Source organism: Anser anser (assembly GCF_964211835.1).
Source record: "Anser anser genome assembly, chromosome: 13".
In the NCBI taxonomy this organism is placed as follows: domain Eukaryota; kingdom Metazoa; phylum Chordata; class Aves; order Anseriformes; family Anatidae; genus Anser; species Anser anser.
Genome location: NC_139734.1, coordinates 522401 through 594489, shown reverse-complemented (window position 1 = coordinate 594489; position 72089 = coordinate 522401). Strand labels below are relative to the sequence as shown.

The 72089-nt window shown below is 41.6% G+C and overlaps 1 protein-coding gene and 2 pseudogenes across 3 annotated transcripts in view; 1 reads left to right on the top strand and 2 right to left on the bottom strand.

The window, feature by feature from the left end:
• The window catches only part of LOC310880711 (nuclear pore complex protein Nup153-like), a 25155-nt pseudogene extending 20016 nt beyond the window's left edge, over nucleotides 1–5139 (bottom strand). Inside the window, exons 1-3 of the transcript in view lie at nucleotides 4963–5139; nucleotides 2281–2494; nucleotides 1–156 (exon numbers count right to left, since the gene is read on the bottom strand). The exon at nucleotides 1–156 is cut by the window's left edge and continues 93 nt beyond it. The product of the transcript in view is annotated as a nuclear pore complex protein Nup153-like (transcript). The remainder of the gene's footprint in view (nucleotides 157–2280; nucleotides 2495–4962) is intronic.
• A 6664-nt stretch (nucleotides 5140–11803) lies between these two features.
• Nucleotides 11804–54496, bottom strand: LOC310880710 (nuclear pore complex protein Nup153-like; annotated as a pseudogene). Its single transcript has 12 exons — nucleotides 53501–54496; nucleotides 47574–47769; nucleotides 46982–47047; nucleotides 37835–38045; nucleotides 35455–35703; nucleotides 34105–34244; nucleotides 33900–34022; nucleotides 31968–32063; nucleotides 18329–18902; nucleotides 16741–16935; nucleotides 16052–16226; nucleotides 11804–12189 (listed from the first exon to the last, which is right to left on the bottom strand). The product of its transcript is annotated as a nuclear pore complex protein Nup153-like (transcript).
• Nucleotides 54497–66135: 11639 nt separating this feature from the next.
• On the top strand, nucleotides 66136–68266 carry LOC310880924 (uncharacterized protein C6orf52). Its single transcript, XM_083797463.1, has 4 exons — nucleotides 66136–66303; nucleotides 66485–66680; nucleotides 67009–67054; nucleotides 67873–68266. The coding sequence occupies exons 1-4, from the start codon at nucleotides 66233–66235 to the stop codon at nucleotides 68007–68009; spliced, it is 450 nt and encodes a 149-aa protein (XP_083653589.1). The 5' UTR covers nucleotides 66136–66232; the 3' UTR covers nucleotides 68010–68266.
• The last annotated feature ends 3823 nt before the right edge of the window (nucleotides 68267–72089 follow it).

The window sequence follows — 72089 nt, the reverse complement described above, 5'->3', positions numbered from 1 at the left end:
ACAGCCTAGGACTGCCAATGCCAAATATAGAAGATGTCGAGGGCTGACAAGGTGGGACAGGAGAATCCAGCATGGTATAATTCAGACGGCTCCGATGAAGAGAGGGCCTTGTTAACACAACTGGGAAGTTCAGTGCTGATCTACTTGTGGATGGTTCTAGACAAGAACAGGGAGATAATTAGCTTTGCTATAGACAAGCTCACAGAAGCCAAAACCTGTTTCCTATCGACAGCCATGCTATTGCCAAGTTCTAAGCGCAAAAAGAGAGAAGCCAAATTTAACTTCTTCCTCACCCAGATACGGTTGCATCTAACTGTCTGGCTACAACAACAACACTGCTTGCGATACACAGTATTAATGTTGCATCCAGAAGTAGTTAACTATGAGGATTTACAACACCACATTCTGACCCCGTGCTCAAATGCTCTAACGCTGACTTGGCCGTTCACTAAATCAAACATATATACTCCTTCTCCCATGTACAGCTTGCAATAAGCTTTACAAAATTTGAGATTACACGGTAAATTACAGATAACACTGCAGCTTCCATAATATTGGAACAAAGGTTACATTAATCTGAATACACAACATGAAAATGAACGTTTGCAGTACTTTTTTCCCAAGTTCTTCCATATCAGCTCACGTTAGAGGCAAAACATCATCTCCTACCCATTAACTATTGGGATTTTGACCCAAGGGACAAGGATGTTGACCCAAGTAACCAGATGAGCATTTTTCCCTCTTGAAGCAAAGGGTCTGCAAACAATGCCAGTGGCCTGGAATAGGTGGCCTTGAAGTCTATCTTGCTAAATGAATGGAACTATTCATGGGTATTTTGCCTGATGAAAGCCTACTGTCTCTCCCAGGAATCTGGGCAATTCAAATGACTTTGAGCCACTATCCTCTTGATACTTGAACTGAAGCTTAAACTAGTTAGTTCAATCTTCATAACCACTGCAGTACCACTAATTAGCTCTCCAAACCATGAGCAGATTTTTAGGACAGCACCGTTTGAGATACAGAAAGTTCTTCAGGCGGAAGGCCACCCAATATAGGCTCCAGCACACTGATACCTCAGAACTGAAGAAACACATTGGTTTCAAAATGTAGTAATAATTAAAAAAAATAATCTTATTCTTAAGCATAGTAAGCAACACCCACGGACAGCAACATAAGCTGCAAAAGGTTCCAGGGTGTCCACCTGCTCCTGATCTCCTGGAGTTAGCAAGCTTGCAGTGCAGCTGTTCTTACTGAAAGCTCCTTTCACGCAGTTACATAGGAAAGCCAACATGTGTTCCTCAGTCACGAAGACCTTCTCTATTCTTTTCTCCAAACTCATTCCCAAGCTACAGCTACACAGAAAGCCATCAATCTCCTTGTTTACAATTAGATGAGATTGGAGGCAAAGATATTTCCTCCTTATTTTTTGATTCTGCCAACAACAGAAGCAACTGACTTTCCACATTATCTATGGTTACCTACGCACGCTCAGACAAAACTTCTTCACTTATTAAAAGCTGACTTCCCCAAAACAGCTAATTTAAGAGAAACTCAAATAAGAATAGATGCAAATTTATACAACAGGACTACAGGAACAGTGAGAGGCACTGGATATAAGACAAATTAATCTTTCATGAGGTAAAGGAGTTGCAAACCTCGTTGCCAACGGTCCAAATACCTTTTCAAAGACACCCCCTCCCCCCGCGTAGACCTTAAAGTTATTGAATATTTTAAGGATAATAATCTCATAAACCACATCCGTGCACAAGTTCCCCAGTTCACCATCAAGTTAACGAGGAACTTTACTAAATTGATCAAAGCCCAAAACAAAAAAAAAACAAAACAAAACAAACAAAGTCGGGACACGAGACGGAATTTTCCTCTGCCATTCTAGCATCTAGTCTTTTGTTTCGAAGACTGCAAAACAAATTAATTTTTTTAATTGCCTTAGGCAATTAGACAGATTTTCATTCCATATCTTTTAAAAGATGGAAAATGCAACCCAGCACACTTGCAAATGACTTATTTTCAGCATTTAGCACCTGGCTAATAGAGTACCTAAAGTTAACTGATGCCTTCCAAGAGCATAAGATGTATGCTTCGTAACTGTGTATACAGTTTAAAGCTAAGACGGTTTCACAAACAGTTGTTTTGACTTTTTTTGGGTTTTTTTCATTCTGTCAAAACCCTCATTCCAATTTCCTTTTGAAATTCAGATTCAAAACTAGAAATCTGTGAATAAATACAGATGGCCAGAATTCCAAATGATTTTTCACATACCTCGTCTACTAATTCCTGCTGGTTCAGGCGTGAATCTCTCATCGATTATGGTATCTTCATCTGAATAATCGTGGTGATAGTTTACCGGAGTCTCCTCCTGGTTTGCAGATTCATTTCTGTCTACACACTCCTCCTCACGCTTATTGAAATACTTCTGCAGCCAGGCCGGTACAATATTTTTCACAGTTTCTGTCATTCTGCTAATTAATCCCTGCTTGAAAGAAAAAACACTTGTTTAATTACAGAAACGCAGTCAACAGCATATGCTGGGATACCACCTTCCACGGACCTTGAAGACAGATATTATACAGCAAATATTCAGAAGACGACGACGAGGTTGATCCCTGGCATAGGATCGCTACACTTCTGGTAAACCTAAATTCACCTAAGATTGATTTACAACTACCTATCACTGTCTGCACTTCCAAGTGACCTTGGCAAGGTTCAAAGTTTTGAAACCTCTGCCAAAATTCACCAGCAGGTCGTCAATCTGCAAGGCTATCAGGAAACTCTACGCCTGAACAGCTCCTGACCTACAGACTTGTTCCAGGACTCTTCCTCTTCGCACCCTCCCGTGAAAACCAACTAAACCAGAAGTTCAGCAATTATCTACTGCGACAGTCAGGACCATACTACCCATTAAAATCAGTGAATCTAAATATTTTCAATTTTAGTAATGCTGAATTGCAGTGACTATACGCACAAAAACCAGTTCTGCTCTCAACAGTCAGGCTAACCCAGAAGATGTCCTGGAAGAAACACAGCTATAGCTATAGCACCAGCACCTCCTCTTGCAAGAGCCTTCTAAAGCTGTTGCTGTATTTTGTAGAAGACTGACTCTGCGGCATACATCGGGTACGATCGGAGAATTCCCACCTGACCGAAAGCCCCAGGAACTACGGTTAAATAAAAGATAAATTAATATAAATGAATATAATTAATAATAAAAATTAATAATAAAAATTAATATCCAGAAAGCTGACAATCATGAGCTAGGCATCCTGCTAATCATCCCTCCTGCAGGCAGGGGGAAAAAAAAAAGGTAAATTAGATCCAGGACTAGTTCCCAGGAACTTTGAAGCTGCTAACTATACTGTCTACAGTGCCCAGGCACCTTCAGAGCTTAATGGTAAGAGACAGAGGGTTTGGTGGGCTGTAATTACGATCACAAGCACACAAAACACATCTATTTAAGTATTTCTAAGAATCGACTTATCGACTAAAGTTGTAGGGGGAAGGATGAGAAAAACAGCGGGGTAGGGATCAGAACCAGAGGTATAACCTCACAAAATCGCATCGGTCGCTTTCGTGCCTCCCCAACTGCATCACTGAGAGACAATTAACATTAAGCCACAGAACCTTCTGCAGAGTGGACATGATATTGAAAATAAACTGAAATTAATTGACAAATGCTCTAAGCAAGCTATCTGCTCAAAGCTCGTCCTTTTACGTTATGAACATTTGCACGATTCGTCTGGTTACAAAGCTAACTGCTATAATAAATGCACACATGTAACACCTATCAGTTTGTCTATTTATCAAATCATTAAAACTCTTCCCCGATAAGTTACTGTTAATTTGATCTGCGCTGGATGTGCAGCAGCCATTCTCTGTGCAGAATCCCCCAGATATCCCCACGCACGTGTTTGCTCTGGCACACTCTTTAAATAAACCTACTGGAAAACACGCAGAGATAACAGACAATGGAAAAGTTAGAAAACCATCTCCACTGATTATTTTCAATCCACGTGTAAGGTTTATCAGTTAGCTACACAGTGTCGGCACACGCAAGCTATGGCACTTTCAACATTAATGCACTGTTCAAGCCAGAGGTTTCAACGGTTGCTCTGTAAGCGTGGGGAATGTTTGCATTGCCCTTCCAGGCCAGCTTTAGATGGACAAGATTGATTGTCAATATGTGGTATAAGGGACTTGGCATTTCTGCAAGTGATAAAAACCTAATTGAGCAGCTATCCATGCGTAGCGCTCCCTTGGTTTTGCATATGATAATCAATCCCCTCAGCTACGTTGCTCATTTAATAGCGGAGAGGTTTTGGCTGAACAAACATGTGCAGAGGGCATCTCCAGAGCATCTCCCTGGGCGTCCTGACATTTCTTAGCAAAGAGCTGCTGGGAGGGATCTCGGCGCGTCCCCCCTCCAGCACGGGGATTTTCACACCCCGAATTGACGGACCGCTTTCACCATCAACCTGCTGTACCCTACAGCACAAACGAGAAGCAAAGCCTGGCAGGTAACGTTCAGAGAATTGATGATGGGCTGAGGAGGGGTGCAGGGAGCGGGGAAAGCCCTGGGGGTGGCACTGGGGGTCCTGAGGGCAGCGGGCTGGGGGTGAAGGGGAGGGGGAGGAGGGGGGTAATGGGCTGGGTAGAGGGGTAAGGGGGTAAGTAAGGGGCTGAGGGGGTAACTGAGGGGGTTAGGAAGGGGCTGAGGGGGTAACTAAGGGGGTAACTAAACGGTTGAGGGGGTAACTAAGGGGGTAACTAAGCCGTTGAGGGGGTAACTAAGGGGGTAACTAAGCGGTCGAGGGGGTAACTAAGGGGGTAAGGAGGTGGGTAGGGGGTAACTAAGGGGATAAAGGGGCGGGTAAGGTAAGGGGGTAAGTAAGGGGGTAACTGGCGGGCTGAGGGGGAAGGGCCCGCTGTGGGGGGGCCGCTCCTCACCCGCTTGCTCCTGGCACAGGGGGGCTTCGCGGCGCCCAAACGGTGGCGCCGCCTCTTCACCTTGCCGCCGGCCGCTCCTCCTCCTCCTCCTCCTCCTCCTGCTCCTCCTCCTCCTGATCGGGCTCCTGGGCTGCCGCCCGGCGCCCCGCCGCCACCGGCCCTGCCACCGCCGGCCATGCCGCTGCCGGTCGCGCCGCTACCGGTCGCGCCGCCCGAGGCCATACCGCCCCCCCCCCGCGTTCGGTGCCGTCACGGGGCCCCCCCGCCCCCCGCCGCCACGCGCCGCGGGGCCTGCCCTGCCCCTCGTGGGAATAAAAATGTTGTTTTTGCAGAGTTACGTTGTTTAAAGGTAAGGAATGGGGTATCGAGGTGTGCTTGCAGCGATAAGAACGCTTAGCAGGCGACCTTGTAAAATGCAGACAACCAGACTCCGTAGAACAATTCGGGGAAAATCACGGTGTTGAGTCAAGTCAGGTAAGTGAAGAACCATTACCGCTTCAACCAGTAAAAAAGTCGAAAGAAATTCGAAATTTAACAGGCCGGCAACTGAAGGCCATGCATTGTCTGGGAAGCATCAGACAGATTGTGAGCCTGGATCACCCCCTCAGTGGGGAAACAGGGGAGGGTCCCGTCATCAAAAAGTATATAAACTGGGTTTTGGAACCAGCAGGGGCGCTCCTGCTCGTGGGACGCCCGCCACTGCGATCGCGAATAAATTCCTGCTTCGCTGAGCTCCTCGCCTGAGCCCAAGTTATTGGCTACGGAGTGTTTCTCACAATTTGGGGGCTCGTCCGGGAGCCAGTCGCCTACTGGGGAGCCCCACCGCCGCAGCAGCAGGAAGGCATGCCCCGCTGATTTCAGCGGTCCTGTGCATCGACGGCGGCGGTTCTGCGGAGAGCTGACAGAGGGCCCGAGACTGATGAAAGAGGCAGGATCCGTGAAGGAGTGGGGAAGGGAAGAAGGCAGGCACTCCGGCTTTGAGAATTGATCCGGTAACTCTGTGCACAGACCAAGGTAAGAAATAGGAAGTATTGCCTTGGGGGTCGGGTGAGACTCTGTGTGCCGTGTGATTGAGACGTACTTTTGTACGGAGCGAGTGTGGAGTCCTGATCCGCGGTTCCGCAGCTCCGCGAGGGGCGCGGCCGGAGACGGACGAAGCGTGAGATAAGGGAGAGAAAGGAAGAGTCTCGGGAAATGTGGTGTATGGTAAGCCCTTGCACGGGGAAGTGCTTGGCAATACACCAGGGAAATTTGGTGTGCGGTAGTCCTCGCACGGACGGGACGCCCGCCACTGCGATCGCGAATAAATTCCTGCTTCGCCGAGCTCCTCGCCTGAGCCCAAGTTATTGGCTACGGAGTGTTTCTCACACCCTCCCCCTCCCTCCCTCGCGCGCCCCCTCCCCTCACGGGAACGCGCGCCCCCCCCTCCCGCTGCCGCTCCCGTTCCTCGCCCCGCCCCGGTCCCGTCCCGGTCCCGCCGCCCTCCCGCTCCCGCCCTCAGGACCCGGCCGCCATAATGAACCCCGGCCCGGCCACCGTAAGCACGGGGCTAGGAGTCACCTCCAGAGCCTCCCCGCGCCGTGGCGCCGACCGCTGGTGTGCCGCAGCACCGCGCCGGGCGTGGGACGGCGCCCCGAGCCCACAGTGCTCGTCAGAAAAGCCCCGCACCGACAACCGATACCCCCGCACCGACAACCAACAGCCCCCACGCCGACAACCAACGCACAAGCAGTGTTTTAGGCCGGATTCGTGGCCCCGTTGGTCCGGGAGGCAGTCGTCACGCTAAATTCTACCCCACGGCAGGGGAACGATGGGCATCGTGACAGATCGCCGCCCCAGAAAATAAACACATAAATAAAGAATAAAAACGATAACGGGACATGAATCGTGCCCTTAATAACAGACATTGGGCAGTGAAATCACCGACTTCTGCAACAATACGTGCTCAGGGAACTGACTAAAACCCCTCCTGCATCGGCCATGTAATAGCTAGGCAAACATCACATAATACTTCCCTCCCTCATGTACACCAAACCTATTAAGGCAACCATAGTAGTGTGATAACGTGATTTTTCTCCTCCAGATCAGCGTCAAAGGCAGCTACGCTAGGTTTGCTCATAAGTTCAAACGCTGCTTTATTTATTTATTTGAATGCCATTTTTCTTATTTAGAAGGATTTCCATAGGGTGACAGGCCTTTAATGACACTCACGACTCAGAAACATTTGCCGATGCAGTCAAACGGTGTCTATTAACGCGAGGCACTGAAGTTAATTGGTATTAGAAATGAGCCAAAACGAAAGGCAAGTATCTGCGTGTCCAGCAGAATGACAGCGATCATCACCATTTGATCAATCTTCCCCCCACTCTCTGTTGCAGCTAGGTACAACGAAAAGAGTTTATGAAATCATTACGGGACATTCTTGTAGAAAACTTCCTCAAGCTTGGAAGAAAAAAAAACATTTCAGCTAAGTAAAACAGAAAATAACTGGAAGAAGTGAAGTATGGCGGTGTTGGAAAAGTTGCTTCAAAGACTTGTTTAATTAAAAAGAAGGAAAAAAGCAAGTTCCTACTGCAATCCCATCTTTGTCAAACTGATGGCGGGCACCAGTACGATGTGTTCAGCTAACACAGGCTGGAAGTTGTAACTGCAGCTGTGAAGTTTACCCAGTAAAAAGACTCCGCAAAGCATTCTAGCAGTTCCGATGCAATCACTGCTTCCTGAATTTGTGACTCACGGTTAACACGGCAGTACAGGAAGAAGTCTGGCATTCACTGTGCTCTTACGGTAAAGAATCTGCCCTGCGCACACCATCCCAAGCCAGGTATGCGCTCCTAACAGGAAAGGACGATAGGCTGATAAGTCTCAGCAGAGGGAAAAAGACATCAGAGAACTACTTTATAACAGCAGCACGCGGGCTGCAACCAACGTTCTCTTCCTCTCATCATTTTCATTTCTGTGGACTCCAAGAGAATACACTCCCAACATTTTTCAGCTCTGGAGAACAAACAGCCCAACCAATCTCATTCACTGAACTACAAAACTGGTATTTTCGCTATCTAGTCCGGAAAAGGAGGCGCACGTCTCTAACGTACAGTGTAGAGACCTTGTTAATAGGCAAAGTCTGCATAAAATAGGTGGCCACAGCCTGATTTTCTGACGTTCAGGGCCTTGGGTCACACACCACCACAGCATCAGACTTAATGAAGTCACCAATCTATGTGGGCCTCTCGTTACACAGGTCACATGTTATGGACCAACCTCTCAAAGGCCAAAAACCAGCACTGATACTGCCGGGCCAACACATATCTGTAGCATCCCATTTCTGGGTGACAACACAATGAATGTTTCCACAAAGTACTCGATGCAACCTAACTACTGTGTTTGGTGATGCAAAGCAAGCCGTGTCAAAGCAGCGTAGCACCCAGGCACATTCCTGGAAGATGTTTTGCTGCTCACGTTGAAGAAAATAGATAAAAAAATCCTGTGCAGTTTGCACTTCTGAGCTCAAGTACCACAGCTATGCACTACAATTGCAGTGGCATCAAACCTTGTAAGGTTCTGAAGCTTCAGCACTGCCATCCAAATTCAAGGAGGCTGCATCTATTATCTTGAATTTGCCCCAGCTCAGTCCCCTGAAACAATTCCATAGACACGTACAAGCAACCCTTTTCCCACCCAAATTCTTTGCTTCATCTATTCCACCTCTACCTTGTGTCATATTCTTATTAATCTGCCCCTCAAAAGACTCCCTGGCTCACACAAAGAAGCAACCCAACAAATCCCTGTTCCCAGCCACGTTGCTTTCATGCTTTGGGAAGAGTTAACTGCAACAGCTCTAACTGTGATGCCACCTCACCCCCTCCACCTATGTGAGGTTCTTTGCCTTCTGTCTCCTCCTACGTCTACACCTGCACTAGAACCAGGAAGAATGTGCTTCCTACAATACTCCAAGAGCCTCTTCTGTTTCAGGATGTCATCATTTCAATTCAGGACTGAAAGTATTCCTAGCAAAAACCCAACAGCTAATAGCTAACAGAAGCAGTTGCTGGTGATCAGCTACAAGTAACCTGGAAGTACTGAGGAGTCACAAAAGAGAATTTGCATTACATTTAAGAACAGCATGCAGCTTAGGACCACTGCTTTCACTGACTACACTAAGCCATAAAAAAGAATTGGATTCTTACCTGCCATCACAGCAATTATGGTTTATGTTGCCCCCAAAACACACACGGCAGTACCAGAACTGTGTCAACTAGCTTTAACAGCTTCCCCAGCTATTAAGTACAGTAATTTCTGCTTCCTTTTTTTTCTTGGAGGAATATTCTTTTGTTTCCAGCCTCACTTACTTATTATACACACTGTTAATTAGCAACTATTTCTCCATACTCATAGGGTTATGGAGTCCCTATGACTGGAAAAGACTCTGTACCCTTCAAGATAAGAACAGCATAAAGGCAGCAACTCGCAAGACTGCTCTAGCTTAAAGCAAAGCTTTCCTCATTGCTCTCATCTCCTTTGACTTGAGTGCTGTCATCCTTCTCCCAGAGCTTTAAAAACTTCATTACCACGAATGAAGGAAGACCAGAGCAATCAGAGAGGGTAGCAGAGGGTATAACTTAAGGAGCTGTTACTAGGATTTTTTTGTTGTTCCTGGTGGACTATTTTTCTCCTTGCCAGCAAGGAGGGAAAACCAGCAAGTTGTTTTCTCCAAGATTTTTTTTTTTTAGGTTTAAGAACACGGATTATGTTGTAGCAATTTCTTCGCTGTAAAGCGTCAGCTGAGAAGTCTAACGGTAAGAAGGGCAAGGGAAAACTGAATGCTGATGCAGAGAGTGCCAGCAGACATCATCCTCATTCCACGGGATGTTTGTAGCTATGGCAGTTGAAGTCTACACTTCCATATGCTTAACATACCCTATTTATAAGCCAATTTTAGCTGACCTAGCATGTATCAGTAGTACAGTTAGAGCCAGCAGCCTGCAGGAAAAAGTGGGCACAGGTGTTTCCATAGCAAGGCCTGTGAGTGTCTCCCATACATACTTCCAGTCTAAGCAAGCACATGAAAGGCTTGGCTTGTCGCTTACCTAAGGAACCAGGAAAACAAGGGGAAGCTAGATTTTGCTTGTGTCCTAATGCCCATATAAAAATAAAGACAGATGAAATACCCTTACTACCTTGTTAAATTCCATAAGCTGGAAGAGAACATGCTGCACACAGGTACAAGTAAAATCCCTTGCTGGCAGGTTTGCAGAAACAAATTTTTTATTTACACAGGCAAGTCTATCTTTAGACCCCATTTACCTCTTTACATTTCTCGAATATTTACATGACTTCATGATGCTCCAAGAAGGGAGTGATGAACAAAAAGATTACAGAAACTGTCAAAAGCATAGCAAAAAAAACCCAACCTATCATTGTGCTTTAAAACTTATGAGCTAGAATAATGTAGAAGAAATGTAGTTTTAGCACTTTGGTCCTAACGGTCATGCTCTAGAAGACACTTAAATAGCAGAGGGGATTTCAGAAGTGACCGTATCCAGAGGTTGCCAGTGACAATTCATGAGTGAATCGTAGAGTTCTTCGCTTGTCTCCGTGAATTGTCTGTTCATTTCATCAACATCCAAGTAGAGCTGTGGATCTGAAAATAAAAGCCTGGTAAGTCCAAGTATCAAATCTGAGGCATGCGCACAAAAAAACTTCACGTGAAATGGCTAATAAAATGTATTTTAAGCTAAGTGTAATAAGCTATTAGATCTACTAATTTTAGTGAGGTATTTAGTCCTCTAAAATTTTGAGCCTCACAGCTCCAACTTTTGGGAATTTGTATATTAGAAGGCTGGGACTAGAACTGTCTTTCAAGATAAAGACAAAGACAATGTTTAAGATAGTAAAGATAACGTTTACGGATAATCAGCCATGAAACCCTCCCAAGAGTCATTTAATTCACTTCTACGGCAATACACGTTACATAGGATAGTTTCTAAACACTAACACAAAATGCCTCCACGTGAGGAACTTTGCAAACCTTCCAGGACACAAATATGTTTTGTACCGTATTTGTAAGTGCAAGCTGAATCCTCCTTTTGGAATCTGCAACATAAGCTTTTACCTCAGGGTGGAGAACAAAGCTTTTGCATATTACTGAGTTTCTAATATAAAATCTGTTTAGCGGAACCAATACAAAGAACAAAATTCTGTCTTAGACCATTTTCAAATGGGAATGAAGGCACAGGTACAAGAAACCTGCTGCGAAGCATTGACAGTGTCCCGTTTTACTTGATGCGGTCAGTGTATGCTGTATCAGCTTTAAAACCCCAGCTGATTGCAGATCAACCCCACAGAGGTTTGACCTCAGCTGAATTTTCAAGATGTTCTTCATCCAGTAGAGGTTGGCTTGTATTGTTAAAAGGCACAAGGATGGCTAAACTCAAGTGACAATGATAGAACCCTTATTACCGTCAGTAATTAGGTCATCACCGATTGCAGTCATAACTGAAGATTCCTGAAAGACAGAAAAGGCTAAGTTTAATCATAACTCATTTCAGAAAGCATCACAGATTCAAAGTGCTGCAGTCTCAACCCATTCCTTCTTCCTACAACTACAAGGATAGATGGCATTTTATCTATTTATTTTTAGAAGAAAGCCAATATTACAGTACAGGTTGGAAGGGACTTCCGGAGGTCACAACTAATACATTGACCACGATAAGACCACTTAAAACAACTGTTTAATTTGCTTTAAGCAAAGCAAATCAGAAGAACAGGAACAGAAGAAGCGTACGCAATTATGCTGTCAAAACCATTCTTTGGTATGCGTGAACAAATAATGGTGTATAAATCACTAATTCTATGGATTTACTATTTAAGCACTTAAATACAAACACCTCTGAATGGAATCTGCTCTTTTAACTTCACACTAAGCAGAAAGAATGTTTTCAACTTCGGATTCTTTTTGCTGATTCACACAAATCTGTACAACGTATTATCTGTGAAATATTTTCTTTACAGCAAGCGTGCACTATCTTTACCTCAAAAACAGCTGGAGCCATTAAAGAATCTCCTAAAGAGCAGTCTCCAACAGCTTGCATGCTGTCATAGGGAGCATAGGAGCTGTAGTTGTAGTCAGCGTAAGCATCGTAACTCCTCTGCGAGTGGTAGTTCTGGTAATCTTGGCAATAATCATTATAGTTGCATGACTGGTACCGCTGCAATTCTGCTTTCAGTCTGAAACATGAGAAGTTGCATACAGTCAGAGAACAAGAGACTGTAAACCCAGTTCTGAACTTAAACAATTTGTCAGCTTACATACTTCAAAGCTTAAAAGGAAGCTTTCCTAAACAGTCACCTAAGTGACAGCTTAAGTCACAGCTCAAAACCTCACTTCTATAGAAGCAAGCATCCTCACCTTTGCCAATACCAGAAGGAATTGTTCTCATGGATTAACTCCAGAGCCTTGACATGGTTACCTGTACACATCAAGTATTTTTAGCGTTGGCATAAGCAAGCTGCTGCTATGTCTCTGTGCTTTGCTAAAGATTGATTTAAGACCAGAGACATTTATCAAGCACAGCTGCTTTAAAGATGCAGTCTTAACCCTTCTATCTTTTGTTTGGTTAATTACTAGATCTTATTTCCAGAAAGAAGTGAATGGAGTCAGATTATCCATTTCAAAGAAGCATCTGACACTGCCTGTCAGTTTGCCATGTCTACCTCCACCTGCTCAGTTTTTTTGTTTGTTTAAAGTCCATTAAACATTCAACAGCTGCCAACTATACCGCTCAGGTGAAGTCAGTCTTGCTTAACAACACAATCGCGATTCTCCAGCGTGACGCCTTATTATTAGTGGGAGAATTACAAAATACGCTGGTTCTTAAGAAGAAAGGGCCAGCTGATTAGCTTTCACTACTTTCCCTTTCAAGATTTTCTCAGGGGCAGCTTCAGACTAATGACAAGAACCAAGACAAGTGCTATCTGTACTAAAACTGAGGTACACTGCATAAAGAACATTCAGATAACCCAGCTGCATATTCAAAAAAATCCGCTGTTTAGACTTGTCTTCACTGATTCTGTACAGGCAGACCTCCTGTGTCTGCAGTGCCCAGTTTCTCTGACTTGAATTGGGGATGCAGAGAAGTGAGTTCTATGCTTTTGGGGAAGAATACAAGCTGAAGGCATTCTGAAATAGCTTCCAAACTCAGCAAACATGAGGGACAAACTAATCCAATGGCTGGGTATTTCAATGCTAAGAGAGCACGGTACTCAGCCATTCAGAAACGTATTACTGATGTGTATTTTAATACCTACATTTGTTTCAATACTGCAAAGCTACACAAGTTCTAATAAAGAGGTAATCCATTGTCTTGTTACTGTAGTAAACAAACAGAAGATACATCATCTTAGGTCTTCTGCTTCCAACTGCACTCTTCCTACATACAGTTGTGTAGGGAAGGAAAATCTGAAAATACTGTTGACGTTCTTCTGGATAGCCGAAGCAAGAAAACATGTTTGTGGCTTATTCTTGTTTTCAAAATAAAACAATATTAATTTAATCAAAAAATTTTGGCAAAGAAGTTTGGACAGTGCTCTCTTGGAGAAGAGCATTTCCATTCTAAAGCAGAAGGAGGCAACATTTGCAGAATTATGCTAGGTAAACAGAAACAGAAGTGTCATTTTTTACTATTTAACAGAACACACAAGCTAACCTCATGAACATACTGAAATTGTTTATATGAAGTCCTGTTTTGTCAGTATCCTGAATCAAAGTTCATCAAATTTGGTATCAATTCTTTAACCGTTCAGAGACCTGAATTGCCTTAAATAAGTGATAGAACTGAGCCGGTAGAGTAAGAAACCCTCTCAGGAAGTGCTAAGCTTTAAACTCCCCATTGCCCTAAGCTCATGAAAAGCAAAGAATAGCATTTTAAACCTGTTCTAGTAATAACGCCTTTGGCTTTCCCCCTGCGTTCCCATTTTTCCCCCCCACTTCTTTCCTGTCAACCCACTATAAAACTAGTTATGTGCTTCTCTCAAACTAGAGGGAAAGCTCTAAGAACAAGAACTCCCTAGCATATAAAACCACTTGTTGTCCCTTCTACCTTATGCAGGCCCAAACCTGAAAATATTTACCAATGCATTCAGCTTTGCTGCTGTTGAGAAACAAGGCTGGTTACAATGGCAGCTAAGCCCAAGTTGCGCTGTCTGGCTAGACTTAACAGTTGGATTCCCCCAGCCATCCTGAAGCAGGTTGATGAATCCAGGGAGTCAAAACATAGGACTTCTGCATTTCTGGTTTTGTAGACTGCATCCTGTGTGCAGCCACTACAGCAAGGGCCACAGACTTTCCAAAGGCAGAGCTACAAGAATCTGATTATTTAGAATAACTGTATCAATGCACAACTCCTTGGTTACCTTTTAGAAATTCCTATGCTCAGCCGGATTCCTTTTCCCCCCAGACCTGGTGCGTTCTGGCAGTCTTGCAGTGCCCTCATCTGATCACCTTGCTCACCAAATCTGACATAGGCATACCCTCTACTATTTTCAAAAGGGAGAAAACCAATTCTAGTATGCATAACAGTTACAAAGCTAACGAATTCAGTTTCTGTCTTCTACAAAAAACAGAAGATAGCAGCTACTATAGCTTCTATTACTTAAGCAACCTCTCTGGCATGTGCGCGTGCACAGAAAAGGCTTTCACCAAATTAAAACACTTGGGCCAGAAGCAAAAAGCTTATTCCTTGGTAGCATTAAGATGCAACTCACTGAGAGCCAGCAAAACAATACATTTTAAGTGCTCTCTGCGTAAGTAATCAGATTCCATATTTCTGCATATACAGCAGTTAATCAGTTAGCACTAACCCACTCCTTTTGGAGCCACAAACTTTATTGGTCACAAACACCAAGAGCTGGCTGTAATTATCTGAACCAGTATTAACCGGTACCTCTGAACTCTTCAAACAAAAATATCTTTCAGGTGCTCTTAGAAGAACAACATCAATTGCCTGCAACAATTTGATGGCTTTGCTAAACGGAGCACTGAAAAGCACAGTGGTACAGTTTCTTTTGTAGCCTGTTCAGAAATTATAGCCCCGTGCCTACAGCTTCAAATCAGGCCAAGCTTACCAGCCCAACTCTTACAGCTTAAGTTCACTGCACTTGAATGCCTTCAAGACGTGCTTTTAGGAGCCATGGAGAAGAACCCTCTGGTAAGACCACCATTATAAAGTACTGAGTGTTGTTTTACACTTAAAATAGAACTATCTGTTACAGTCATTCATCAGCTTTCCCTAGGCTGCTGCTCTCTCACTACTGAATGTGATCCTGCTCTCAGTTTCCCACTAACTTTTTCCCCCAGCGGTTATGGCCTCTTTTCATCTATGACACTTTTAAGGGACTACACCGTGTTGAAAAATGCTGGTTAACATTTCCTTTTACACAAGGTGCCTCATCGAATTTTCCTGACTAAACCAAACCCCAGAACCTTAACTAGAAGAGGAAGCACACAAACACACACGCCTCCCTGGCCACCATATCTCCCCAAAACATATCTGTTCAGTAACAGACCAACTGTAAGAATACTGCGATTAAAATCAGTATAGCTCTATACACTGCTTTTGTTCGGGATTACTAGCTAATGTCCTTCGCCTTACCCCTTCTGGAATTAATACTGAATTCTGTACTCCAAAACGCGGTTCTTAAGTCATACAAATGACATTTAACAATCAGAATTTTTCCACACAGTGATCCTCAATAAAAACTTCAATCCTCTACTGCAGTCTTTCAACAAATTAAAGGAATACAAAACTGGCTAATAACTGTTCAGTGATTTTTGGACCTTTGTAGCACTAGAGTAACAGCAGTACACTCTGCAGCATAGTTGCAAGTATGTGGGAATAATCTCTTTTTTTCTCTGAAAGGTGTGAGGCCTCTATTTCACCCTACTAAAGATTTTACCACCAACTGTACTGCTAGCATTGAGACACTGCAACTTCTGTGCTTGTATGAGATGCAGGACAGGTTCCTTAAGGTGTCGCAATTTTTCGTCTAAACCTAGTGTTGAGATGCTGTGTCTTTGACTCTTCAGTATCACCTTTCTTTCCAAACACTAACGGAGCAGCAGTAGTGACAGAATCCTGCTTCTCTTCTGTCCTTCCCAAAATAAACTGTGAGGCAGCTGCAGACTCTGCACCTGAACACTCTGAGTGAACACCGAATGTAAATGATGGCAAGGCAGCATTTTGTGGACGCAGTCGCAGTACCAAAACCTGCAGAAATAAGTGAATGTCAAGTCCGTAACCCACGGTGTATCTGCAGTACGTGAAGGTTTGAACTACATTCTAGTCCTGATCTTTCCAGTCAAAACTGTTTAAAAAACAACCCACCAAACAGTAAAACAAACAAGAAAACCCCATGCTTCCTCTCTACATAAAACTTTTCACAACTGTGTTTTCTGCCCACCACCTGGCTTTAAAAAGTATACGAACTTCTTTGAAAGATCATGTTTTTAGTCTGAACTCCAAATGAACAACGTGTAGGGCATGTAAAGAACAAGCACGTCATTAATGAAAGCTTTTCTCTAAAAAGGATAAACTTATTCTTGGGGAAAAGTGTGGAAACAGATGTTATCTAGGCAATATTCCTACAGGAAAAACGAATAATTTTGCCACACCTCAAAGGAAAAAATAATTGTGCTTAACAGGTAAGAAAATAAAAAAAATCAGAGCAAACCAAAAAATAAATCACAGAATATGCATCCTCGTTTTAATCATTAAGTATTACCTTTGAGCTCTGCTTTGGTGCTTGGCTTTGCACTTTCACAGGCTACACACTTCGTGGCCTCTGCTTTGTTTTGAACCAAGCAGGTCTCCCAATCCCAGCTTCCTTCAGGCTTCTTGAATTTGTCTAAATCCAGAAATTCTCCAGAAGGAGCAGAAAATGCAGATGCACTGCTACTGGTCACAGGTGTTGGACCCTCTGTGAGACAAACAAGACAGTTAACCATCCTGTTTGAACATGAACTATAAAATGAGCATTAACTTTTAAATTTGATTTGTCAAATCCCACAGAAATGTTCAAAACTACTCCGCAACTCCCCCCCCCGCCCCTGAAGAAAATAAAAGCCACCAAAAACCCACAAAGAAACAAACAAAAAAACCAGAGTGGAACTCAAAGCTTCCAAACAACACACAACTCTGTTCAGCACACAAGCTTCTGCTGCTGTTGACGACAGTGTAACCTCCATAAAGAGGCCTGACAGGTGCCTTTTAAAAAAAAAGGTGCCTTTTAAGAGAGAAGCAGAAGATAACGCTTCAAATTCAAAACCGGAAAGACAAGAATGGCTCTTCCCTTCCACGGCACACGCAGAAAACTTTTATCCTAGTATTACTTGCATCGCTCTTCCTCCTGACAAGTGCAACGTAACCGTGCAATTCACTGCACCATGGTCACAGTAAACCCCTCATTTCCAAAATTCCTCCTTGCAATGGCAAGAGCCTCAGACAAAGATGCCGACTGACCGCTCAGAGTTTGGAAGTCCAAGAGAATCAACTCTGTCTGAAATCCATTATCTTACCTCATGAAATTTCAGTCTTACCGCACAGGATGATTACAAAAGCCCGGTCTAGTCCACCTTAATTTGTTTCTTCCAGGATATATTTGCACAGGTGTTTTTCGATGTAATGGCATGTTAAATGACATTTAGAGTCAAAGTTAGAATTAGAATCGTATTTTAAAAACAATACAACCACGCTCAAAATCAATTACGGTCACACACAATGGGAAACAACCCAGTACTGCCCTGAAGAAGTTACCCAGCGGGTCACTCGCTTTCTTGAAGCCTACCACTGACCTTCATAGGCATCTCTCTGCTTTAGCTTAAGACTAGTTAAGACTACACTGTCTTGAAATCTGGCTTCACATCTCCCCTCAATTACATACAAACGGTGAGTAGAGGCATTTTGGCCACATTCTGTAATTTTTTTTACTTATTTTTTGAAAGAGAAAAACGCAGTCATTTTTAACTCTTTCTATGGAGTTCTCATTTTCGCCAGTGAAAAATCACTATGTTGTTTTTAAATTAAGTCACTCACTTCAGCCATCTTCCCTCACCAGCTGCAAAGCCGGGGGTATCTGCATTGATCCAGCTCCGTACTAATACATTTCACAATCAGTTCAATTTATGCGACAGGCTGGAACCTGGGCTGAGACCTCTGAAGTGCCTGTAAACCAATCCTGCAGACAGCCGCTAACCCATCAACCGTACCTGGGAATCGTGTTGCTTAAAATATTCCATATATGCAACGTACTTTTATTCTGTACAAGATTCACAGAGGCTAGGATGGAAACAACAGGAAAAAAAGGACCATACCTGGTTTCTCAGACTGACAGGCTACACATTTGTTATCTTCCGTCTTATTTGGTACAAGGCATATTCCACAGTCCCAAGAGCCTTTGTCCTTCTTAAATTTGTCTCCAAAGCCCAGAGTGGCTGTTGTGTCAGTGCTGCTCGAGGAGGATGTCACTGTCACCGAGCTGTCTGTGACCACTGGTCATGTCAGAGCAGGCATTACTCCCGTTCCAGGTTTTGGTGTCTCACATGCTATACATTTTGTAGCTTCCGGTTTGTTTTGGACAAGACATGTATCACAATCCCACGTTCCAGGTACTGTTTTGAATTTGTCTCCAAAGCCCAGCATCCCTGCTGGGGGCGCTGCTGGCTTTGAGGTGTCGCATTGACTTGAACTTACTGTCTGTTTCATACTCTCAACTGTTGACGCTTTAGTAGCTTGACAAGTTACACATTTGTCCTTTATGTCTTTGTTTTGCAGAAAAGGGTCACATGTATCAGATTGCCAGTACGATGCTTGTTTAGAAGTCTCTTTACCTGCAGAAAAAGTTGTTATTGCAGGCCTAGTATAAACCACTGTGCTTGTTGTAGGTTGTGCAGACGTAGAAGAGCGTGTTTTCAACAATCCAAAGTCTAGGAAGCAAGAAAAAAAAGTCTTCCTGTTAGCGCAGCACCTCACTACATGTAACTAAGTGACTTTACTAGAGGGCAAAAATTTCAACTCAGGTGCCAATGGTTACAACTAGACATTCAGACCGAGCGCAACAGGAAGTCCCCAGAAATCTTATCTAAACGGATGAAATTTCATCTCCTGCACTGGGTCACAACAGAACATTTCGTTAAAGCTTCATTTAACTCTTTGTTTCCAAGCAAGCTTTAAATCAACATTTTCACTGGTCGATACAAGTACAAACAGACAGTAGCTGACTGAAATCTGACAGTCCAACGTGGAATGGAAATAATACAATTTGATTAAGACGCGATGCCCAATCGAATCAAATTTCTAAAGCTCCTCCTTCCGTAGCAGATGACTCAAATCTACTCCAGTAACTGTACAGAAGTTTGTACTCGGAGCAGCAATCCATACGGTATTTTCCCACAGATGCTGAATATTAATTAAATAATAAAAACTCAAGACAATTGAACAACTGTCTAATTTTCTGTAATCTTTTTCAAAATGCATCGGACACAGGACAACTCCTTATTTAAAAGGTGGCAATTTTAACAGAAAAGACAAGCTACTAATACAGAAAGACTAAAGGAAATGCATCTTAAACAGCAGCTCAAGTTGCTTGTAAATCTACCTTGAACATAGTTGTTTTGTGGTTTGTTTGTTGGTTTTTTTTTAGTCAAAAATGAAGTCTTTGAACAATGTGGATTTAGATTCTGCTTCTTTTAAACCGATAAAGAAAGTGAATGTCACTTCACTCAGAGGTCTTTCCTTAAACAAAATGCACAATGTATTTTCTCTCACTTAGCTCTTTCCAGTAGAGAAATGTGCTGCCTTCTTCACAAGTATGTAAGTTAGAAGAAGACTTTTGGGAAAAGATCAAATTCAATAAAGCCCTTTTTCTTAAAAGATATCTTTTCCACAGACACACTTTATGAAACTGTTGAAAACAATTGCAATTGCTTAAAAACAAAATTCAGAAAAGGGTTTTTAACGTAAAACACTCCACTTCTGTTTGCAGTTTAAATTTTAATCCACAGGAGCCATTGTAAGCTAAGGCCCAAAGATTCGCAGCTTTCGCCATGTATTTGGAACTGAAGCTCTTTCCTATTCTTTCTTCACCTGGGCTGAAGGTGGGACAGGAGTGTTGAGTTTTACAAACATTTCCTTTTCAATTCCACAAATTGTATTTACTTAAAATGAAACACCGATTATCTGGCTAATTCTCTTAGTACCTCATTTACAATTACATCCTAACACGTAAAGGAGATGCAACCCATCTGCTTTTCATCTTGCAGTTTTACTTCCAGCAACAAACACCACTTAGAATAGAAGGGGGCAGATGCACCCTAACAAACGCAGCGCTTAATGTAATGCTCTCCTACATTCATATTTATAGCAGATACTCTATTAACCATAAGTCGTGTGTTGGTTTTTTTTTTTAATAAAAAATGCTAGCGTATTTTTTGCAGCATCTTTTTAAAAGGAGTTCATTATCTCTCCAGGATTTTTTAGAACGTCTAAGACGCTTCCTTCCTTTAATACGTGGGCAGTGGTGAAGGGACCACCAGCAAAATCTTTGACCTCCTCTTTCTGTGTGTTGATGTTGGTTGAGGTGGTGGTGTCTTTTGAAACAAAAGAAAACAAAAACAGCTTTCACAATGTGACCTAGTTAGAGCAGATTATACTCACTTTTGTTAGAAACAAGAATTTCCAGCTTTCATGCTTCTCACATAAGAATCTTCACAAATTCTACTTACTTTGCAATGCTTTATGATTACAAGCAAAACAAAAAGCAACAAAACAAAACAAAAATTATAAAAGCAGATCTGTCACTGGAAAAATACTGCAGAAGTCCAACACTGCCTGGAATTGCTAGCATGCGCAGACAGGACAGATTGAAGATTTAATAAAGAAAAAAAGGAAAATCAGCACTTCAGATCTGAAGTGCTAAAGTTTCAGTTACCTAGGGTAAGAAAGGGCGTCACTGGAGTACCACTGGGTCCAGAAAGTTCTGCTGATTTTACAACGGGAACACTAAATGTAAACCCAATCTGCTATGAACAAGAGAGGTTTTTCAGATTCTCAAGCCACAGGAACTTCAATCGAATGCACACACAAAACCAAATCTGAAAGCTGCTCTTCACATTTGTAGCACGCATGCTGAATGACAAATTATAAGCCAGAAGCCTACATACTTTTCTCCATCAAGGCAGATTCTGCTTTAGTGTTCTGCAACAGCCTACTAAATGCCTAAGAAAAAAAGTCAAGCTCCTTTATTATTTTACTTACAGAAGACGTAGGTAGCACTTCTGCCTCAGTAGATTTCACAACTGGAGATGAAAACGCAAACTCAGGACTGCTAACAGTACTTGTTGGTTGTATCTGTATTTTCAAAAGAATTAAAGGTTTATATTTAAGAGCAACAACTACCTGAATTCACTACCCAACAGAAGTCCCGCAGTGACGTCGAAAAACCTGATGTTTGAGTTATTTTGCAGATAAAAGTAATAATAAAACACAGTGAAGTTTCCAAGTGGGTATAGGACAATATCTTCAAAACCAAATTCCAGAAACTGAGAGGAAAAGCTGGAGATGCTACTTAGGTCTAAATGCACGGAAAAGCAAGCCAGGAAGCTGAAGAACGGCAAACTCAGCCCAATGATACTCCAAGAACTTCAGCAAACACCTCAACATGTTAAAGCAGCTGTCTACTTCAAACCGTACAAAAAATATTTCAAGTACTCTGGAACAGATTAATGTTTATTTTATTGCAATAATATGCCAATTATTGCACCCTAGGCTCATTCTATGTGAGGCTTATATGACCACGTTACCTCTAATTTAATAACTTAAATAAAGTTGTGGTTTAACCATTGCAGGCAACTAAGCACCACACAGCCACTCGCTCACTCCCTCCAAGTGTAACAGGGAAAAGAACCGGAAATAAAGAAGTAAAGTTGTTAAATTTGAGGTAGCATTAATGACTCATCGCATGTAATGGCTACCTGGAAAGACAAATGCCATAACCCTGTACATACTCCCCACTCCTTCCCCTTCTTTCCCCCAGCATTTATTGCTGAGCACGATGCTAAATGGTGTGGAATATCCCTTCGGTCCTCTGGGCTCCGCTGTCCTGGCTGAGTGCCCTCCCAGCCTCTTGTGCATCCCCGACCTCCTCGCTGGCAGGGCAGCGTGAGACACAGAAAAGGACTTGTCACTGTGTAAGCACTGCTCAGCAACAGCTAAAACACCAGTGCCTTACCAACACTGTTTTGCTCACAAATCTGCAACACAGCATCATCTACTACGAAGAAAATTAACTCTACCCCTGCCAAAACCACTATAAATAACTTGGCATAAAGTCCACACCCCCCTTCCCCCGCAGACTTCCACAGCATTTGAAGCAGTTATACAATCACGTTAAATGGGAGTTGGCAGGCTCTAAGACTGAGAGAAGCAGAATCAAAACATTTATGCCTTTTTCCCCAAACTGGCATACAACCCCAATTCATTCAGCTGCGTAGAAACTAATATTTGTTAGTTTCATGAGCACCACAGAAAAAGTCAACTCGCAATAAAGCAGTATACTCATTGTAAACATTATTTATAGCATAAAGATTTACCTTGCCCGCCGCCGTCGCTGCTGCATCTGCCATGCCTGCCGCCTCCGTTGAATTTGCCACGCTTGTCGTTGCCGCTGTTGACTTTGCCTTGTCCTTTGTCATCAGCAGATATGGCATGCCCGCCGCCATTATTGGATATGTCAAGCCTGAGGGCACTGTTGAACACGTTATGCCCGACGTCGCCGTTGTATATATCATGTCCTCCACCTCCTCCTCTGATAGATCTGTCAAGTCCTCCACCTCCGATGGATCTGTCATGCCCTCCACCTCTGATGGATCTGTCATGCCCTCCACCTCTGATGGATTTGCCATGCCCGTCGCAGCTGCTGGAGTTGCCGTGCTCATTGCTGCTGTTGAAACAGCGCTCGGTGACGCTGAGACAGCGCTACTACCAACGAAACTAGAATTGAACTGAGGCAGCGATGCAGCACTGATGGGTAGGGGTATGTTCGGTAGCACTGGTTCCTCCACTTCCTAAAGTTGCAAATTTTAATTTTTCTTATACAAGACATACTACTTTCTCACCCCATCCCACCCAATTTATTAACAAAATTAAATAGAACAAAAATCCATACAAATTAAGAGAAAGCAAGTTTCCAGAAGAAATCCCGATCTCCCCACCTCTGTCTACCACGTCATTTTAATTTATGGCAGGCCTGCTTCCACATTATACTCTATTCAACAACTGTACAGCAAGAACACTGAAAGTTAACTCAAAACCTGTGCAGAACAGAGACGCACAGATCACATTTTCTTTCTTTCTTTTCTATACTTTAGTCATCAAAGCTCTGGAGAAGCATCATCCTTTCTAACTACCCTCGCATGGCTTCAATTAAGAGTACACTCTCAAGACAAGTGAGAAAGTGTTCCTCTTGCAAAATTAGGCAGGATAGCTGCCAAAGTTTCTAAAGTCACTACAGCAGTGAACGTGGAAAAAGGTAATGTTTAAAGAAGCAGGTAGGTTCAACAACCAAACTAAACACAAAAAGCACCAAAGAAAGTCAGACTAGCAGCACTGAAGATTGTGTTCTGGTAAATACAGTCTATACCATGTATCAGGATGCAAATATAAAAATCAGAAGAGAGCCTCTTAACAACTTCAATTTTCATCCCTGCCACTTACTTTATTTGATTACTAAGATTGGATGAGTTATGTTTTAAATGGCATAGAAAATCTGACCGAAATTTGTACAGTACTATCATGATCTACTTAGAAATGACTAGGCAGGGATGTAAGTTGGTACTACTGATATTCAGTGCATCCTGTAGCTTACATCTGTTTCACAGTTTTGATTTGAAAAGTTTATGGAACCTTTGATATTTGGACCATTATTTTATTTGTGTTACAGGAATAAACAACAGTGTTTACGATTTCTTTATATTGCATCATCCAGAAGTCCCATTTAATGATTTGAAACTTAAATTAACTTAAATACTTAATATTAACTTAATATTAATTAAATACTTAATGTTAACATAAATACTTAAATTAACTTACAGGCAGCTTATATAACATCCAATAAAAGAAAAAATAATCTGAATATTCATGGTCATAGTTTTATGGAATAGATTTTTCCTATTAAAATGAGAAAAAAACTCTCTCACAATGAGTTTGGTGAGTATCAAAAACTGAGTCATCGTTAGCAGACATGCAGAATGCTCTCTTCTACTACTCTTTTTCACACTCTTGGCCTGTATCTTTCTGTATGACTTAAATATGAAACCAAAAATTAAGCTTTTTTTTTCTTTTTATACTTGGCACTCGTTTCAAGTATCATTCCTGTAGAAAAACTATACAAACCTTCACCAAAACTTCTCTTCTTAGGACTCATTCATTCAATTGCTAACGAGAAATGTTATAGTTTGAAGAATCTCCAAGGTAAGAGAATTAAAAATTTCAAAATTACATAAGCAAAGTTCAGGTATTCAAACACAGGAAATCAATTGGAGCCTGCTCTGAAACCCACAAGAAAACAAAAACAATGCAAAAATAAAGCGGTATTGTTATAATTTACTATGATGCAATAAAACTGACACACTTAGCTAGTTACTTCAGTAAGCTCAGTGACAGCAATTAATTTAAGAGTCACTTACCTGTTCTTGTACAGCTCTTGATAAATAGTGTATTCCTCTTTCCCTTCTCATTTTGCCACCTCCGCTACTCACTCCTGAAGACAGACCATTGGACGCAGCAGTACTGAATTTGTAGCTGGTCACATTGCTAGCACACGACAGTACAGAAGTTGGGGGAAACAAGAGAAAAAAAAATTACCAGCCAAATTTTTTTTTCAAGATATTAGAGCTGTTATTAGTCCTAGAATTGAAACCTGCTGATCAGAAAAAAACTAAAGCTGTCTCACAAGTTGCTAAACGCTGGTAAATACTTGATGTTCTAAATAGGAAAAACTTTATTAACAGCAGCAATGAAAAGGACATACATAAGTGCACCGTTCACATGGGAACAATGACTAAGCCAGAAGACCTGAAATAGAAGAGCTGATTTAGATTGTTATTTTCCAGTGCTTCCTTTAAATAGGACTGGTTCTCTGATTCTGCGATGCACGTGTATCTTTTGCAGGGATATAAAAGAACAGCTCACAAAAATACAGAAAGAGTGCACATATGCACACATACACATGGGAAACACTGCCAACAGCTCTGATAGAATAGGGACGCCTTAGACTTGTGTGGCAAGGTAATATGGCCTAAGCTTCAGAAGCAGCTCTGGCTTTCATGTGGCCATCAGCAGGAACAGCAGAGGTGTTTGGGTATGCCAACATTCCAGAAGTCTTTTCAGACATGAATACAGATCCCTTTTGTAAGGCATACAAAGGCGTTTTTCTGGTACTTAAAAAAGCCTAGCTCAAAACCAGAAAGATATCCTAATCCAAGAGCAAATGGGGAAAAAATAACCCAAACCAGAAGTGAAATAGGGAATAACTCTAACAAAAGTACTATGGCAAGAAAATGAAGTATGCCTGGAAAAACCGTGACATCAAAGCTTATCTTGCAGCCAATCAGTCAGTCAGTACAGAAGTGCATTAGATCGCACTGGAAGACACCAGGTCAAACTCCCACAATACTGAGGAGGAGAACTGGTCTAAACTTGTCAAATACTTGACAACAGCCTGCTTAGCACTGTAACTGCATAGAGGAAGACAGATCCCTAAGGCATATGCTCAGACTTTTCTCTAATCCGAACTGTCAATCCATTAGAATTCTGAAAAAAGTCTTACATCAAAATAGATCTTCATTCAGACAACTATCGCTTGCCCATAACAGCCCATATTCCTCTTTCTGTTAACACCTGTGAGCTTCAAGGGGGCAAAGACAGCTGTCAGCCTTCAAGCAAGTCTAATCTACAATTGGACTCAGGATATAAAATATATATATATACACACACACGCATAGATATATAGCATTGGTGGGCCAGAGATTTACTGAGTATTCCAACTCAACTGTCCAAAGGGACTCTTGCCAGCAGATCAGTGTGGTGCTCCTGCTCCAGAACATGGCACCCAACAGAGACCAGCATCACAAAAAACACTACCACCACTACCTACTCTACAAACAAAAGGTAGGGCACTGCAATAAACTTTGTGAACGAAATCAAAAGCAGTGTGAGTTTTCTGTATCTCCTTCCTAAATGGAGAAGTAGAAAGGAGTTCTAACAGAGACAATTTAGAACAGTTTGAAAAAAACATAATTAAAACCCAGCACCTGATTGCACCTGTACCAGAACCTTAAAGCCAGTCGTTTCCACCCCTAAAAAGGTGGTTGTTGTGAAGTCCAACTTTTAGATGCCAAAACAAAGTGTTGAGTTCTTTCTGCAAGCCAAAGAATGCCCATGGTCACATAAGAATTGCTTGGCAGATGAGCATAGAGTCAACAAAATTCCCTGCTACTGTTCTTTGAAAAGAGCGACCCCCTAAAAACCGAGTGCAAAGTCCCTTAACTCAAGCATTATTACCCAAAACACCATTTGCCCAGAAGGAAAAGCCATCAATATTATCTGGAGGATAACTCATTTGACCTAAACCAAGAAAGCAGTATAACACAAAGCAGTCTCCTCAAGAAGAAATTCAATTAATTCTGCTGGATTTTTTTTATTTTAGAGATGAGTTAGCATTTGGCCTCAAATGATCCTAAAGAACACATGGTCTTCATGTGAACTCAAAGCAGACAATTAACTTCATCATGAAAGGAGTATTAAAAAAATGAATAATAAATCATAAATCTTCCTCCATGTTTTTGCTTAAAAAATAAAGAAAAAAACACATCAATAAACATCCTCCTGAACTGTAACTCACTTCCCCTACTTCACCTTCTAAAGAATACTTCAGAAAGAATCATCCCATTAGGACAGAGCTTTCAAACTGCAAGCAATTAAATAGCTAAAACTAATAGCTTTTCCCCTAGGGAACATTAGGAGGGACAAATTATTTTGTTATAAGTAAACTGAGTTATAAACCATGAAATATCTGTCAAAGCAAAATTTGTAACGCTACAGATTTAGTTAAACTACAAAATGAGCCATATTTCCTGTAGAAGGAAAAAATTAGGCCTCCAATAGCAAAGATCCTTTCTGTGGATACAGCATTATAACGTGCCTCGTTTCCCATCTTCGTATCCTACTCAGAAGATAAACTTGGGATAAAAAGTGGTGTATCAGTACTTTTATTCTTGCTCATCTTCCTTCCTTTCATAAAAACAACAATTTTCTCAAAGTTATATTGATCTTCAAACACAATCCAGACTTTGCAGCTCCCTCAAAATACAAAATTTTCATTGGATTTCCCATTCCTTTTACTGAGAACTGTCACCACCTTTCAGGTGCAGACCGTACTGAAAAAGGAGATTTCTTTCTTTCTTCAAGTAAGTTTTAAATTAATAGATGTCATACCTTTCAGATGGTTCTGCTCGCTGTTCTGCAGGCAAAGTCTTCTCTCTCATCCCCTGCAAGTTAAGTTTAGTTCAAGACTTAGCTGAATATGTACAGCATACACAAAGTACCAACAACCACTTCATGTGGTTTTTTTGTGGTTTTTATTTTATTTATTTATTTTTAATTTTATAGCACTGAATACACCTCACCTACTTAACGTTGTTCCGTAATTCAGCATTGTGGGTACAGTTCAGTTAAATTTTGGGGCTAAAGTAAGCATCACTGCTTCACTCAGCATTGAGGACAAACTGATAGAACACTAAATCAAATTTGTCAAATCCTCTAACAAAGAAAGTAATTATTTTAAACAAAATGACAAAAATTGTGTGTGTGGGGGGGAGAGTTTTCATCAAAACTTGTGTTTACCAGCCCCGTAAAAGGGACATACTTTTCTGTTTTCTATCATTTATCAACAAACAAGAAAAAAAAAACTCTACCCCCCTAAAAACTAAGCAGTTGCTGCTACATTCATTTTAGAACTTTACCAAATGGAGATTGTGCTGGCTAAACAACACAGAGATTGAAAGAGTTAAAAGCAATAAGCAACCAGTATTACTGACCACTTTGATTTCCAGCCTAAGAAGCCCATACACTTAACACGTGGTCATTTGTACACTCAGACTGATACTGGAAACACAGATGTTTTCGCAGAAAGAGATGCCCATTTAATTTTATGGAAAATTTATTAGACTCCATCTACTCCAAAGCAATCAAAACCGATAACTCAGCACATTGTCAGAACTCTCACTTGGAGCACATAGCTCACCTGGAATAGTTTACACAGAACACGAGCATGTTTCATCAGTGACAGCTTTGTGTACATGAGAATATAAAAGGAAAACATTTCTGTCTTTTAATATTCTTTCACTGACAACAGGATGACTCAATAGCACATCATGACATCGTGAAAACAACCACAAGACACTGAGTGTTCCAAAAACAGAATTAAATCCATAAAAGCTCAATCTATTTCACAATGGTTCCCACTGCCTTAAAGCTCGCCTCAAACATACTATCAGTACTTTTTGCAAAGATAGGATAACAATTGGTTTGAGAAACATTCCAAGACTGGAAAAAAAAAACAGGCACATAAAGACTCAAAAATGTACTCACTTGGTACTTTGTGTCTCCTCTCTGGCAAATTTTGCTGGACTGAGTAGTTGAAGTCGGTGATGGTTCAGAATACCACGTATAACGCATCGGTTGACAGTTTACCGTTGGTGTCACAAGTCTCTTAACAGGTGGAGGCTGGAATGCATTCTGGGATTCCAGCTTTGAAAGGGAAACAGCAATCAATTTATCCTTACGTCCACCCAAATTAATTCCAATATTTATTGATGAAAACAAATTACAGAACTATAAACCTCCCCCCATCGGTCTTGGCACTCAGTGAATACAATTTGAAAATTCTGAAGACCGTTCAACTTGTAGAGGGAAATCACCAGAAAACCAGTAACAAAATCCATAAAGCTATATATAAGTAGCCAAAGTCTGACTGAATTCCATTTCAAAATTTGGCAGTTAGCTTCATAGACAAAATAATTCATGCTACCATAATTAAAATAACCCATGTTCCTAGAATATGCTCCTATCTTTTCCTCTGCCCACACTGTGATTTTTTTTTTTTAGTAGCTTAATTCATTAATTTAACATTCGAAGTGTTAAGCAACTAATTATACAGGCTTCTGGGCTTCACATTCCCTACATTTTCCCTCTTCAAAGTTACACAAACAATAGAACACACTCAAAAAAAAAACAACTTGTCAATCTTACAATAATCTCATTCATTAAAATATGATCCAATGCTTTACATGTGCATTAGATGCACTTCAAGTAGTGGGTTTGACTTCCCTTTTCAAAGCATTTTCACAGACCAGAGTTAATTTTTAACACAGACCACTGCGTGTTCTGCAAAACTGACTTAACTGAACTGTCAGACAGAAAACAAACCCTAAAGGCTACAAGATTTACCGATGGCTCCGCCTGCGGTCTTAAGGATCAGAAAATACAGTCTTAGGAAGCATGCTATTGTTCAAATCAATACCAACAGGAAATTGTTTACGCTGCAGCTTTAATTTCACAGTATCTCCCAGCTCTTAGTAATAGGATTCACACTCTCTCTAAAGTATACAAAAATACATCTTTCTAAAAAATATTACATTCAGTTTGAAACCTTGAATAAGACATGTTTTATGTAAGTTCACAAATCTACTTCGAGTGAACGACGGTTCATTGCTGGTTTTAAAGGTAAAAAAGAAAAATATTAATTCCCCCAGTTAGGCATTCAATACACCAAGAGCTATTCTGCCTGGTACAGTTCCTTGAAATAAGAAAAATACCACATCACTGCTACCCACTGCAGAAGTTTAGCCTGAGTGCACAAGTGTTCCGTCAACCGCATGTTCACTTTAGCAGGAAAACAAACGATCATCTCCTCAGCAAATAATTGCTTCTCATCACGGGCTACCCTTCTCCCGCCACCATTATGAATTCTAGTATTATGAATAGACAATCTATCTCCTTTCACCCACTGACAGCTGCGTGCAACATTCATTTAGTGGCTGACAATTTCAGGCTCTCTGTTGCAAATCTGGCAGATCTTTCTTAATGCCTTATCACAGGTATATTGCTATAATATAACTGAGAATTCACACCAGATTTGGTTTTAGTTATTTGGATAATATTTATGATATACTTCACTTCTCCATGCCCTTGTAATTTGGCAGATGGTGAAAAGATGGTCCAGGAAATCTGAGATGTTTGTAAACTCTGAAGTGATTGTAAACTTAATTATACATCCATCCAATCAAGGAATTAGCACAGAAACTTCTTGAGACACTGTCCCTTTGCTCATTAGAACAGAAGATGAAAAGTTTGCACATCTTGTTATTTCCTTCAGTCACCTGATCTTCAAGTGGTCATTTAAGGGTTTTGCAATTTAATAAGCCCAAGGATACCCCTAACTAAAGTCGTCAAAAAAAGATGACTAGTTTTCATTTTTTAAAGAAAATGAAAGGAAATCATGCTTTACCACAGCATTATCACCAGTTCTGTGCTACCTCCAAATAGGAATTTAGGAGCGTTAAGATTTATAGCGTCGAAAAAGAAAAAGAAAAAAAAAACCTCTACCCCCCTAAAAACTAAGCAGTTGCTGCTACATTCATTTTAGAACTTTACCAAATGGAGATTGTGCTGGCTAAACAATACAGAGATTGAAAGAGTTAAAAGCAATAAGCAACCAGTATTACTGTCCACTTTGATTTCCAGCCTAAGAAGCCCATACACTTAACAAGTGGTCATTTGTACACTCAGACTGATACTGGAAACACAGATGTTTTCGCAGAAAGAGATGCCCATTTAATTTTATGGAAAATTTATCAGACTCCAACGATGGTTCATCGCTGGTTTTAAAGGTAAAAATGAAAAATATTAATTCCCCCAGTTAGGCATTTAATACACCAAGAGCTATTGTGCCTGGTACAGTTTTGCAGTTTAATGATACCCCTAACTAAAGTCATCAAAAAAAGATGACTAGTTTTCATTTTTTAAAGAAAATGAAAGGAAATCATGCTTTACCACAGCATTCTCACCAGTTCTGTGCTACCTCCAAATAGGAATTTAGGAGCGTAAGATTTATAGCGTCGGAAATTAACAATTTTCCTCCTCTTTACTTTGAATGGTGATAAAAAGCACAAAAACTAGTTTTCTGTGCCCGAATGAACACGGAAGTCTGTACAAAGTCTATATGACCACTCAATCAGTATTTTTCTATTTGTGATCATTTCTTCAAGAGAAAACTTGCCTCAACAGGAATTTTAATATGCAGCTTCACCCCAAGTTGGGGGACAAGATAAAACGACTTGGTGTGTTCTAGAGTTGTTGCTCTCAACTTACAAAGATAACATAATTCTTAACCTGAGTAATCTTCACAACCCATCATCTATTGTGGATACATGCCAATATTAACTTGATTTGATGTCTATGTTGTCACTGAGGTTTGAGAAAATTTTTCTAATAGTGATAAAGCATTGAAAAAGTTATCTACCTCAGCTTAAGACATTATTGGTTCTTACCTTTCTTCGTTTGGACTGGAAGTCAGTAATATCCGGTTTATCTATGTCCGGAGGCTAAGGGAAAAAACAAAGCATAAATATTAGAGGGCATTTTTTTTTTTCCTGAGAGAGAGGGTTCCCTGCAACAAAAATGTGGGGGTTCATGGTCAACTTACACAACACAGCGGCAAAACAGATGCCATTCTTTTAGCATCCTGTTGAAAAAACAGCGCAATAAATTAAACCGGCCACAACGTAAGGAAGAATAGTTTTATCTTTATGCTTTGATGGCACATTTACTAAGTTTTATAAACACATGAAGCAAAAACAGATTAAAAGAAGTGCTATTTACCAACAAAGGGCTTGACAGCTTCTCCATTGCCTCCAAGATGCGCCGTGCTGAGGTACTTAACGTAGCGCGGGACCGCACAGTTTCTTGTCTAGCTTTCGCTCTCCTTTGTGCCTGAAAAATTAGCATTTTAAGTGTTACAATGGTCAATTCTGAGCTAAAGAGGCATGTATTTTACGTCCCAAGGCTACACTGATGATACAATCAATATATTCTGATGACAGAGAAAAATGCAGTCACTGGGAGTTTAAGCCATAAAGAAGAGAATACATTCGGAGTTTAATGAAGTTTACCTTGGGCCTCAGTGCATCTTGCACGTGCTTGTTGCACGAGCAATAAAAGAACTCCGTACTTGTAAAAGGTCAAGACGGATGATGCCAGGACTGCTAAGGCCTCCGAAGCAGTAATCAGGGAAACAGAACTCAAGAAAAGGCTTGTGGTACAGAAAGCATTTTCAGTAACAACACAGACCTCAGAGTTTCACGATGGTCTAAGTGTACCATCTTAAAATCAGTGTATACAATCATAACCAGGAACTAGTTTTACTTCTCTCTTGCTTCCTCCCTTCCCCCAAGATTAAAGTTGGCTGCAAATCTTTGTCTTAAAAGATAAAGATCTGATTTAAACTGTAACAGATCTAAACATTACACTGAAAAAGTAAACTGTTTATTTGCACCACCCAACTTCAAATATCAGTCAAAAACTTCCTTTGGTGTGACTTTTTTTCTTCCCAGGTTAAACCCCTCATATAACCACACTGTGCTTATCACACGATGTGAAGACAGGAAGCAGACCACGCAGCATGTAAAAACACAAGTGAGACTCACAGAACCACAGAATGGTTAAGGTTGGAAGTGACCTCTAGAGATCGCCTGGTCTACCCCCCCGCTCAAGCAGGGCCACCCCGAGCAGGTTGCCCAGGACCATGTCAAGTCAGCTCTTGAAGACCTCCAAAGAGGGAGACTCCACAGCCTCTCCGGGCAACCCGTGCCAGGGCTCCATCAGCCGCACAGTGCAAAAGCATTTCCTGATGCTCAGACAGAGCCTCACGTTTCAGTTTGTGCCTGTTGCCTCTTGACCTGGCACTGGGCACCGCTGAAAACACAATGGCTCTCTATGCTCTTTGCACCATCCATTCAGGTATTTATATACACCAATAAGATCCCCCCTGCACCTCCTCTCCTCCATGCTAAACAGGCCCAGCAGTCCCTGCCTCTCCTCAGAGGAGAGGTGCTCCCAGTCCCTTGACCATCTTGGTGGCCCTTCGCTGGACTCTCTAGTACCTTGCTGTCATTCACAGCAAGCAGCAAGAAGCAAGCTACTCTCTCCTTTAAAAGCCTAGTATTTTGGTTCCTCTTTTTACCATAATGCAGTAATATTGTAAAAAACAAAAATAGCCGACCAAAGAGGGTTCCCAGCTTTGCACCACAAGGTTTCAAGGTTTCCCGTAAGTGAGGTACTTGTACTGCCCTTTTTCCGTTGCACAAATGGACTGTCAGAACAGAGCCAGCAAACCCGCGTTTTCATTTTCTTAAAATTCCTTTTGATTTATCGATAAAAGTCACTTTCATTTAAATACATTCCTACCAAACCTGACTTGACTTTCCTTTTCGATTCAGCTCTAGCTAATCAGAGTTGTCAGCAGTTTTTATTTGCTATTTCCAAGAACACTTGGGGGCAAATAACTCTCTCCAAGAACTATATGAATCGTTCAAAACAGAAAGCATGTTACTGCTTATCTTGAGACTGCATTTAGTCCTGCATGCCTCTGTGTACCAGAAGAACAAAGGATCAGCAAAGTTGATTTTAGATATTTTCAAAGACTGCAGGTTTATACAACATATCCATAGCATGAATGTAGGCATGCTTGGAAAAGAAGATCCACAGATAAATATTAGCCAGGTTTGACTACTACATTTGACTACTAATACTACACTACTTTTGTCATACCCGATAAGGTTCCGTTCTTCGCTGCCTTGATCTTACAGCTGCACCACCATAGGCCGTCTTTCCGGGGTAAAATGGAGAAAACCCAAGCTGGTTTTGCTTAAAAACAGATGTGCTTCCACGTGCCTACGGAAACACAGTACGATAGGTGGATAGAAAAACAGGTACACATTCAAACTGATTAAAAGAAATACTGTGCAGTACTTACAGGACACAGTCCTCCAAAAGCAGATAAACCGAATGCGGGTTTCTTAGAGCTAGCTGCAGAATGCTGCGAGAGGGAATGAGTTCTTTCAGCTCCTGCGGGCAAGAGCAGTGATGATGAAGTATTTTTTAAAACTGCAACATCTGCCAAAATGACGTATGCTAGATGTAAATGCCTCTCGTACGTACAGAACTTTAACAATAAAGATCACACTAATTCAAGTTCTTCAATACAGAAAAATAAGCATGACTTCAGCTTCCTTAAATAGATCAACTTCACGTACAGACTGAAAACCAAGTATCACCTACAAACTTGAAAACTGTTCACAGAGCTGCAAGTAGTTTTCAGCAATCTTACCAAGTTAATACTGTGCTTCCAATGCAGATATTTTTTTCCTTCAGGCTAAGATAAAAGAGGACCGCATAAACATCAGTGCATTTGTACGGACAAAGCTTTTTTCTGTGTTGGTAAAAGGCTGGAGGCCAGCATAGATCATAATCGCACAGGTTTTAAACCTGGAAGATTCCCCAAAGGCTGCTCTAAGAGTTAACGATCTTCTGCCCATGTATGTTTTACGAAGACACACCAGAAAGTTCTAGTGCACTCAGGTTATATTGCTAAAGCCCAGCAACTCTACTCTACTACTCAGCTGTACAAAAGTTCTCTGGAAAACCTGCTGAGCACACGTCAGTCCCTGTCTATATGGGGGACTAGAAAAAGCTGCAAACCTGCTGTTCGCCCTTTCAGCGAGAAGACCTACGTACCAACCTACATCGACACGATGCTTATTTTTTATTTTAAAATGGTGTGCTTTCCTCAATGAATTTGGCAAAAGACATGAAAAGTATTGACAGCTGAAGCCTTCTACCAAGAAAGGTCAAAAAACAGCCTATAGCTTATGTCAGAGTAGTTTCTTTATCTTCTCTTGCTGAAACACAGGAAAACATCTCGTGTTCCTATTTGTCACCTGCACTTATTCACATTTAACCAGCTGTCTGTTAGATATTCTGAGTCACTCTTCCTTCTAGACAATCAGCCTAGTTGTCAAGCTACGGCAAGTCAGCCTGATTTCCTACCGTCCCAGTTCAAAATTTACATATAACCTAGCTGAACGTGTATATTTCAGCATTGACTCTTTCTAACATCAGGGTATCATAAACGTATTCCAAAGCACGCTTCTATTAAAAAGGTGATAGGATTATATACTTCTAAAACACTAAAAATTCAATTTAATTCTCGCATCCAAAGTTGACATTCACCTATTTTATTTACTAAGGTGATGTGGAATATTAAAGAACGCAAGGTACTTCACATTAAAAAAAAAGTCAATTAAACAGAGAACACAAAAATCACCTTCATCAGATGCTCTAGAGGAGGAATCACTGGTTGTTGAGATGTTATCATCGTCTTGTTGAGAGGTAGAATCTTCTATTTCTTTTATCAAGGACAGCCTAGGACTGCCAATGCCAAATACAGAAGATGTCGAGGGCTGACAAGGTGGGACAGGAGAATCCAGCATGGTATAATTCAGACGGCTCCGATGAAGAGAGGGCCTTGTTAACACAACTGGGAAGTTCAGTGCTGATCTACTTGTGGATGGTTCTAGACAAGAACAGGGAGATAATTAGCTTTGCTATAGACAAGCTCACAGAAGCCAAAACCTGTTTCCTATCGACAGCCATGCTATTGCCAAGTTCTAAGCGCAAAAAGAGAGAAGCCAAATTTAACTTCTTCCTCACCCAGATAGGGTTGCATCTAACTGTCTGGCTACAACAACAACACTGCTTGCGATACACAGTATTAATGTTGCATCCAGAAGTAGTTAACTATGAGGTTTTACAACACCACATTCTGACCCCGTGCTCAAATGCTCTAACGCTGACTTGGCCGTTCACTAAATCAAACATATATACTCCTTCTCCCATGTACAGCTTGCAATAAGCTTTACAAAATTTGAGATTACACGGTAAATTACAGATAACACTGCAGCTTCCATAATATTGGAACAAAGGTTACATTAATCTGAATACACAACATGAAAATGAACGTTTGCAGTACTTTTTTCCCAAGTTCTTCCATATCAGCTCACGTTAGAGGCAAAACATCATCTCCTACCCATTAACTATTGGGATTTTGACCCAAGGGACAAGGATGTTGACCCAAGTAACCAGATGAGCATTTTTCCCTCTTGAAGCAAAGGGTCTGCAAACAATGCCAGTGGCCTGGAATAGGTGGCCTTGAAGTCTATCTTGCTAAATGAATGGAACTATTCATGGGTATTTTGCCTGATGAAAGCCTACTGTCTCTCCCAGGAATCTGGGCAATTCAAATGACTTTGAGCCACTATCCTCTTGATACTTGAACTGAAGCTTAAACTAGTTAGTTCAATCTTCATAACCACTGCAGTACCACTAATTAGCTCTCCAAACCATGAGCAGATTTTTAGGACAGCACCGTTTGAGATACAGAAAGTTCTTCAGGCGGAAGGCCACCCAATATAGGCTCCAGCACACTGATACCTCAGAACTGAAGAAACACATTGGTTTCAAAATGTAGTAATAATTAAAAAAAATAATCTTATTCTTAAGCATAGTAAGCAACACCCACGGACAGCAACATAAGCTGCAAAAGGTTCCAGGGTGTCCACCTGCTCCTGATCTCCTGGAGTTAGCAAGCTTGCAGTGCAGCTGTTCTTACTGAAAGCTCCTTTCACGCAGTTACATAGGAAAGCCAACATGTGTTCCTCAGTCACGAAGACCTTCTCTATTCTTTTCTCCAAACTCATTCCCAAGCTACAGCTACACAGAAAGCCATCAATCTCCTTGTTTACAATTAGATGAGATTGGAGGCAAAGATATTTCCTCCTTATTTTTTGATTCTGCCAACAACAGAAGCAACTGACTTTCCACATTATCTATGGTTACCTACGCACGCTCAGACAAAACTTCTTTACTTATTAAAAGCTGACTTCCCCAAAACAGCTAATTTAAGAGAAACTCAAATAAGAATAGATGCAAATTTATACAACAGGACTACAGGAACAGTGAGAGGCACTGGATATAAGACAAATTAATCTTTCATGAGGTAAAGGAGTTGCAAACCTCGTTGCCAACGGTCAAATACCTTTTCAAAGACACCCCCTCCCCCCGCGTAGACCTTAAAATTATTGAATATTTTAAGGATAATAATCTCATAAACCACATCCGTGCACAAGTTCCCCAGTTCACCATCAAGTTAACAAGGAACTTTACTAAATTGATCAAAGCCCAGAACAAAAAAAACCAAAACAAAACAAACAAACTCAGGACACGAGACGGAATTTTCCTCTGCCATTCTAGCATCTAGTCTTTTGTTTCGAAGACTGCAAAACAAATTAATTTTTTTAATTGCCTTAGGCAATTAGACAGATTTTCATTCCATATCTTTTAAAAGATGGAAAATGCAACCCAGCACACTTGCAAATGACTTATTTTCAGCATTTAGCACCTGGCTAATAGAGTACCTAAAGTTAACTGATGCCTTCCAAGAGCATAAGATGTATGCTTCGTAACTGTGTATACAGTTTAAAGCTAAGACGGTTTCACAAACAGTTGTTTCGACTTTTTTGATTGTTTGTTTTTTTTTTTCATTCTGTCAAAACCCTCATTCCAATTTCCTTTTGAAATTCAGATTCAAAACTAGAAATCTGTGAATAAATACAGATGGCCAGAATTCCAAATGATTTTTCACATACCTCGTCTACTAATTCCTGCTGGTTCAGGCGTGAATCTCTCATCGATTATGGTATCTTCATCTGAATAATCGTGGTGATAGTTTACCGGAGTCTCCTCCTGGTTTGCAGATTCATTTCTGTCTACACACTCCTCCTCACGCTTATTGAAATACTTCTGCAGCCAGGCCGGTACAATATTTTTCACAGTTTCTGTCATTCTGCTAATTAATCCCTGCTTGAAAGAAAAAACACTTGTTTAATTACAGAAACGCAGTCAACAGCATATGCTGGGATACCACCTTCCACGGACCTTGAAGACAGATATTATACAGCAAATATTCAGAAGACGACGACGAGGTTGATCCCTGGCATAGGATCGCTACACTTCTGGTAAACCTAAATTCACCTAAGATTGATTTACAACTACCTATCACTGTCTGCACTTCCAAGTGACCTTGGCAAGGTTCAAAGTTTTGAAACCTCTGCCAAAATTCACCAGCAGGTCGTCAATCTGCAAGGCTATCAGGAAACTCTACGCCTGAACAGCTCCTGACCTACAGACTTGTTCCAGGACTCTTCCTCTTCGCACCCTCACGTGAAAACCAACTAAACCAGAAGTTCAGCAATTATCTACTGCGACAGTCAGGACCATACTACCCATTAAAATCAGTGAATCTAAATATTTTCAATTTTAGTAATGCTGAATTGCAGTGACTATACGCACAAAAACCAGTTCTGCTCTCAACAGTCAGGCTAACCCAGAAGATGTCCTGGAAGAAACACAGCTATAGCTATAGCACCAGCACCTCCTCTTACAAGAGCCTTCTAAAGCTGTTGCTGTATTTTGTAGAAGACTGACTCTGCGGCATACATCGGGTACGATCGGAGAATTCCCACCTGACCGAAAGCCCCAGGAACTACGGTTAAATAAAAGATAAATTAATATAAATGAATATAATTAATAATAAAAATTAATAATAAAAATTAATATCCAGAAAGCTGACAATCATGAGCTAGGCATCCTGCTAATCATCCCTCCTGCAGGCAGGGGGAAAAAAAAAAGGTAAATTAGATCCAGGACTAGTTCCCAGGAACTTTGAAGCTGCTAACTATACTGTCTACAGGCACCTTCAGAGCTTAATGGTAAGAGACAGAGGGTTTGGTGGGCTGTAATTACGATCACAAGCACACAAAACACATCTATTTAAGTATTTCTAAGAATCGACTTATCGACTAAAGTTGTAGGGGGAAGGATGAGAAAAACAGCGGGGTAGGGATCAGAACCAGAGGTATAACCTCACAAAATCGCATCGGTCGCTTTCGTGCCTCCCCAACTGCATCACTGAGAGACAATTAACATTAAGCCACAGAACCTTCTGCAGAGTGGACATGATATTGAAAATAAACTGAAATTAATTGACAAATGCTCTAAGCAAGCTATCTGCTCAAAGCTCGTCCTTTTACGTTATGAACATTTGCACGATTCGTCTGGTTACAAAGCTAACTGCTATAATAAATGCACACATGTAACACCTATCAGTTTGTCTATTTATCAAATCATTAAAACTCTTCCCCGATAAGTTACTGTTAATTTGATCTGCGCTGGATGTGCAGCAGCCATTCTCTGTGCAGAATCCCCCAGATATCCCCACGCACGTGTTTGCTCTGGCACACTCTTTAAATAAACCTACTGGAAAACACGCAGAGATAACAGACAATGGAAAAGTTAGAAAACCATCTCCACTGATTATTTTCAATCCACGTGTAAGGTTTATCAGTTAGCTACACAGTGTCGGCACACGCAAGCTATGGCACTTTCAACATTAATGCACTGTTCAAGCCAGAGGTTTCAACGGTTGCTCTGTAAGCGTGGGGAATGTTTGCATTGCCCTTCCAGGCCAGCTTTAGATGGACAAGATTGATTGTCAATATGTGGTATAAGGGACTTGGCATTTCTGCAAGTGATAAAAACCTAATTGAGCAGCTATCCATGCGTAGCGCTCCCTTGGTTTTGCATATGATAATCAATCCCCTCAGCTACGTTGCTCATTTAATAGCGGAGAGGTTTTGGCTGAACAAACATGTGCAGAGGGCATCTCCAGAGCATCTCTCTGGGCGTCCTGACATTTCTTAGCAAAGAGCTGCTGGGAGGGATCTCGGCGCGTCCCCCCTCCAGCACGGGGATTTTCACACCCCGAATTGACGGACCGCTTTCACCATCAACCTGCTGTACCCTACAGCACAAACGAGAAGCAAAGCCTGGCAGGTAACGTTCAGAGAATTGATGATGGGCTGAGGAGGGGTGCAGGGAGCGGGGAAAGCCCTGGGGGTGGCACTGGGGGTCCTGAGGGCAGCGGGCTGGGGGTGAAGGGGAGGGGGAGGAGGGGGGTAATGGGCTGGGTAGAGGGGTAAGGGGGTAAGTAAGGGGCTGAGGGGGTAACTGAGGGGGTTAGGAAGGGGCTGAGGGGGTAACTGAGGGGGTTAGGAAGGGGCTGAGGGGGTAACTAAGGGGGTAACTAAACGGTTGAGGGGGTAACTAAGGGGGTAACTAAGCCGTTGAGGGGGTAACTAAGGGGGTAACTAAGCGGTCGAGGGGGTAACTAAGGGGGTAAGGAGGTGGGTAGGGGGTAACTAAGGGGATAAAGGGGCGGGTAAGGTAAGGGGGTAAGTAAGGGGGTAACTGGCGGGCTGAGGGGGAAGGGCCCGCTGTGGGGGGGCCGCTCCTCACCCGCTTGCTCCTGGCACAGGGGGGCTTCGCGGCGCCCAAACGGTGGCGCCGCCTCTTCACCTTGCCGCCGGCCGCTCCTCCTCCTCCTCCTCCTCCTCCTGCTCCTCCTCCTCCTGATCGGGCTCCTGGGCTGCCGCCCGGCGCCCCGCCGCCACCGGCCCTGCCACCGCCGGCCATGCCGCTGCCGGTCGCGCCGCTACCGGTCGCGCCGCCCGAGGCCATACCGCCCCCCCCCCCGCGTTCGGTGCCGTCACGGGGCCCCCCCGCCCCCCGCCGCCACGCGCCGCGGGGCCTGCCCTGCCCCTCGTGGGAATAAAAATGTTGTTTTTGCAGAGTTACGTTGTTTAAAGGTAAGGAATGGGGTATCGAGGTGTGCTTGCAGCGATAAGAACGCTTAGCAGGCGACCTTGTAAAATGCAGACAACCAGACTCCGTAGAACAATTCGGGGAAAATCACGGTGTTGAGTCAAGTCAGGTAAGTGAAGAACCATTACCGCTTCAACCAGTAAAAAAGTCGAAAGAAATTCGAAATTTAACAGGCCGGCAACTGAAGGCCATGCATTGTCTGGGAAGCATCAGACAGATTGTGAGCCTGGATCACCCCCTCAGTGGGGAAACAGGGGAGGGTCCCGTCATCAAAAAGTATATAAACTGGGTTTTGGAACCAGCAGGGGCGCTCCTGCTCGTGGGACGCCCGCCACTGCGATCGCGAATAAATTCCTGCTTCGCTGAGCTCCTCGCCTGAGCCCAAGTTATTGGCTACGGAGTGTTTCTCACAATTTGGGGGCTCGTCCGGGAGCCAGTCGCCTACTGGGGAGCCCCACCGCCGCAGCAGCAGGAAGGCATGCCCCGCTGATTTCAGCGGTCCTGTGCATCGACGGCGGCGGTTCTGCGGAGAGCTGACAGAGGGCCCGAGACTGATGAAAGAGGCAGGATCCGTGAAGGAGTGGGGAAGGGAAGAAGGCAGGCACTCCGGCTTTGAGAATTGATCCGGTAACTCTGTGCACAGACCAAGGTAAGAAATAGGAAGTATTGCCTTGGGGGTCGGGTGAGACTCTGTGTGCCGTGTGATTGAGACGTACTTTTGTACGGAGCGAGTGTGGAGTCCTGATCCGCGGTTCCGCAGCTCCGCGAGGGGCGCGGCCGGAGACGGACGAAGCGTGAGATAAGGGAGAGAAAGGAAGAGTCTCGGGAAATGTGGTGTATGGTAAGCCCTTGCACGGGGAAGTGCTTGGCAATACACCAGGGAAATTTGGTGTGCGGTAGTCCTCGCACGGACGGGACGCCCGCCACTGCGATCGCGAATAAATTCCTGCTTCGCCGAGCTCCTCGCCTGAGCCCAAGTTATTGGCTACGGAGTGTTTCTCACACCCTCCCCCTCCCTCCCTCGCGCGCCCCCTCCCCTCACGGGAACGCGCGCCCCCCCCTCCCGCTGCCGCTCCCGTTCCTCGCCCCGCCCCGGTCCCGTCCCGGTCCCGCCGCCCTCCCGCTCCCGCCCTCAGGACCCGGCCGCCATAATGAACCCCGGCCCGGCCACCGTAAGCACGGGGCTAGGAGTCACCTCCAGAGCCTCCCCGCGCCGTGGCGCCGACCGCTGGTGTGCCGCAGCACCGCGCCGGGCGTGGGACGGCGCCCCGAGCCCACAGTGCTCGTCAGAAAAGCCCCGCACCGACAACCGATACCCCCGCACCGACAACCAACAGCCCCCACGCCGACAACCAACGCACAAGCAGTGTTTTAGGCCGGATTCGTGGCCCCGTTGGTCCGGGAGGCAGTCGTCACGCTAAATTCTACCCCACGGCAGGGGAACGATGGGCATCGTGACAGATCGCCGCCCCAGAAAATAAACACATAAATAAAGAATAAAAACGATAACGGGACATGAATCGTGCCCTTAATAACAGACATTGGGCAGTGAAATCACCGACTTCTGCAACAATACGTGCTCAGGGAACTGACTAAAACCCCTCCTGCATCGGCCATGTAATAGCTAGGCAAACATCACATAATACTTCCCTCCCTCATGTACACAAAACCTATTAAGGCAACCATAGTAGTGTGATAACGTGATTTTTCTCCTCCAGATCAGCGTCAAAGGCAGCTACGCTAGGTTTGCTCATAAGTTCAAACGCTGCTTTATTTATTTATTTGAATGCCATTTTTCTTATTTAGAAGGATTTCCATAGGGTGACAGGCCTTTAATGACACTCACGACTCAGAAACATTTGCCGATGCAGTCAAACGGTGTCTATTAACGCGAGGCACTGAAGTTAATTGGTATTAGAAATGAGCCAAAACGAAAGGCAAGTATCTGCGTGTCCAGCAGAATGACAGCGATCATCACCATTTGATCAATCTTCCCCCCACTCTCTGTTGCAGCTAGGTACAACGAAAAGAGTTTATGAAATCATTACGGGACATTCTTGTAGAAAACTTCCTCAAGCTTGGAAGAAAAAAAAACATTTCAGCTAAGTAAAACAGAAAATAACTGGAAGAAGTGAAGTATGGCGGTGTTGGAAAAGTTGCTTCAAAGACTTGTTTAATTAAAAAGAAGGAAAAAAGCAAGTTCCTACTGCAATCCCATCTTTGTCAAACTGATGGCGGGCACCAGTACGATGTGTTCAGCTAACACAGGCTGGAAGTTGTAACTGCAGCTGTGAAGTTTACCCAGTAAAAAGACTCCGCAAAGCATTCTAGCAGTTCCGATGCAATCACTGCTTCCTGAATTTGTGACTCACGGTTAACACGGCAGTACAGGAAGAAGTCTGGCATTCACTGTGCTCTTACGGTAAAGAATCTGCCCTGCGCACACCATCCCAAGCCAGGTATGCGCTCCTAACAGGAAAGGACGATAGGCTGATAAGTCTCAGCAGAGGGAAAAAGACATCAGAGAACTACTTTATAACAGCAGCACGCGGGCTGCAACCAACGTTCTCTTCCTCTCATCATTTTCATTTCTGTGGACTCCAAGAGAATACACTCCCAACATTTTTCAGCTCTGGAGAACAAACAGCCCAACCAATCTCATTCACTGAACTACAAAACTGGTATTTTCGCTATCTAGTCCGGAAAAGGAGGCGCACGTCTCTAACGTACAGTGTAGAGACCTTGTTAATAGGCAAAGTCTGCATAAAATAGGTGGCCACAGCCTGATTTTCTGACGTTCAGGGCCTTGGGTCACACACCACCACAGCATCAGACTTAATGAAGTCACCAATCTATGTGGGCCTCTCGTTACACAGGTCACATGTTATGGACCAACCTCTCAAAGGCCAAAAACCAGCACTGATACTGCCGGGCCAACACACATCTGTAGCATCCCATTTCTGGGTGACAACACAATGAATGTTTCCACAAAGTACTCGATGCAACCTAACTACTGTGTTTGGTGATGCAAAGCAAGCCGTGTCAAAGCAGCGTAGCACCCAGGCACATTCCTGGAAGATGTTTTGCTGCTCACATTGAAGAAAATAGATAAAAAAATCCTGTGCAGTTTGCACTTCTGAGCTCAAGTACCACAGCTATGCACTGCAATTGAAGTGGCATCAAACCTTGTAAGGTTTTGAAGCTTCAGCACTGCCATCCAAATTCAAGGAGGCTGCATCTATTATCTTGAATTTGCCCCAGCTCAGTCCCCTGAAACAATTCCATAGACACGTACAAGCAACCCTTTTCCCACCCAGATTCTTTGCTTCATCTATTCCACCTCTACCTTGTGTCATATTCTTATTAATCTGCCCCTCAAAAGACTCCCTGGCTCACACAAAGAAGCAACCCAACAAATCCCTGTTCCCAGCCACGTTGCTTTCATGCTTTGGGAAGAGTTAACTGCAACAGCTCTAACTGTGATGCCACCTCACCCCCTCCACCTATGTGAGGTTCTTTGCCTTCTGCCTCCTCCTACGTGTACACCTGCACTAGAACCAGGAAGAATGTGCTTCCTACAATACTCCAAGAGCCTCTTCTGTTTCAGGATGTCATCATTTCAATTCAGGACTGAAAGTATTCCTAGCAAAAACCCAACAGCTAATAGCTAACAGAAGCAGTTGCTGGTGATCAGCTACAAGTAACCTGGAAGTACTGAGGAGTCACAAAAGAGAATTTGCATTACATTTAAGAACAGCATGCAGCTTAGGACCACTGCTTTCACTGACTACACTAAGCCATAAAAAAGAATTGGATTCTTACCTGCCATCACAGCAATTATGGTTTATGTTGCCCCCAAAACACACACGGCAGTACCAGAACTGTGTCAACTAGCTTTAACAGCTTCCCCAGCTATTAAGTACAGTAATTTCTGCTTCCTTTTTTTTCTTGGAGGAATATTCTTTTGTTTCCAGCCTCACTTACTTATTATACACACTGTTAATTAGCAACTATTTCTCCATACTCATAGGGTTATGGAGTCCCTATGACTGGAAAAGACTCTGTACCCTTCAAGATAAGAACAGCATAAAGGCAGCAACTCGCAAGACTGCTCTAGCTTAAAGCAAAGCTTTCCTCATTGCTCTCATCTCCTTTGACTTGAGTGCTGTCATCCTTCTACCAGAGCTTTAAAAACTTCATTACCACGAATGAAGGAAGACCAGAGCAATCAGAGAGGGTAGCAGAGGGTATAACTTAAGGAGCTGTTACTAGGATTTTTTTGTTGTTCCTGGTGGACTATTTTTCTCCTTGCCAGCAAGGAGGGAAAACCAGCAAGTTGTTTTCTCCAAGATTTTTTTTTTTTAGGTTTAAGAACACGGATTATGTTGTAGCAATTTCTTCGCTGTAAAGCGTCAGCTGAGAAGTCTAACGGTAAGAAGGGCAAGGGAAAACTGAATGCTGATGCAGAGAGTGCCAGCAGACATCATCCTCATTCCACGGGATGTTTGTAGCTATGGCAGTTGAAGTCTACACTTCCATATGCTTAACATACCCTATTTATAAGCCGATTTTAGCTGACCTAGCATGTATCAGTAGTACAGTTAGAGCCAGCAGCCTGCAGGAAAAAGTGGGCACAGGTGTTTCCATAGCAAGGCCTGTGAGTGTCTCCCATACATACTTCCAGTCTAAGCAAGCACATGAAAGGCTTGGCTTGTCGCTTACCTAAGGAACCAGGAAAACAAGGGGAAGCTAGATTTTGCTTGTGTCCTAATGCCCATATAAAAATAAAGACAGATGAAATACCCTTACTACCTTGTTAAATTCCATAAGCCGGAAGAGAACGTGCTGCACACAGGTACAAGTAAAATCCCTTGCTGGCAGGTTTGCAGAAACAAATTTTTTATTTACACAGGCAAGTCTATCTTTAGACCCCATTTACCTCTTTACATTTCTCGAATATTTACATGACTTCATGATGCTCCAAGAAGGGAGTGATGAACAAAAAGATTACAGAAACTGTCAAAAGCATAGCAAAAAAAACCCAACCTATCATTGTGCTTTAAAACTTATGAGCTAGAATAATGTAGAAGAAATGTAGTTTTAGCACTTTGGTCCTAACGGTCATGCTCTAGAAGACGCTTAAATAGCAGAGGGGATTTCAGAAGTGACCGTATCCAGAGGTTGCCAGTGACAATTCATGAGTGAATCGTAGAGTTCTTCGCTTGTCTCCGTGAATTGTCTGTTCATTTCATCAACATCCAAGTAGAGCTGTGGATCTGAAAATAAAAGCCTGGTAAGTCCAAGTATCAAATCTGAGGCATGCGCACAAAAAAACTTCATGTGAAATGGCTAACAAAATGTATTTTAAGCTAAGTGTAATAAGCTATTAGATCTACTAATTTTAGTGAGGTATTTAGTCCTCTAAAATTTTGAGCCTCACAGCTCCAACTTTTGGGAATTTGTATATTAGAAGGCTGGGACTAGAATTGTCTTTCAAGATAAAGACAAAGACAATGTTTAAGATAGTAAAGATAACGTTTAAGGATAATCAGCCATGAAACCCTCCCAAGAGTCATTTAATTCACTTCTACGGCAATACACGTTACATAGGATAGTTTCTAAACACTAACACAAAATGCCTCCACGTGAGGAACTTTGCAAACCTTCCAGGACACAAATATGTTTTGTACCGTATTTGTAAGTGCAAGCTGAATCCTCCTTTTGGAATCTGCAACATAAGCTTTTACCTCAGGGTGGAGAACAAAGCTTTTGCATATTACTGAGTTTCTAATATAAAATCTGTTTAGCGGAACCAATACAAAGAACAAAATTCTGTCTTAGACCATTTTCAAATGGGAATGAAGGCACAGGTACAAGAAACCTGCTGCGAAGCATTGACAGTGTCCCGTTTTACTTGATGCGGTCAGTGTATGCTGTATCAGCTTTAAAACCCCAGCTGATTGCAGATCAACCCCACAGAGGTTTGACCTCAGCTGAACTTTCAAGATGTTCTTCATCCAGTAGAGGTTGGCTTGTATTGTTAAAAGGCACAAGGATGGCTAAACTCAAGTGACAATGATAGAACCCTTATTACCGTCAGTAATTAGGTCATCACCGATTGCAGTCATAACTGAAGATTCCTGAAAGACAGAAAAGGCTAAGTTTAATCATAACTCATTTCAGAAAGCATCACAGATTCAAAGTGCTGCAGTCTCAATCCATTCCTTCTTCCTACAACTACAAGGATAGATGGCATTTTATCTACTTATTTTTAGAAGAAAGCCAATATTGCAGTACAGGTTGGAAGGGACTTCCGGAGGTCACAACTAATACATTGACCACGATAAGACCACTTACAACAACTGTTTAATTTGCTTTAAGCAAAGCAAATCAGAAGAACAGGAACAGAAGAAGCGTACGCAATTACGCTGTCAAAACCATTCTTTGGTATGCGTGAACAAATAATGGTGTATAAATCACTAATTCTATGGATTTACTATTTAAGCACTTAAATACAAACACCTCTGAATGGAATCTGCTCTTTTAACTTCACACTAAGCAGAAAGCATGTTTTCAACTTCGGATTCTTTTTGCTGATTCACACAAATCTGTACAACATATTATCTGTGAAATATTTTCTTTACAGCAAGCGTGCACTATCTTTACCTCAAAAACAGCTGGAGCCATTAAAGAATCTCCTAAAGAGCAGTCTCCAACAGCTTGCATGCTGTCATAGGGAGCATAGGAGCTGTAGTTGTAGTCAGCGTAAGCATCGTAACTCCTCTGCGAGTGGTAGTTCTGGTAATCTTGGCAATAATCATTATAGTTGTATGACTGGTACCGCTGCAATTCTGCTTTCAGTCTGAAACATGAGAAGTTGCATACAGTCAGAGAACAAGAGACTGTAAACCCAGTTCTGAACTTAAACAATTTGTCAGCTTACATACTTCAAAGCTTAAAAGGAAGCTTTCCTAAACAGTCACCTAAGTGACAGCTTAAGTCACAGCTCAAAACCTCATTTCTATAGAAGCAAGCATCCTCACCTTTGCCAATACCAGAAGGAATTGTTCTCATGGATTAACTCCAGAGCCTTGACATGGTTACCTGTACACATCAAGTATTTTTAGCGTTGGCATAAGCAAGCTGCTGCTAAGTCTCTGTGCTTTGCTAAAGATTGATTTAAGACCAGAGACATTTATCAAGCACAGCTGCTTTAAAGATGCAGTCTTAACCCTTCTATCTTTTGTTTGGTTAATTACTAGATCTTATTTCCAGAAAGAAGTGAATGGAGTCAGATTATCCATTTCAAAGAAGCATCTGACGCTGCCTGTCAGTTTGCCATGTCTACCTCCACCTGCTCAGTTTTTTTGTTTGTTTAAAGTCCATTAAACATTCAACAGCTGCCAACTATACCGCTCAGGTGAAGTCAGTCTTGCTTAACAACACAATCGCGATTCTCCAGCGTGACGCCTTATTATTAGTGGGAGAATTACAAAATACACTGGTTCTTAAGAAGAAAGGGCCAGCTGATTAGCTTTCACTACTTTCCCTTTCAAGATTTTCTCAGGGGCAGCTTCAGACTAATGACAAGAACCAAGACAAGTGCTATCTGTACTAAAACTGAGGTACACTGCATAAAGAACATTCAGATAACCCAGCTGCATATTCAAAAAAATCCGCTGTTTAGACTTGTCTTCACTGATTCTGTACAGGCAGACCTCCTGTGTCTGCAGTGCCCAGTTTCTCTGACTTGAATTGGGGATGCAGAGAAGTGAGTTCTATGCTTTTGGGGAAGAATACAAGCTGAAGGCATTCTGAAATAGCTTCCAAACTCAGCAAACATGAGGGACAAACTAATCCAATGGCTGGGTATTTCAATGCTAAGAGAGCACGGTACTCAGCCATTCAGAAACGTATTACTGATGTGTATTTTAATACCTACATTTGTTTCAATACTGCAAAGCTACACAAGTTCTAATAAAGAGGTAATCCATTGTCTTGTTACTGTAGTAAACAAACAGAAGATACATCATCTTAGGTCTTCTGCTTCCAACTGCACTCTTCCTACATACAGTTGTGTAGGGAAGGAAAATCTGAAAATACTGTTGACGTTCTTCTGGATAGCCGAAGCAAGAAAACATGTTTGTGGCTTATTCTTGTTTTCAAAATAAAACAATATTAATTTAATCAAAAAATTTTGGCAAAGAAGTTTGGACAGTGCTCTCTTGGAGAAGAGCATTTCCATTCTAAAGCAGAAGGAGGCAACATTTGCAGAATTATGCTAGGTAAACAGAAACAGAAGTGTCATTTTTTACTATTTAACAGAACACACAAGCTAACCTCATGAACATACTGAAATTGTTTATATGAAGTCCTGTTTTGTCAGTATCCTGGATCAAAGTTCATCAAATTTGGTATCAATTCTTTAACCGTTCAGAGACCTGAATTGCCTTAAATAAGTGATAGAACTGAGCCGGTAGAGTAAGAAACCCTCTCAGGAAGTGCTAAGCTTTAAACTCCCCATTGCCCTAAGCTCATGAAAAGCAAAGAATAGCATTCTAAACCTGTTCTAGTAATAACGCCTTTGGCTTTCTCCCTGCGTTCCCATTTTTCCCCCCCACTTCTTTCCTGTCAACCCACTGTAAAACTAGTTATGTGCTTCTCTCAAACTAGAGGGAAAGCTCTAAGAACAAGAACTCCCTAGCACATAAAACCACTTGTTGTCCCTTCTACCTTATGCAGGCCCAAACCTGAAAATATTTACCAATGCATTCAGCTTTGCTACTGTTGAGAAACAAGGCTGGTTACAATGGCAGCTAAGCCCAAGTTGCGCTGTCTGGCTAGACTTAACAGTTGGATTCCCCCAGCCATCCTGAAGCAGGTTGATGAATCCAGGGAGTCAAAACATAGGACTTCTGCATTTCTGGTTTTGTAGACTGCATCCTGTGTGCAGCCACTACAGCAAGGGCCACAGACTTTCCAAAGGCAGAGCTACAAGAATCTGATTATTTAGAATAACTGTATCAATGCACAACTCCTTGGTTACCTTTTAGAAATTCCTATGCTCAGCCGGATTCCTTTTCCCCCCAGACCTGGTGCGTTCTGGCAGTCTTGCAGTGCCCTCATCTGATCACCTTGCTCACCAAATCTGTCATAGGCATACCCTCTACTATTTTCAAAAGGGAGAAAACCAATTCTGGTATGCATAACAGTTACAAAGCTAACGAATTCAGTTTCTGTCTTCTACAAAAAACAGAAGATAGCAGCTACTATAGCTTCTATTACTTAAGCAACCTCTCTGGCATGTGCACGTGCACAGAAAAGGCTTTCACCAAATTAAAAAACTTGGGCCAGAAGCAAAAAGCTTATTCCTTGGTAGCATTAAGATGCAACTCACTGAGAGCCAGCAAAACAATACATTTTAAGTGCTCTCTGCGTAAGTAATCAGATTCCATATTTCTGCATATACAGCAGTTAATCAGTTAGCACTAACCCACTCCTTTTGGAGCCACAAACTTTATTGGTCGCAAACACCAAGAGCTGGCTGTAATTATCTGAACCAGTATTAACCGGTACCTCTGAACTCTTCAAACAAAAATATCTTTCAGGTGCTCTTAGAAGAACAACATCAATTGCCTGCAACAATTTGATGGCTTTGCTAAACGGAGCACTGAAAAGCACAGTGGTACAGTTTCTTTTGTAGCCTGTTCAGAAATTATAGCCCCGTGCCTACAGCTTCAAATCAGGCCAAGCTTACCAGCCCAACTCTTACAGCTTAAGTTCACTGCACTCGAATGCCTTCAAGACGTGCTTTTAGGAGCCATGGAGAAGAACCCTCTGGTAAGACCACCATTATAAAGTACTGAGTGTTGTTTTACACTTAAAATAGAACTATCTGTTACAGTCATTCATCAGCTTTCCCTAGGCTGCTGCTCTCTCACTACTGAATGTGATCCTGCTCTCAGTTTCCCACTAACTTTTTCCCCCAGCGTTTATGGCCTCTTTTCATCTATGACACTTTTAAGGGACTACACCGTGTTGAAAAATGCTGGTTAACATTTCCTTTTACACAAGGTGCCTCATCGAATTTTCCTGACTAAACCAAACCCCAGAACCTTAACTAGAAGAGGAAGCACACAAACACACACGCCTCCCTGGCCACCATATCTCCCCAAAACATATCTGTTCAGTAACAGACCAACTGTAAGAATACTGCGATTAAAATCAGTATAGCTCTATACACTGCTTTTGTTCGGGATTACTAGCTAATGTCCTTTCCCTTACCCCTTCTGGAATTAATACTGAATTCTGTACTCCAAAACGTGGTTCTTAAGTCATACAAATGACATTTAACAATCAGAATTTTTCCACACAGTGATCCTCAATAAAAACTTCAATCCTCTACTGCAGTCTTTCAACAAATTAAAGGAATACAAAACTGGCTAATAACTGTTCAGTGATTTTTGGACCTTTGTAGCACTAGAGTAACAGCAGTACACTCTGCAGCATAGTTGCAAGTACGTGGGAATAAGATACTCTCTCTCATCTCTTTTTTTCTCTGAAAAGTGTGAGGCCTCTATTTCACCCTACTAAAGATTTTACCACCAACTGTACTGCTAGCATTGAGACACTGCAACTTCTGTGCTTGTATGAGATGCAGGACAGGTTCCTTAAGGTGTCGCAATTTTTTGTCTAAACCTAGTGTTGAGATCAAAAAAGGGATTGCTACTAATTGCGTACGTATCAATAACCAGGACAGAAGACATGCTGCATATAGGAATTAAACTTTTTCTAAAGCTCTAGTACATGAACATATCAAATCCCGCAGATTTTTTCTAGTATGGTTTCAGAGGTCTTACTTGATGGACATAAGCGCACAAGTGAAGACAAAAGATATTCTGTTTACCTGAAGTACTGGTTTGGACCCCAAATGAAAAAGCTGGCTTTGCTTGCTCAGGTTCCTTCTCTGATGGTTTAACGAAACTGAAGTTGAACATAGGTTTTGCTGTGCTCTCTTCTTTTGTACGCTCGGACTTCCCAACTGAAAAGCTAGGCTGTGTCTTTGACTCTTCAGTGTCAGCTTTCTTTCCAAACACTAACGGAGCAGCAGTAGTGACAGAATCCTGCTTCTCTTCTGTCCTTCCCAAAATAAACTGTGAGGCAGCTGCAGACTCTGCACCTGAACACTCTGAGTGAACACCGAATGTAAATGATGGCAAGGCAGCATTTTGTGGACGCAGTCGCAGTACCAAAACCTGCAGAAATAAGTGAATGTCAAGTCCGTAACCCACGGTGTATCTGCAGTACATGAAGGTTTGAACTACATTCTAGTCCTGATCTTTCCAGTCAAAACTGTTTAACAAACAACCAACCAAACAGTAAAACAAACAAGAAAACCCCATGCTTCCTCTCTACATAAAACTTTTCACAATTGTGTTTTCTGCCCACCACCTGGCTTTAAAAAGTATACGAACTTCTTTGAAAGATCATGTTTTTAGTCTGAACTCCAAATGAACAATGTGTAGGGCATGTAAAGAACAAGCACGTCATTAATGAAAGCTTTTCTCTAAAAAGGATAAACTTATTCTTGGGGAAAAGTGTGGAAACAGATGTTATCTAGGCAATATTCCTACAGGAAAAACGAATAATTTTGCCACACCTCAAAGGAAAAAATAATTGTGCTTAACAGGTAAGAAAATAAAAAAAATCAGAGCAAACCAAAAAATAAATCACAGAATATGCATCCTCGTTTTAATCATTAAGTATTACCTTTGAGCTCTGCTTTGGTGCTTGGCTTTGCACTTTCACAGGCTACACACTTCGTGGCCTCTGCTTTGTTTTGAACCAAGCAGGTCTCCCAATCCCAGCTTCCTTCAGGCTTCTTAAATTTGTCTAAATCCAGAAATTCTCCAGAAGGAGCAGAAAATGCAGATGCACTGCTACTGGTCACAGGTGTTGGACCCTCTGTGAGACAAACAAGACAGTTAACCATCCTGTTTGAACATGAACTATAAAATGAACATTAACTTTTAAATTTGATTTGTCAAATCCCACAGAAATGTTCAAAACTACTCCGCAACTCCCCCCCCCCCGCCCCTGAAGAAAATAAAAGCCACCAAAAAACCCACAAAGAAACAAAGAAACAAACAAAAAAACCAGAGTGGAACTCAAAGCTTCCAAACAACACACAACTCTGTTCAGCACACAAGCTTCTGCTGCTGTTGACGACAGTGTAACCTCCATAAAGAGGCCTGACAGGTGCCTTTTAAAAAAAAGGTGCCTTTTAAGAGAGAAGCAGAAGATAACGCTTCAAATTCAAAACCGGAAAGACAAGAATGGCTCTTCCCTTCCACAGCACACGCAGAAAACTTTTATCCTAGTATTACTTGCATCGCTCTTCCTCTTGACAAGTGCAACGTAACCGTGCAATTCACTGCACCATGGTCACAGTAAACCCCTCATTTCCAAAATTCCTCCTTGCAATGGCAAGAGCCTCAGACAAAGATGCCGACTGACCGCTCAGAGGTTGGAAGTCCAAGAGAATCAACTCTGTCTGAAATCCATTATCTTACCTCATGAAATTTCAGTCTTACCGCACAGGATGATTACAAAAGCCCGGTCTAGTCCATCTTAATTTGTTTCTTCCACGATATATTCGCACAGGTGTTTTTCGATGTAATGGCATGTTAAATGACATTTAGAGTCAAAGTTAAAATTAGAATCGTATTTTAAAAACAATACAACCACGCTCAAAATCAATTACGGTCACACACAATGGGAAACAACCCAGTACTGCCCTGAAGAAGTTACCCAGCGGGTCACTCGCTTTCTTGAAGCCTACCACTGACCTTCATAGGCATCTCTCTGCTTTAGCTTAAGACTAGTTAAGACTACACTGTCTTGAAATCTGGCTTCACATCTCCCCTCAATTACATACAAACGGTGAGTAGAGGCATTTTGGACACATTCTGTAATTTTTTTTACTTATTTTTTGAAAGCGAAAAACACTAATTTTTAACTCTTTCTATGGAGTTGTTATTTTCGCCAGTGAAAAATCACTATGTTGTTTTTAAATTAAGTCACCCACTTCAGCCATCTTCCCTCACCAGCTGCAAAGCCGGGGGTATCTGCATTGATCCAGCTCCGTACTAATACATTTCACAATCAGTTCAATTTATGCGACAGGCTGGAACCTGGGCTGAGACCTCTGAAGTGCCTGTAAACCAATCCTGCAGACAGCCGCTAATCCATCAACCGTACCTGGGAATCGTGTTGCTTAAAATATTCCATATATGCAACGTACTTTTATTCTGTACAAGATTCACAGAGGCTAGGATGGAAACAACAGGAAAAAAAGGACCATACCTGGTTTCTCAGACTGACAGGCTACACATTTGTTATCTTCCGTCTTATTTGGTACAAGGCATATTCCACAGTCCCAAGAGCCTTTCGCCTTCTTAAATTTGTCTCCAAAGCCCAGAGTGGCTGTTGTGTCAGTGCTGCTCGAGGAGGATGTCACTGTCACCGAGCTGTCTGTGACCACTGGTCATGTCAGAGCAGGCATTACTCCCGTTCCAGGTTTTGGTGTCTCACATGCTATACATTTTGTAGCTTCCGGTTTGTTTTGGACAAGACATGTATCACAATCCCACGTTCCAGGTACTGTTTTGAATTTGTCTCCAAAGCCCAGCATCCCTGCTGGGGGCGCTGCTGGCTTTGAGGTGTCGCATTGACTTGAACTTACTGTCTGTTTCATACTCTCAACTGTTGACGCTTTAGTAGCTTGACAAGTTACACATTTGTCCTTTATGTCTTTGTTTTGCAGAAAAGGGTCACATGTATCAGATTGCCAGTGCGATGCTTGTTTAGAAGTCTCTTTACCTGCAGAAAAAGTTGTTATTGCAGGCCTAGTATAAACCACTGTGCTTGTTGTAGGTTGTGCAGACGTAGAAGAGCGTGTTTTCAACAATCCAAAGTCTAGGAAGCAAGAAAAAAAAGTCTTCCTGTTAGCGCAGCACCTCACTACATGTAACTAAGTGACTTTACTAGAGGGCAAAAATTTCAACTCAGGTGCCAATGGTTACAACTAGACATTCAGACCGAGCGCAACAGGAAGTCCCCAGAAATCTTATCTAAACGGATGAAATTTCATCTGCTGCACTGGGTCACAACAGAACATTTCGTTAAAGCTTCATTTAACTCTTTGTTTCCAAGCAAGCTTTAAATCAACATTTTCACTGGTCGATACAAGTACAAACAGACAGTAGCTGACTGAAATCTGACAGTCCAACGTGGAATGGAAATAATACAATTTGATTAAGACGCGATGCCCAATCGAATCAAATTTCTAAAGCTCCTCCTTCCGTAGCAGATGACTCAAATCTACTCCAGTAACTGTACAGAAGTTTGTACTCGGAGCAGCAATCCGTACGGTATTTTCCCACAGATGCTGAATATTAATTAAATAATAAAAACTCAAGACAATTGAACAACTGTCTAATTTTCTATAATCTTTTTCAAAATGCATCGGACACAGGACAACTCCTTATTTAAAAGGTGGCAATTTTAACAGAAAAGACAAGCTACTAATACAGAAAGACTAAAGGAAATGCATCTTAAACAGCAGCTCAAGTTGCTTGTAAATCTACCTTGAACATAGTTGTTTTGTGGTTTGTTGGTTTTTTTTTAGTCAAAAATGAAGTCTTTGAACAATGTGGATTTAGATTCTGCTTCTTTTAAACCGATAAAGAAAGTGAATGTCACTTCACTCAGAGGTCTTCCCTTAAACAAAATGCACAATGTATTTTCTCTCACTTAGCTCTTTCCAGTAGAGAAATGTGCTGCCTTCTTAACAAGTATGTAAGTTAGAAGAAGACTTTTGGGAAAAGATCAAACTCAATAAAGCCCTTTTTCTTAAAAGATATCTTTTCCACAGACACACTTTATGAAACTGTTGAAAACAATTGCAATTGCTTAAAAACAAAATTCAGAAAAGGGTTTTTAACGTAAAACACTCCACTTCTGTTTGCAGTTTAAATTTTAATCCACAGGAGCCATTGTAAGCTAAGGCCCAAAGATTCGCAGCTTTCGCCATGTATTTGGAACTGAAGCTCTTTCCTATTCTTTCTTCACCTGGGCTGAAGGTGGGACAGGAGTGTTGAGTTTTACAAACATTTCCTTTTCAATTCCACAAATTGTATTTACTTAAAATGAAACACCGATTATCTGGCTAATTCTCTTAGTACCTCATTTACAATTACATCCTAACACGTAAAGGAGATGCAACCCATCTGCTTTTCATCTTGCAGTTTTACTTCCAGCAACAAACACCACTTAGAATAGAAGGGGGCAGATGCACCCTAACAAACGCAGCGCTTAATGTAATGCTCTCCTACATTCATATTTATAGCAGATACTCTATTAACCATAAGTCGTGTGTTGGTTTTTTTTTTAATAAAAAATGCTAGCGTATTTTTTGCAGCATCTTTTTAAAAGGAGTTCATTATCTCACCAGGATTTTTTAGAACGTCTAAGACGCTTCCTTCCTTTAAGACGTGGGCAGTGGTGAAGGGACCACCAGCAAAATCTTTGACCTCCTCTTTCTGTGTGTTGATGTTGGTTGAGGTGGTGGTGTCTTTTGAAACAAAAGAAAACAAAAACAGCTTTCACAATGTGACCTAGTTAGAGCAGATTATACTCACTTTTGTTAGAAACAAGAATTTCCAGCTTTCATGCTTCTCACATAAGAATCTTCACAAATTCTACTTACTTTGCAATGCTTTATGATTACAAGCAAAACAAAAAGCAACAAAACAAAACAAAAATTATAAAAGCAGATCTGTCACTGGAAAAATACTGCAGAAGTCCAACACTGCCTGGAATTGCTAGCATGCGCAGACAGGACAGATTGAAGATTTAATAAAGAAAAAAAGGAAAATCAGCACTTCAGATCTGAAGTGCTAAAGTTTCAGTTACCTAGGGTAAGAAAGGGCGTCACTGGAGTACCACTGGGTCCAGAAAGTTCTGCCGATTTTACAACGGGAACACTAAATGTAAACCCAATCTGCTATGAACAAGAGAGGTTTTTCAGATTCTCAAGCCACAGGAACTTCAATCGAATGCACACACAAAACCAAATCTGAAAGCTGCTCTTCACATTTGTAGCACGCATGCTGAATGACAAATTATAAGCCAGAAGCCTACATACTTTTCTCCATCAAGGCAGATTCTGCTTTAGTGTTCTGCAACAGCCTACTAAATGCCTAAGAAAAAAAGTCAAGCTCCTTTATTATTTTACTTACAGAAGACGTAGGTAGCACTTCTGCCTCAGTAGATTTCACAACTGGAGATGAAAATGCGAACTCAGGACTGCTAACAGTACTTGTTGGTTGTATCTGTATTTTCAAAAGAATTAAAGGTTTATATTGAAGAGCAACAACTACCTGAATTCACTACCCAACAGAAGTCCCGCAGTGACGTCGAAAAACCTGATGTTTGAGTTATTTTGCAGATAAAAGTAATAATAAAACACAGGGAAGTTTCCAAGTGGGTATAGGACAATATCTTCAAAACCAAATTCCAGAAACTGAGAGGAAAAGCTGGAGATGCTACTTAGGTCTAAATGCACGGAAAAGCAAGCCAGGAAGCTGAAGAACGGCAAACTCAGCCCAATGATACTCCAAGAACTTCAGCAAACACCTCAACATGTTAAAGCAGCTGTCTACTTCAAACCGTACAAAAAATATTTCAAGTACTCTGGAACAGATTAATGTTTATTTTATTGCAATAATATGACAATTATTGCACCCTAGGCTCATTCTATGTGAGGCTCATATGACCACGTTACCTCTAATTTAATAACTTAAATAAAGTTGTGGTTTAACCATTGCAGGCAACTAAGCACCACACAGCCACTCGCTCACTCCCTCCAAGTGGAACAGGGAAAAGAACTGGAAATAAAGAAGTAAAGTTGTTAAATTTGAGGTAGCATTAATGACTCATCGCATGTAATGGCTACCTGGAAAGACAAATGCCATAACCCTGTACATACTCCCCACTCCTTCCCCTTCTTTCCCCCAGCATTTATTGCTGAGCACGATGCTAAATGGTGTGGAATATCCCTTCGGTCCTCTGGGCTCCGCTGTCCTGGCTGAGTGCCCTCCCAGCCTCTTGTGCATCCCCGACCTCCTCGCTGGCAGGGCAGCGTGAGACACAGAAAAGGACTTGTCACTGTGTAAGCACTGCTCAGCAACAGCTAAAACACCAGTGCCTTACCAACACTGTTTTGCTCACAAATCTGCAACACAGCATCATCTAGCATCATCTACTACGAAGAAAATTAACTCTACCCCTGCCAAAACCACTATAAATAACGTGGCATAAAGTCCACACCCCCCTTCCCCCGCAGACTTCCACAGCATTTGAAGCAGTTATACAATCACGTTAAATGGGAGTTGGCAGGCTCTAAGACTGAGAGAAGCAGAATCAAAACATTTATGCCTTTTTCCCCAAACTGGCATACAACCCCAATTCATTCAGCTGCGTAGAAACTAATATTTGTTAGTTTCATGAGCACCACAGAAAAAGTCAACTCGCAATAAAGCAGTATACTCATTGTAAACATTATTTATAGCATAAAGATTTACCTTGCCCGCCGCCATCGCTGCTGCATCTGCCATGCCTGCCGCCTCCGTTGAATTTGCCACGCTTGTCGTTGCCGCTGTTGACCTTGATATGTCCTTTCTCATCAGCAGGTATGGCATGCCCGCCGCCATTATTGGATATGTCAAGCCTGAGGGCACTGTTGAACATGTTATGCCCGACGTCGCTGTTGTATATATCATGTCCTCCACCTCCTCCTCTGATAGATCTGTCAAGTCCTCCACCTCCGATGGATCTGTCATGCCCTCCACCTCTGATGGATCTGTCATGCCCTCCACCTCTGATGGATTTGCCATGCCCGTCGCAGCTGCTGGAGTTGCCGTGCTCATTGCTGCTGTTGAAACAGCGCTCGGTGACGCTGAGACAGCGCTACTACCAACGAAACTAGAATTGAACTGAGGCAGCGATGCAGCACTGATGGGTAGGGGTATGTTCGGTAGCACTGGTTCCTCCACTTCCTAAAGTTGCAAATTTTAATTTTTCTTATACAAGACATACTACTTTCTCACCCCATCCCACCCAATTTATTAACAAAATTAAATAGAACAAAAATCCATACAAATTAAGAGAAAGCAAGTTTCCAGAAGAAATCCCGATCTCCCCACCTCTGTCTACCACGTCATTTTAATTTATGGCAGGCCTGCTTCCACATTATACTCTATTCAACAACTGTACAGCAAGAACACTGAAAGTTAACTCAAAACCTGTGCAGAACAGAGACGCACAGATCACATTTTTTTTCTTTCTTTTCTATACTTTAGTCATCAAAGCTCTGGAGAAGCATCATCCTTTCTAACTACCCTCGCATGGCTTCAATTAAGAGTACACTCTCAAGACAAGTGAGAAAGTGTTCCTCTTGCAAAATTAGGCAGGATAGCTGCCAAAGTTTCTAAAGTCATTACAGCAGTGAACGTGGAAAAAGGTAATGTTTAAAGAAGCAGGTAGGTTCAACAACCAAACTAAACACAAAAAGCACCAAAGAAAGTCAGACTAGCAGCACTGAAGATTGTGTTCTGGTAAATACAGTCTATACCATGTATCAGGATGCAAATATAAAAATCAGAAGAGAGCCTCTTAACAACTTCAATTTTCATCCCTGCCACTTACTTTATTTGATTACTAAGATTGGATGAGTTATGTTTTAAATGGCATAGAAAATCTGACCAAAATTTGTACAGTACTATCATGATCTACTTAGAAATGACTAGGCAGGGATGTAAGTTGGTACTACTGATATTCAGTGCATCCTGTAGCTTACATCTGTTTCACAGTTTTGATTTGAAAAGTTTATGGAACTTTTGATATTTGGACCATTATTTTATTTGCGTTACAGGAATAAACAACAGTGTTTACGATTTCTTTATATTGCATCATCCAGAAGTCCCATTTAATGATTTGAAACTTAAATTAACTTAAATACTTAATATTAACTTAATATTAATTAAATACTTAATGTTAACATAAATACTTAAATTAACTTACAGGCAGCTTATATAACATCCAATAAAAGAAAAAATAATCTGAATATTCATGGTCATAGTTTTATGGAATAGATTTTTCCTATTAAAATGAGAAAAAAACTCTCTCACAATGAGTTTGGTGAGTATCAAAAACTGAGTCATCGTTAGCAGACATGCAGAATGCTCTCTTCTACTACTCTTTTTCACACTCTTGGCCTGTATCTTTCTGTATGACTTAAATATGAAACCAAAAATTAAGCTTTTTTTTTCTTTTTATACTTGGCACTCGTTTCAAGTATCATTCCTGTAGAAAAACTATACAAACCTTCACCAAAACTTCTCTTCTTAGGACTCATTCATTCAATTGCTAACGAGAAATGTTATAGTTTGAAGAATCTCCAAGGTAAGAGAATTAAAAATTTCAAAATTACATAAGCAAAGTTCAGGTATTCAAACACAGGAAATCAATTGGAGCCTGCTCTGAAACCCACAAGAAAACAAAAACAATGCAAAAATAAAGCGGTATTGTTATAATTTACTATGATGCAATAAAACTGACACACTTAGCTAGTTACTTCAGTAAGCTCAGTGACAGCAATTAATTTAAGAGTCACTTACCTGTTCTTGTACAGCTCCTGATAAATAGTGTATTCCTCTTTCCCTTCTCATTTTGCCGCCTCCGCTACTCACTCCTGAAGACAGACCATTGGACGCAGCAGTACTGAATTTGTAGCTGGTCACATTGCTAGCACACGACAGTACAGAAGTTGGGGGAAAAAAGAGAAAAAGAAATTACCAGCCAAATTTTTTTTTCAAGATATTAGAGCTGTTATTAGTCCTAGAATTGAAACCTGCTGATCAGAAAAAAACTAAAGCTGTCTCACAAGTTGCTAAACGCTGGTAAATACTTGATGTTCTAAATAGGAAAAACTTTATTAACAGCAGCAATGAAAAGGACATACATAAGTGCACCGTTCACATGGGAACAATGACTAAGCCAGAAGACCTGAAATAGAAGAGCTGATTTAGATTGTTATTTTCCAGTGCTTCCTTTAAATAGGACTGGTTCTCTGATTCTGCGATGCACGTGTATCTTTTGCAGGGATATAAAAGAACAGCTCACAAAAATACAGAAAGAGTGCACATATGCACACATACACATGGGAAACACTGCCAACAGCTCTGATAGAATAGGGACGCCTCAGACTTGTGTGGCAAGGTAATATGGCCTAAGCTTCAGAAGCAGCTCTGGCTTTCATGTGGCCATCAGCAGGAACAGCAGAGGTGTTTGGGTATGCCAACATTCCAGAAGTCTTTTCAGACATGAATACAGATCCCTTTTGTAAGGCATACAAAGGCATTTTTCTGGTACTTAAAAAAGCCTAGCACATAACCAGAAAGATATCCTAATCCAAGAGGAAATGGGGAAAAAATAACCCAAACCAGAAGTGGAATAGGGAATAACTCTAACAAAAGTACTATGGCAAGAAAATGAAGTATGCCTGGAAAAACCGTGACATCAAAGCTTATCTTGCAGCCAATCAGTCAGTCAGTACAGAAGTGCATTAGATCGCACTGGAAGACACCAGGTCAAACTCCCACAATACTGAGGAGGAGAACTGGTCTAAACTTGTCAAATACTTGACAACAGCCTGCTTAGCACTGTAACTGCATAGAGGAAGACAGATCCCTAAGGCATATGCTCAGACTTTTCTCTAATCCGAACTGTCAATCCATTAGAATTCTGAAAAAAGTCTTACATCAAAATAGATCTTCATTCAGACAACTATCGCTTGCCCATAACAGCCCATATTCCTCTTTCTGTTAACACCTGTGAGCTTCAAGGGGGCAAAGACAGTTGTCAGCCTTCAAGCAAGTCTAATCTACAATTGGACTCAGGATATAAAATATATATATATATATACACACACACGCATAGATATATAGCATTGGTGGGCCAGAGATTTACTGAGTATTCCAACTCAACTGTCCAAAGGGACTCTTGCCAGCAGATCAGTGTGGTGCTCCTGCTCCAGAACATGGCACCCAACAGAGACCAGCATCACAAAAAACACTACCACCACTACCTACTCTACAAACAAAAGGTAGGGCACTGCAATAAACTTTGTGAACGAAATCAAAAGCAGTATGAGTTTGCTGTATCTCCTTCCTAAATGGAGAAGTAGAAAGGAGTTCTAACAGAGACAATTTAGAACAGTTTGAAAAAAACATAATTAAAACCCAGCACCTGATTGCACCTGTACCAGAACCTTAAAGCCAGTCGCTTCCACCCCTGAAAAGGTGGTTGTTGTGAAGTCCAACTTTTAGATGCCAAAACAAAGTGTTGAGTTCTTTCTGCAAGCCAAAGAATGCCCATGGTCACATAAGAATTGCTTGGCAGATGAGCATAGAGTCGACAAAATTCCCTGCTACTGTTCTTTGAAAAGAGCAACCCCCTAAAAACCGAGTGCAAAGTCCCTTAACTCAAGCATTATTACCCAAAACACCATTTGCCCAGAAGGAAAAGCCATCAATATTATCTGGAGGATAACTCATTTGACCTAAACCAAGAAAGCAGTATAACACAAAGCAGTCTCCTCAAGAAGAAATTCAATTAATTCTGCTGGATTTTTTTTATTTTAGAGATGAGTTAGCATTTGGCCTCAAATGATCCTAAAGAACACATGGTCTTCATGTGAACTCAAAGCAGACAATTAACTTCATCATGAAAGGAGTATTAAAAAAAAGAATAATAAATCATAAATCTTCCTCCATGTTTTTGCTTAAAAAATAAAGAAAAAAACACATCAATAAACATCCTCCTGAACTGTAACTCACTTCCCCTACTTCACCTTCTAAAGAATGCTTCAGAAAGAATCATCCCATTAGGACAGAGCTTTCAAACTGCAAGCAATTAAATAGCTAAAACTAATAGCTTTTCCCCTAGGGAACATTAGGAGGGACAAATTATTTTGTTATAAGTAAACTGAGTTATAAACCATGAAATATCTGTCAAAGCAAAATTTGTAACGCTACAGATTTAGTTAAACTACAAAATGAGCCATATTTCCTGTAGAAGGAAAAAATTAGGCCTCCAATAGCAAAGATCCTTTCTGTGGATACAGCATTATAACGTGCCTCGTTTCCCATCTTCGTATCCTACTCAGAAGATAAACTTGGGATAAAAAGTGGTGTATCAGTACTTTTATTCTTGCTCATCTTCCTTCCTTTCATAAAAACAACAATTTTCTCAAAGTTATATTGATCTTCAAACACAATCCAGACTTTGCAGCTCCCTCAAAATACAAAATTTTCATTGGATTTCCCATTCCTTTTACTGAGAACTGTCACCACCTTTCAGGTGCAGACCGTACTGAAAAAGGAGATTTCTTTCTTCCTTCAAGTAAGTTTTAAATTAATAGATGTCATACCTTTCAGATGGTTCTGCTCGCTGTTCTGCAGGCAAAGTCTTCTCTCTCATCCCCTGCAAGTTAAGTTTAGTTCAAGACTTAGCTGAATATGTACAGCATACACAAAGTACCAACAACCACTTCATGTGGTTTTTTGTGGTTTTTATTTTATTTATTTATTTTTAATTTTATAGCACTGAATACACCTCACCTACTTAACGTTGTTCCCTAATTCAGCATTGTGGGTACAGTTCAGTTAAATTTTGGGGCTAAAGTAAGCATCACTGCTTCACTCAGCATTGAGGACAAACTGATAGAACACTAAATCAAATTTGTCAAATCCTCTAACAAAGAAAGTAATTATTTTAAACAAAATGACAAAAATTGTGTGTGGGGGGGAGAGTTTTCATCAAAACTTGTGTTTGCCAACCCCGTAAAAGGGACATACTTTTCTGTTTTCTATCATTTATCAACAAACAAGAAAAAAAAAAAAACTCTACCCCCCTAAAAACTAAGCAGTTGCTGCTAGAAAGTTGCTGCAAAGCTTTTTGTTTCTGGCCCAAGTTTTTTAATTTGGTGAAAGCCTTTTCTGTGCACGTGCACATGCCAGAGAGGTTGCTTAAGTAATAGAAGCTATAGTAGCTGCTATCTTCTGTTTTTTGTAGAAGACAGAAACTGAATTCGTTAGCTTTGTAACTGTTATGCATACTAGAATTGGTTTTCTCCCTTTTGAAAATAGTAGAGGGTATGCCTATGTCAGATTTGGTGAGCAAGGTGATCAGATGAGGGCACTGCAAGACTGCCAGAACGCACCAGGTCTGGGGGGAAAAGGAATCCGGCTGAGCATAGGAATTTCTAAAAGGTAACCAAGGAGTTGTGCATTGATACAGTTATTCTAAATAATCAGATTCTTGTAGCTCTGCCTTTGGAAAGTCTGTGGCCCTTGCTGTAGTGGCTGCACACAGGATGCAGTCTACAAAACCAGAAATGCAGAAGTCCTATGTTTTGACTCCCTGGATTCATCAACCTGCTTCAGGATGGCTGGGGGAATCCAACTGTTAAGTCTAGCCAGACAGCGCAACTTGGGCTTAGCTGCCATTGTAACCAGCCTTGTTTCTCAACAGCAGCAAAGCTGAATGCATTGGTAAATATTTTCAGGTTTGGGCCTGCATAAGGTAGAAGGGACAACAAGTGGTTTTATATGCTAGGGAGTTCTTGTTCTTAGAGCTTTCCCTCTAGTTTGAGAGAAGCACATAACTAGTTTTACAGTGGGTTGAAAGGAAAGAAGTGGGGGGGAAAAATGGGAACGCAGGGGGAAAGCCAAAGGCGTTATTACTAGAACAGGTTTAGAATGCTATTCTTTGCTTTTCATGAGCTTAGGGCAATGGGGAGTTTAAAGCTTAGCACTTCCTGAGAGGGTTTCTTACTCTACCGGCTCAGTTCTATCACTTATTTAAGGCAATTCAGGTCTCTGAACGGTTAAAGAATTGATACCAAATTTGATGAACTTTGATCCAGGATACTGACAAAACAGGACTTCATATAAACAATTTCAGTATGTTCATGAGGTTAGCTTGTGTGTTCTGTTAAATAGTAAAAAATGACACTTCTGTTTCTGTTTACCTAGCATAATTCTGCAAATGTTGCCTCCTTCTGCTTTAGAATGGAAATGCTCTTCTCCAAGAGAGCACTGTCCAAACTTCTTTGCCAAAATTTTTTGATTAAATTAATATTGTTTTATTTTGAAAACAAGAATAAGCCACAAACATGTTTTCTTGCTTCGGCTATCCAGAAGAACGTCAACAGTATTTTCAGATTTTCCTTCCCTACACAACTGTATGTAGGAAGAGTGCAGTTGGAAGCAGAAGACCTAAGATGATGTATCTTCTGTTTGTTTACTACAGTAACAAGACAATGGATTACCTCTTTATTAGAACTTGTGTAGCTTTGCAGTATTGAAACAAATGTAGGTATTAAAATACACATCAGTAATACGTTTCTGAATGGCTGAGTACCGTGCTCTCTTAGCATTGAAATACCCAGCCATTGGATTAGTTTGTCCCTCATGTTTGCTGAGTTTGGAAGCTATTTCAGAATGCCTTCAGCTTGTATTCTTCCCCAAAAGCATAGAACTCACTTCTCTGCATCCCCAATTCAAGTCAGAGAAACTGGGCACTGCAGACACAGGAGGTCTGCCTGTACAGAATCAGTGAAGACAAGTCTAAACAGCGGATTTTTTTGAATATGCAGCTGGGTTATCTGAATGTTCTTTATGCAGTGTACCTCAGTTTTAGTACAGATAGCACTTGTCTTGGTTCTTGTCATTAGTCTGAAGCTGCCCCTGAGAAAATCTTGAAAGGGAAAGTAGTGAAAGCTAATCAGCTGGCCCTTTCTTCTTAAGAACCAGCGTATTTTGTAATTCTCCCACTAATAATAAGGCGTCATGCTGGAGAATCGCGATTGTGTTGTTAAGCAAGACTGACTTCACCTGAGCGGTATAGTTGGCAGCTGTTGAATGTTTAATGGACTTTAAACAAACAAAAAAACTGAGCAGGTGGAGGTAGACATGGCAAACTGACAGGCAGTGTCAGATGCTTCTTTGAAATGGATAATCTGACTCCATTCACTTCTTTCTGGAAATAAGATCTAGTAATTAACCAAACAAAAGATAGAAGGGTTAAGACTGTATCTTTAAAGCAGCTGTGCTTGATAAATGTCTCTGGTCTTAAATCAATCTTTAGCAAAGCACAGAGACATAGCAGCAGCTTGCTTATGCCAACGCTAAAAATACTTGATGTGTACAGGTAACCATGTCAAGGCTCTGGAGTTAATCCATGAGAACAATTCCTTCTGGTATTGGCAAAGGTGAGGATGCTTGCTTCTATAGAAATGAGGTTTTGAGCTGTGACTTAAGCTGTCACTTAGGTGACTGTTTAGGAAAGCTTCCTTTTAAGCTTTGAAGTATGTAAGCTGACAAATTGTTTAAGTTCAGAACTGGGTTTACAGTCTCTTGTTCTCTGACTGTATGCAACTTCTCATGTTTCAGACTGAAAGCAGAATTGCAGCGGTACCAGTCATGCAACTATAATGATTATTGCCAAGATTACCAGAACTACCACTCACAGAGGAGTTACGATGCTTACGCTGACTACAGCTACAGCTCCTATGCTCCCTATGACAGCATGCAAGCTGTTGGAGACTGCTCTTTAGGAGATTCTTTAATGGCTCCAGCTGTTTTTGAGGTAAAGATAGTGCACGCTTGCTGTAAAGAAAATATTTCACAGATAATACGTTGTACAGATTTGCTCTGATTCTTCTGATTTGCTTTGCTTAAAGCAAATTAAACAGTTGTTTTAAGTGGTCTTATCGTGGTCAATGTATTAGTTGTGACCTCCGGAAGTCCCTTCCAACCTGTACTGTAATATTGGCTTTCTTCTAAAAATAAATAGATAAAATGCCATCTATCCTTGTAGTTGTAGGAAGAAGGAATGGGTTGAGACTGCAGCACTTTGAATCTGTGATGCTTTCTGAAATGAGTTATGATTAAACTTAGCCTTTTCTGTCTTTCAGGAATCTTCAGTTATGACTGCAATCGGTGATGACCTAATTACTGACGGTAATAAGGGTTCTATCATTGTCACTTGAGTTTAGCCATCCTTGTGCCTTTTAACAATACAAGCCAACCTCTACTGGATGAAGAACATCTTGAAAATTCAGCTGAGGTCAAACCTCTGTGGGGTTGATCTGCAATCAGCTGGGGTTTTAAAGCTGATACAGCATACACTGACCGCATCAAGTAAAACGGGACACTGTCAATGCTTCGCAGCAGGTTTCTTGTACCTGTGCCTTCATTCCCATTTGAAAATGGTCTAAGACAGAATTTTGTTCTTTGTATTGGTTCCGCTAAACAGATTTTATATTAGAAACTCAGTAATATGCAAAAGCTTTGTTCTCCACCCTGAGGTAAAAGCTTATGTTGCAGATTCCAAAAGGAGGATTCAGCTTGCACTTACAAATACGGTACAAAACATATTTGTGTCCTGGAAGGTTTGCAAAGTTCCTCACGTGGAGGCATTTTGTGTTAGTGTTTAGAAACTATCCTATGTAACGTGTATTGCCGTAGAAGTGAATTAAATGACTCTTGGGAGGGTTTCATGGCTGATTATCCGTAAACGTTATCTTTACTATCTTAAACATTGTCTTTGTCTTTATCTTGAAAGACAGTTCTAGTCCCAGCCTTCTAATATACAAATTCCCAAAAGTTGGAGCTGTGAGGCTCAAAATTTTAGAGGACTAAATACCTCACTAAAATTAGTAGATCTAATAGCTTATTACACTTAGCTTAAAATACATTTTGTTAGCCATTTCACATGAAGTTTTTTTGTGCGCATGCCTCAGATTTGATACTTGGACTTACCAGGCTTTTATTTTCAGATCCACAGCTCTACTTGGATGTTGATGAAATGAACAGACAATTCACGGAGACAAGCGAAGAACTCTACGATTCACTCATGAATTGTCACTGGCAACCTCTGGATACGGTCACTTCTGAAATCCCCTCTGCTATTTAAGTGTCTTCTAGAGCATGACCGTTAGGACCAAAGTGCTAAAACTACATTTCTTCTACATTATTCTAGCTCATAAGTTTTAAAGCACAATGATAGGTTGGGTTTTTTTTGCTATGCTTTTGACAGTTTCTGTAATCTTTTTGTTCATCACTCCCTTCTTGGAGCATCATGAAGTCATGTAAATATTCGAGAAATGTAAAGAGGTAAATGGGGTCTAAAGATAGACTTGCCTGTGTAAATAAAAAATTTGTTTCTGCAAACCTGCCAGCAAGGGATTTTACTTGTACCTGTGTGCAGCACGTTCTCTTCCGGCTTATGGAATTTAACAAGGTAGTAAGGGTATTTCATCTGTCTTTATTTTTATATGGGCATTAGGACACAAGCAAAATCTAGCTTCCCCTTGTTTTCCTGGTTCCTTAGGTAAGCGACAAGCCAAGCCTTTCATGTGCTTGCTTAGACTGGAAGTATGTATGGGAGACACTCACAGGCCTTGCTATGGAAACACCTGTGCCCACTTTTTCCTGCAGGCTGCTGGCTCTAACTGTACTACTGATACATGCTAGGTCAGCTAAAATCGGCTTATAAATAGGGTATGTTAAGCATATGGAAGTGTAGACTTCAACTGCCATAGCTACAAACATCCCGTGGAATGAGGATGATGTCTGCTGGCACTCTCTGCATCAGCATTCAGTTTTCCCTTGCCCTTCTTACTGTTAGACTTCTCAGCTGACGCTTTACAGCGAAGAAATTGCTACAACATAATCCGTGTTCTTAAACCTAAAAAAAAAAAATCTTGGAGAAAACAACTTGCTGGTTTTCCCTCCTTGCTGGCAAGGAGAAAAATAGTCCACCAGGAACAACAAAAAAATCCTAGTAACAGCTCCTTAAGTTATACCCTCTGCTACCCTCTCTGATTGCTCTGGTCTTCCTTCATTCGTGGTAATGAAGTTTTTAAAGCTCTGGTAGAAGGATGACAGCACTCAAGTCAAAGGAGATGAGAGCAATGAGGAAAGCTTTGCTTTAAGCTAGAGCAGTCTTGCGAGTTGCTGCCTTTATGCTGTTCTTATCTTGAAGGGTACAGAGTCTTTTCCAGTCATAGGGACTCCATAACCCTATGAGTATGGAGAAATAGTTGCTAATTAACAGTGTGTATAATAAGTAAGTGAGGCTGGAAACAAAAGAATATTCCTCCAAGAAAAAAAAGGAAGCAGAAATTACTGTACTTAATAGCTGGGGAAGCTGTTAAAGCTAGTTGACACAGTTCTGGTACTGCCGTGTGTGTTTTGGGGGCAACATAAACCATAATTGCTGTGATGGCAGGTAAGAATCCAGTTCTTTTTTATGGCTTAGTGTAGTCAGTGAAAGCAGTGGTCCTAAGCTGCATGCTGTTCTTAAATGTAATGCAAATTCTCTTTTGTGACTCCTCAGTACTTCCAGGTTACTTGTAGCTGATCACCAGCAACTGCTTCTGTTAGCTATTAGCTGTTGGGTTTTTGCTAGGAATACTTTCAGTCCTGAATTGAAATGATGACATCCTGAAACAGAAGAGACTCTTGGAGTATTGTAGGAAGCACATTCTTCCTGGTTCTAGTGCAGGTGTACACGTAGGAGGAGACAGAAGGCAAAGAACCTCACATAGGTGGAGGGGGTGAGGTGGCATCACAGTTAGAGCTGTTGCAGTTAACTCTTCCCAAAGCATGAAAGCAACGTGGCTGGGAACAGGGATTTGTTGGGTTGCTTCTTTGTGTGAGCCAGGGAGTCTTTTGAGGGGCAGATTAATAAGAATATGACACAAGGTAGAGGTGGAATAGATGAAGCAAAGAATCTGGGTGTGAAAAGGGTTGCTTGTACGTGTCTATGGAATTGTTTCAGGGGACTGAGCTGGGGCAAATTCAAGATAATAGATGCAGCCTCCTTGAATTTGGATGGCAGTGCTGAAGCTTCAAAACCTTACAAGCTTTGATGCCACTTCAATTGTAGTGCATAGCTGTGGTACTTGAGCTCAGAAGTGCAAACTGCACAGGATTTTTTTTATCTATTTTCTTCAACGTGAGCAGCAAAACATCTTCCAGGAATGTGCCTGGGTGCTACGCTGCTTTGACACGGCTTGCTTTGCATCACCAAACACAGTAGTTAGGTTGCATCGAGTACTTTGTGGAAACATTCATTGTGTTGTCACCCAGAAATGGGATGCTACAGATGTGTGTTGGCCCGGCAGTATCAGTGCTGGTTTTTGGCCTTTGAGAGGTTGGTCCATAACATGTGACCTGTGTAACGAGAGGCCCACATAGATTGGTGACTTCATTAAGTCTGATACTGTGGTGGTGTGTGACCCAAGGCCCTGAACGTCAGAAAATCAGGCTGTGGCCACCTATTTTATGCAGACTTTGCCTATTAACAAGGTCTCTACACTGTACGTTAGAGACGTGCGCCTCCTTTTCCGGACTAGATAGTGAAAATACCAGTTTTGTAGTTCAGTGAATGGGATTGGTTGGGCTGTTTGTTCTCCAGAGCTGAAAAATGTTGGGAGTGTATTCTCTTGGAGTCCACAGAAATGAAAATGATGAGAGGAAGAGAACGTTGGTTGCAGCCCGCGTGCTGCTGTTATAAAGTAGTTCTCTGATGTCTTTTTCCCTCTGCTGAGACTTATCAGCCTATCGTCCTTTCCTGTTAGGAGCGCATACCTGGCTTGGGATGGTGTGCGCAGGGCAGATTCTTTACCGTAAGAGCACAGTGAATGCCAGACTTCTTCCTGTACTGCCGTGTTAACCGTGAGTCACAAATTCAGGAAGCAGTGATTGCATCGGAACTGCTAGAATGCTTTGCGGAGTCTTTTTACTGGGTAAACTTCACAGCTGCAGTTACAACTTCCAGCCTGTGTTAGCTGAACACATCGTACTGGTGCCCGCCATCAGTTTGACAAAGATGGGATTGCAGTAGGAACTTGCTTTCTTCCTTCTTTTTAATTAAACAAGTCTTTGAAGCAACTTTTCCAACACCGCCATACTTCACTTCTTCCAGTTATTTTCTGTTTTACTTAGCTGAAATGTTTTTTTTTCTTCCAAGCTTGAGGAAGTTTTCTACAAGAATGTCCCGTAATGATTTCATAAACTCTTTTCATTGTACCTAGCTGCAACAGAGAGTGCTTTTATTCAAAAACCTGCTGGTTTTCTCTTCCAAGAAGCAGTGGGGTTTTTCCTATCTCTTCACTGATGGGAAAGGCTGTAGGACAGTAGCTTGAGGGGCTGCTAATGCTGTCATCAGTGAGCCGGGAAGAGGCAGGAGTCCGAAACGGGTAAAAAGTACTTAAAAGGATACCAAAAGAGTAAACGGTACTTAAGCCGTGGATGTTTCTTTTTGCAGGGATGCTCTGGACCAACCGCTTCTTTCTAGCGCTACCTCAAAGTAACTTGCAGATAGAACTCACAGGGAAGATTGATCAAATGGTGATGATCGCTGTCATTCTGCTGGACACGCAGATACTTGCCTTTCGTTTTGGCTCATTTTTAATACCAATTAACTTCAGTGCCTCGCGTTAATAGACACCGTTTGACTGCATCGGCAAATGTTTCTGAGTCGTGAGTGTCATTAAAGGCCTGTCACCCTATGGAAATCCTTCTAAATAAGAAAAATGGCATTCAAATAAATAAATAAAGCAGCGTTTGAACTTATGAGCAAACCTAGCGTAGCTGCCTTTGACGCTGATCTGGAGGAGAAAAATCACGTTATCACACTACTATGGTTGCCTTAATAGGTTTGGTGTACATGAGGGAGGGAAGTATTATGTGATGTTTGCCTAGCTATTACATGGCCGATGCAGGAGGGGTTTTAGTCAGTTCCCTGAGCACGTATTGTTGCAGAAGTCGGTGATTTCACTGCCCAATGTCTGTTATTAAGGGCACGATTCATGTCCCGTTATCGTTTTTATTCTTTATTTATGTGTTTATTTTCTGGGGCGGCGATCTGTCACGATGCCCATCGTTCCCCTGCCGTGGGGTAGAATTTAGCGTGACGACTGCCTCCCGGACCAACGGGGCCACGAATCCGGCCTAAAACACTGCTTGTGCGTTGGTTGTCGGCGTG

What these genes read in the sequence shown, in the direction of transcription:
- LOC310880924 (XM_083797463.1), top strand. Translation starts at nt 66,233, where the DNA reads ATGTGTACAGGTAACCATGTCAAGGCTCTGGAGTTAATCCATGAGAAC. An exon ending in TCCTTCTGGTATTGGCAAAG is followed by an intron (nt 66,304 to 66,484) that starts GTGAGGATGCTT and finishes CTCATGTTTCAG; the next exon opens with ACTGAAAGCAGAATTGCAGC. An exon ending in TGGCTCCAGCTGTTTTTGAG is followed by an intron (nt 66,681 to 67,008) that starts GTAAAGATAGTG and finishes TCTGTCTTTCAG; the next exon opens with GAATCTTCAGTTATGACTGC.